Below are 72,089 nucleotides of genomic sequence, written 5' to 3' on the forward strand. Positions count from 1 at the left end.
TGCCTGCAAGATTAAATAATCCACAAACTTCATCCACATAGATTAGGTGCATATCAGGATGTAATGTTCCATCTCCTGTAAAAGGATTAGCTAGCAGTTTATCTATCATACCCAAAGGAATTTCAAAGTAAACATTTTCAACAGGTTCAGTGGGTTGAGGAGCAACTCTTTGCTCTACTGGTCGGGGTGAAGATACCCCGAACAAGCCCCTCAAAGGATTATTTTCCATAGCAACAAGTGACAGTAAATCTCAGCACACTATATAAATTTTTCCTTACCAAATTCCACCTACCAAAGGCGCTTCACTCCCCGGCAACGGCGCCAGAAAAGAGTCTTGATGACCCACAAGTATAGGGGATCTATCATAGACCTTTCGATAAGTAAGAGTGTCGAACCCAACGAGGAGCAGAAGGAAATGACAAGAAGTTTTCAGTAAGGTATTCTCTGCAAGCACTGAAATTATCGATAACAGATAGTTTTATGATAAGGTAATTCGTAACGTGTAACAAGTAACAAAAGTAAACAAGGTGTAGCAAGGTGGCCGAATCCTTTTTGTAGCAAAGGAAAAGCCTGGACAAACTCTTATATAAATGAAAGCGCTCCCGAGGACACATGGGAATTATCATCAAGCTAGTTTTCATCATGCTCATATGATTCGCGTTCGTTACTTTGATAATTTGATATGTGGGTGAACCGGTGCTTGCGTACTTCCCTTCCTTGGACAAGCATCCCACTTATGATTAACCCCCCTCGCAAGCATCCGCAACTACATAACAAGAATTAAGGTAAACCTAACCATAGCATGAAACATACGGATCCAAATCAGCCCCTTACGAAGCAACGCATAAACTAGGGTTTAAGCTTCTGTCACTCTAGCAACCCATCATCTACTTATTACTTCCCAATGCCTTCCCCTAGTTCCAAACAATGGTGAAGTGGCATGTAGTCAACGTTCACATAACACCACTAGAGGAAAGACAACATACATCTCATCAAAATATCAAACGAATACCAAATTCACATGACTACTTATAACAAGACTTCTCCCATGTCCTCGGGAACAAATCTAACTACTCACAAATCATATTCATGTTCATAATCAGAGGGGTATTGATGTGCATACAGGATCTGAATATATAATCTTCCACCGAATAAACCAAATAGCATCAACTACAAGGAGTAATCAACACTATTGGCAACCCACAGGTACCAATCTGAGATTTTGAGACAAAGATCGGATACAAGAGATGAACTAGGGTATGAGAGGAGATGGTGCTGGTGAAGATGTTGATGGAGATTGACCCCCTCCCGATGAGAGGATCGATGGTGACGATTTCCTCCTCCCGGAGGGATGTTTCCCCGGTAGAACAACTCCGTCGGAGCCCTAGATTGGTTCTGCCAAGGTCCCGCCTTGATGACACACAAGTATAGGGGATTTATTGTAGTCCTCTCGTTAAGTAAGAGTGTCGAACCCAACGAGGAGCAGAAGGAAATGATAAACGGTTTTCAGCAAGGTATTCTCTGCAAGTACTGAAATAAGTGGTAACAGATAGTTTTGTGATGAGATAATTTGTAACGAGCAACAAGTAACAAAAGTAAATAAAGTGCAGCAAGGTGGCCCAATCCTTTTTGTAGCAAAGGACAAGCCTGGACAAACTCTTATATAAGGAAAAGCGCTCCCAATGACACATGGGAATATCGTCAAGCTAGTTTTCATCACGCTCATATGATTCGCGTTCGGTACTTTGATAATTTGACATGTGGGTGGACCGGTGCTTGGGTGATGTTCTTACTTGAACAAGCATCCCACTTATGATTAACCTCTATTGCAAGCATCTGCAACTACAACAAAAGTATTAAGGTAAACCTAACCATAGCATGAAACATATGGATCCAAATCAGCCCCTTACGAAGCAACGCATAAACTAGGGTTTAAGCTTCTATCACTCTAGCAACCCATCATCTACTTATTACTTCCCAATGCCTTCCTCTAGGCCCAAATAATGGTGAAGTGTTATGTAGTCGACGTTCACATAACACCACTAGAGGCTAGACAACATACAACTCATCAAAATATCGAACGAATACCAAATTCACATGACTACTAATAGCAAGACTTCTCCCTTGTCCTCAGGAACAAACGTAACTACTCACAAAGCATAAACATGTTCATAATCAGAGGGGTATTAATATGCATAAAGGATCTGAACATATGATCTTCCACCAATTAAACCAACTAGCATCAACTACAAGGAGTAATTAACACTACTAGCAACCTACTAGCACCAATCCCAGACTTGGAGACAAGAATTGGATACAAGAGATGAACTAGGGTTTTGAGATGAGATGGTGCTGATGAAGATGTTGATGGAGATTGCCCTCTCCCGATGAGAGGAGCGTTGGTTCCGCCTCGTGGCGGCAGAGTTTCATCCCGAAAGGTTGCTTCTTATTTTTTCTCGACGAAAGACTTCATATAGGAGAAGATGGTCATCGGAGAGCCACCAGGGGGCCACGAGGTAGGGGGCGCGCCCTAGGGGGGCGCCCCCACCCTCGTGAGCAGGGTGTGGGCCCCTGGTCTTCATCTTTGGCAAGGATTTTTCATTATTTATTATAAGGTGTTCCGTGGAGTTTCAGGACTTTTGGAGTTGTGCAGAATAGGTCTCTAATATTTGCTCCTTTTCCAGCCCAGAATTCCAGCTGCCAGCATTCTCCCTCCTTATGTAAACCTTGTAAAATAAGAGAGAATAGCCATAAGTATTGTGACATAATGTGAAATAACAGCCCATAATGCAATAAATATCGATATAAAAGCATGATGCAAAATGGACGTATCAAATACCCCAAGCTTAGACCTCGCTTGTCCTCAAGCAAAAGCCGATAACAATAAATATGTCCCCATGTTTAGTGGTAGAGGCGTCGATAAAAATAAAATACGGACATGAGGGCATCATGATTATTCTCATAACAGCAACATATATAGATATTGTCATATGATTACTTATGTTCAAGTGATGATCTACACAATGCAAAAGTATGAATCAGAAACCTTATTGAGAACCAACAAACTATAACCTCAATCATTGAAGCAATTGCAATTTATCATATCATCAGAAAGAGTCTATGTCAGAGCTAAAAAGCAAGTCTACATACTCAACTATCATCTAGTCCTTCATAATTGCTAACACTCGTGCAATACTTGTGGTTACGGAGTTTTAATCGGACACAGAGAAAGATAGGGGCTTATAGTTTCGCCCCACAACCTTTTACCTCGAGGGTAATGTCAACAATAATAACTCATGCCCCCCTACATCCAATTAGATATATATATATATATATATCAGGTTCTTTCCAACATGCTGGGCTTGCCAAAGGATAAAATGAAAAAGGAAAGGTGAAGATCACCATGACACCTGCATAAGGTAGAAGATAATAATAAAAGATAGGCCCTTCGCAGAGGGAAGCAGAGGTTGCCATTTGCTTTTATGGTTGGATGTACAAAATCTTAATGCGAAAGAATGTCACTTTATATTGCCCCTTGTGATATGAACCTTTATTATGCAGTCCGTCGCTTTTATTACTTCCACATCACAAGATCGTATAAAGCTTATTTCTCCCACACCAATCAATCATACATATTTAGAGAGCAATTTTTATTGCTTGCACCGATGACAACTTACTTGAAGGATCTTATTCAATCCATAGGTAGATATGGTGGACTCTCATGGCAAAACTGGTTTAAGGGTATTTGGAAGCACAAGTAGTATCTCTACTTGGTGCTGAGAATTTGGCTAGCATGAGGGGGAAAGGCAAGCTCAACATGTTGGATGATCCATGACAACATACTTTATCTCAGATATAAGAAAACATAACCCATTGCGTTGTCTTCCTTGTCCAACATCAACTCTTTAGCATGTCATATTTTGATGAGTGTTCCCAATCATAAAAGATGTCAATAATAGTATATTTATATGTGAAACCTCTCTTTCCTTATTACTTCCTATTAATTGCAACGATGACCGAAGCTATGTCTGCCAACTCCCAACAACTTTTAATCATCACACTCTTTCTATGTGAAGTCATTACTATCAATAAGATCAATATGAACTTTTGTTTCTTCTTATTCTTTTTCTCTTTTCTTTTCTTTTATTTGGGATGATGGCAAAAATAAGCAAGCCCTTGACTCATTCACTAATCTTTATTATATAGCTCACGGACTCGATTACATAGAGAGATCATAAAGCAAAACTCGAAACTAGATCATGCCATAAACTTTATTCTACTAGATCAAAATAATACTAATAGGATCGAACTAAGAAAAACGGTAAAGATAGGAGTTGTGATTGTGATACGATACCGGGGCACCTCCCCCAAGCTTGGCAGTTGCCAAGGGGAGTGCCCATACCCAGGTGATTATGTCTCTCTTTTCGGGGATGGTGATATGATGTTCTTGGCGATGATGCCCCTCAAGATACGATTCTCCTCCTCAAGCTTGTTGACTTGCTGCTTGAGATCCATTATTTCCTTTCGGAGTTTTCTTGTAACAGCCAAAGCTCCCTGCACCCAAGGGTGCTGCATAGCTGCGGGAGAACCAGTGACACTCTTTTTCATATTCTCATAAGAAAGAAATCTAACATTGGAAGGGATAACCGAGTTTGGAATAGCTGAGCTCTACAATTCCCCCATCGTGAACCCAGCTCGGAAGCGAGAGGTGACTTCTTGATCCTCCATGGCATCTACCCTCATTAAGTCATCCTCCATCTCTTCCTCTGTTGCTGGGCCAAAGTGGTCAGGGTCACTGTTTGCCCTTGGTTCCGGTGCAGGATTAGATACCCGGCTCTCCCCGACTGACTCTTGAGAAGACATCTTGCTCTAATCTGCAGCAGCAACAGCTCGAAACAAAAATAGAGGATATTTGCATGATACGGGAGTCAAAACCCCCGGGAGATTATATAATGAATTTTTACTGACCAAAATACGTATCGTGCAAGAAAACGGAGTCCGGAAGGCACACGAGGAGCTCACGAGGTAGGGGGCGCGCCCAGGGGGATAGGGCGCGCCCTCCACCCTCGTGGGGCCCTCGTGTCCTTCCCGGACTGCTACTTAATTTTCTATTTTTCTAAATATTCCAAAATGGAGAAATATTGCCTTAAAAATTGTTTTGGAGTCGGTTTACTTACCGTACCACATACCTATTCCTTTTCGGAGTCTGAAACGTTCTGGAAAGTGTCCCTTATGTATTCCTCCGGGTTTACGGTTTCAATAATATTGGTTTCAACATTTATGGGATTACCTGAGATATAATGTTTAATTCTCTGACCGTTTACCACCTTCGGGTTTGTGCCTTCGAAGTTATTGATTTTTATGGCACCGGAACGATAGACCTCCTCGATAACATAGGGGCCTTCCCATTTAGAGAGAAGTTTTCCTGCAAAAAATCTTAAACGAGAGTTGTATAGCAATACATAATCATCTACATTAAACTCATGCTTTTGTATCCTTTTGTCATGCCATCTTTTAACCTTTTCTTTAAACAACTTAGCATTTTCATAAGCTTGGGTTCTCCATTCATCAAGAGAGCTAATATCAAATAACCTCTTTTCACCGGCAAGTTTAAAATCATAGTTGAGCTCTTTAATAGCCCAATATGCCTTATGTTCTAGTTTGAGAGGTAAGTGACATGCTTTTCCATATACCATTTTATACGGAGACATACCCATAGGATTTTTATATGCAGTTCTATAGGCCCATAATGCATCATCAAGTTTCTTGGACCAATTCTTTCTAGACCTATTGACAGTCTTTTGCAAAATTAACTTGAGTTCTCTATTACTCAGTTCTACTTGACCACTAGACTGTGGGTGATACGGAGATGCAATTCTATGATTTACGTCATATTTAGCAAGCATTTTACGGAAAGCACCATGAATAAAATGTGAACCACCATCAGTCATTAAATATCTAGGGACTCCAAACCTAGGAAAAATAACTTATTTAAGCATTTTAATAGAAGTGTTATGATCAGCACTACTAGTTGGAATAGCTTCTACCCCTCTCCCGCGTGGTGTCCTCCATAAGTTTCGGAGTGGCACTTGCGTAGGATCTGTTCCTGTTCATGCTCAGGTACACAACGTCTAATAACACCATCTACTCCTTCTTTATAAAGATGTGGGTCATCCCAAAAGTAATGTCTCAAATCATAGAAGAACTTTTTCTTTTGTTGGTATGTGAAGCTAGGTGGTATAAATTTAGCAACTATGTAATTAGCATACTCAGCATACTAAGGGGTACTACGAGAAGTACTTATGACATTTAATTGTTCATCAGGAAAGCTATCATCAATAGGTAGTGGGTCATCAAGAACATTCTCTAACCTAGATAAGTTGTCTGCAACGGGGTTCTCAGCTCCTTTTCTATCAAAAATATGCAAATCAAATTCTTGTAACAAGAGAACCCATCTAATAAGTCTAGGTTTAGCATCTTTCTTCTCCATAATATATTTAATAGCAGCATGATCAATGTGGATAGTTACTTTAGAATCAACAATATAAGGTCTGAACTTATCACAAGCAAATACAACTGCTAAAGTTCTTTTTCAGTAGTAGCATAATTTCTTTGAGCATTGTCTAGAGTCTTGCTAGCCTAATGGATAACATTTAGTTTCTTATCAATTCTTTGCCCTAGAACAGTACCTACGGCATAATCGCTAGCATCACACATAATTTCAAAGGGTAAATTCCAATCAGGTGGCTGAACAATAGGTGCAGAGACTAATGCTTTCTTAATTATTTCAAATGCTTCTACACAATCATCATCAAAGACAAATGGTATATCTTTTAGTAATAAATTAGTCAGAGGCCGAGATATTTTTGAGAAGTCCTTAATGAACCTCCTATAAAATCCGACGTGACCAAGGAAACTTCTTATACCGTTGATGTCCTTGGGACATGGCATCTTTTCAATAGCATCAACCTTGGCTTTATCAACTTTAATACCTCTTTCAGAAACTTTATGCCCCAAGACAATACCCTCATTAACCATAAAGTGGCACTTTTCCCAATTCAAGACAAGATTAGTTTCTTCACATCTCTGCAAAACTCGATCAAGATTGCTCAAGCAATCATCAAAAGAAGATCCATAGACGGAAAAGTCGTCCATGAAAACCTCACAAATATTTTCACAAAAGTTAGAGAATATAGCCATCATGCATCTTTGAAAGGTAGCAGGTGCATTACATAAACCAAAAGGCATACGTCTATAAGCAAAAGTACCAAAAGGGCATGTAAAAGTAGTCTTTGATTGATCTTTAGCCGACACAGGTATTTGAGAGAAACCAGAATAACCATCTAGAAAGAAATAATGTGTATGTTTGCATAATCTTTCTAGCATTTGATCGATAAAAGGTAAGGGGTAATGATCTTTCTTAGTAGCCTTATTTAATTTGCGGAAATCAATTACCATCCTATAACCTGTAATAATTCTTTGTGGAATCAATTCATCTTTATCATTAGGAAAAACAGTAATACCTCCCTTCTTAGGGACACAATGAACAGGACTTACCCACTAACTATCAGCAACGAGATAAATTATACCTGCCTCTAGAAGTTTTAGCATTTCTTTTCTTACCACTTCTTTCATTTTAGGATTCAGACGTCGTTGAGGATCATGAACTGGTTTGGCATCTGCTTCCAAATTTATTTTATGTTGACATAGAGTGGGACTAATGCCCTTAAGATCATCAAAAGTATACCCAATAGCAGCACGGTGCTTCTTCAGAGTTTTCAATAATCTTTCTTCTTCATGCTCTGAAAGGTTAGCACTAATAATAACAGGATATATCTTCTTTTCATCAAGATAAGCATATTTAAGATTATCAGGCAACGGTTTAAGCTCAAACAAGGGATCACCCTTAGGTGGAGGGGGATCCCCTAGGATTTCAACAAGCAAATTGTGTTTCAGCATAGGTTCTTGTTTAAAGAATACTTCATATATTTCCCTTCTTTCATTCATAAACATATCATTCTCATGGTCTAGCAAATATTGTTCTAAAGGATCACTAGGAGGTACGGCAATAGAAGAAAGACCAATAATTTCATCCTTACTAGGAAATTCTTCTTCACGGAGTTGTTTACTAAATTTAGAGAAATTAAATTCATGAGTCATATCATCCAAGCCAATAGTAACAACATTCTTTTTGCAGTCTATCCTAGCATTAACAGTGTTTAAGAAGGGTCTACCAAATATAATGGGACAAAAGCTATCTTGTGGTGAACTTAGAACAAGAAAATCAGCAGGATATTTAGTTTTCCCGCACAAGACTTCAACATCTCTAACAATTCCCATTGCTGAAATAGTATCTCTATTAGCAAGTTTAATTGTGACATCAATATCTTCTAACTCAGCAGGTGCAATTTCATGCTTGATTTCTTTATACAAGTCATAAGGTATAACACTAGCACTAGCACCCATATCACATAAGCCATGATAACAATGATCTCCTATTTTAATAGAAATAACAGGCACGCCTACCACGGGTCTATGTTTATCTTTAGCACAAGGTTTAGCAATTCTAGCAGTTTCACCGCAGAACTGAATAACATGCCCATCAATATTATCAGACAAGAGCTCTTTAACAATAGCAATATTAGGTTCAACTTTAACTTGCTTAGGAGGTGTATATGTTTTAATATTGCTTTTATGAACCACAGTTGAAGCTTTAGCATGATCCTTTATTCTAACAGGGAAAGGTGGTTTCTCAACATAAGAAGTAGGAACAATAGGATCATTATAAGTGACAGTCTTTTCTTCAACTTTAATAGGTGCAGCTACTTTTACTTCTATGGGAGGATGATATTTAAACCACTTCTCCTTAGGGAGATCAACATAAGTAGCAAAAGATTCACAGAAAGAAGCTACTATCTCAGAATCAAGTCCATATTTAGTGCTAAACTTACGGAAAATATCGGTATCCATAAAAGATTTAACACAATCAAACTTAGGTGTCATACCTGACTCCTTACCATTGTCGAGGTCCCAATCTTCAGAGTTGTGTTTAATTCTATCCAATAAATTCCATTTAAATCCAATAGTCTTCATCATAAAAGAGCCAGCACAAGAAGTATCAAGCATGGTGCGATTGTTATCAGAAAGCCGAGCATAAAATTTTTGAAGAATTGTTTCTCTTGGAAGCTCATGGTTGGGGCATGAATATAACATTGATTTAAGCCTCCCCCAAGCTTGAGCGATGCTTTCTCCTTTGCGAGACCAAAAATTATATATATAATTACGATCACGATGAACAAGATGCATAGGGTAATACTTTTGATGAAATTCCAATTTCAATCTTCTATAATTCCATGATCTCGTATCATCACATAGCCTATACCATACCAATGTGTCTCCCTTCAAAGATAAAGGGAAGAACTTCTTCTTAGCAACATCATCGGGTATACCTGCAAGCTTAAATAATCCACAAACTTCATCCACATATATTAGGTGTTCATCAGGATGCTTTGTTCCATCTCCTATAAAACGATTAGCTAGCAGTTTTTCTATCATACTCGAAGAATACTCATAAGGAATTTCATTTTCATATTCATTTTCAATGGGTTCAGTAGGTTGAGGAGAAACTCTTTGCTCTACTGGTCAGGGTGAAGATACCCTGAACAAGCCCCTCAGAGGGTTACTTTCCATAGTAACAAGTGACAGTAAATTTCCGCACACTATATAAATTTTTCCTTACCAAATTCCACCTACCAAACGCGCTTCACTCCTCGGCAACGGCGCCAGAAAAGAGTCTTGATGACCCACAAGTATAGGGGATCTATCGTAGTCCTTTCAATAAGTAAGAGTGTCGAACCCAATGAGGAGCAGAAGGAAATGATAAATGGTTTTCAGCAAGGTATTCTCTGCAAGTAATGAAATAAGTGGTAACAGATAGTTTTGTGATGAGATAATTTGTAACGAGAAACAAGTAACAAAAGTAAATAAAGTGCAGCAAGGTGGCCCAATCCTTTTTGTAGCAAAGGACAAGCCTGGACAAACTCTTATATAAGGAAAAGCGCTCCCGAGGACACATGGGAATATCGTCAAGCTAGTTTTCATCACGCTCATATGATTCACGTTCGGTACTTTAATAATTCGACATGTGGGTGGACCAGTGCTTGGGTGCTGTTCTTACTTGAACAAGCATCCCACTTATGATTAACCTCTATTGCAAGCATCCGCAACTACAACAAAAGTATTAAGGTAAACCTAACCATAGCATGAAACATATGGATCCAAATCAGCCCCTTACGAAGCAACGCATAAACTAGGGTTTAAGCTTCTGTCACTCTAGCAACCCATCATCTACTTATTACTTCCCAATGCCTTCCTCTAGGCCCAAATAATGGTGAAGTGTTATGTAGTCGACATTCACATAACACCACTAGAGGCTAGACAACATACATCTCATCAAAATATCGAGCGAATACCAAATTCACATGACTACTAATAGAAAGACTTCTCCCTTGTCCTCAGGAACATACATCTCATCAAAATATCGAGCGAATACCAAACTCACAAAGCATAAACAAGTTCGTAATCAGAGGGATATTAATATGCATAAATGATCTGAACATATGATCTTCCACCAATTAAACCAACTAGCATCAACTTCAAGGAGTAATTAACACTACTAGCAACCTACTAGCACCAATCCCGGACTTGGAGACAAGAATTGGATACAAGAGATGAACTAGGGTTTTGAGATGAGATGGTGCTGATGAAGATGTTGATGGAGATTGCCCTCTCCCGATGAGAGGAGCGTTGGTGATGATGATGGCGATGATTTCCCCCTTCGGGAGGGAGGTTTCCCCGGCAGAACAGCTCTGCCGGAGCTCTAGATTGGATCCACCAAGGTTCCGCCTCGTGGCAGTGGAGTTTCGTCCCGAAAGGTTGCTTCTTATTTTTTCTTGACGAAAGACTTCATATAGGAGAAGATGGTCATCGGAGAGCCACCAGGGGGCCCATGAGGTAGGGGGCGCGCCCTAGGGGGGCGCCCCCCACCCTCGTGAGCAGGGTGTGGGCCCCTTGGTCTTCATCTTTGGCGAGGATTTTTCATTATTTATTATAAGGTGTTCCGTGGAGTTTCAGGACTTTTGGAGTTGTGCAGAATAGGTCTCTAATATTTGCTCCTTTTCGAGCCCAGAATTCCAACTGCCGGCATTCTCCCTCCTTATGTAAACCTTGTAAAATAAGAGAGAATAGTCAAAAGTATTGTGACATAATGTGAAATAACAGCCCATAATGCAATAAATATCGATATAAAAGCATGATGCAAAATGGACGTATCACGCCTCGAGACGGTGGCGCTTCGTCCCGAAAGCTTCCTTTTGATATTTTTTTCCAGGGCAAAAGACACCTTATACTAGAAGATGGGCATCAGGGGGCTTCCAGGTGGCCCACGAGGCAGGGGGCGCGCCCTCCACCCTCGTGGATAGTGGGTGGCCCCCCCTCTGGTGCTTCCTTCGCCCAATATGTTTTATATATTCCAAAACTCACTTTCGTGGAGTTTCAAGACTTTTGTAGTTGTGCAGAATAGGTATCTAATATTTGCTCCTTTTCCAGCCCAGAATTCCAGCTGCCGGCATTCTCCCTCTTCATGTAAACCATGTAAAATAAGAGAGAAAAGGCATAAGTATTGTGACATACGGTGTAATAACAGCCCATAATTCAATAAATATCGATATAAAAGCATGATGCAAAATGGACGTATCAGCTATCGCCATCTACTTAAGAGAACCATTCTTGACTTTCTCCACATCTGCATCTGTGAAATGAGATGGTAGGGTGAAATGTGACATGAGAGATTCCCAAAGCTGATCTTTTGCTCTTTGGTCGACAAAAGTAAGATGTGGACGTTCCTTTGATGGCTATTTCCATTCTTGAATGGAGACCAACATTTGGTCCTTCAGAAGAACTCCGCACAGACGAATGAACTTGCCCGCATTCTTCTTTGGCTCGCATGGTTCGCCATTAGTTTTGATGGAATCGATGTTGCACTTTACGCCATCCTTCAACTTTTTGGCCGGGCCTCGCACTGTCCTGCTTCCTGTAGAAGATTTGCTCGATCCGGAGGGCTGAAAGAAGAAAGATTGATTCGTTAATATATATAAAAATCAATTAAAACATGTGATGATCACCAGATGCCTGCTTATATAAATATACCTCGCCGATATTTGTTATTTGAAGAACAACATTTTCTTTGTCATCATAGTTCTCGACTTCATCTATTCGTTCGTCTTCATCAAATATCATATCCTCACCGGTAGGGTTCAGATATTGCGAGCCGTCATCTTCAAACTCATCTGGGCGAGGGGATGAGCGTATGATGTTGAACAGGGCCTCCTCTCCTTCTCTGTCGGTATTGTCCATAGCTTTTATTTAACTAATCCAGAAGAATTATAAAAAATCAAGTATTCAAATTAGAATGCATGCATGCAATCAATAAGGAAAATTTGAATCATAGTACATAATATGCATCTTGAATAATCCAGATAATTAATATGCACCATCCAATATAATCTAGAATACATCCTCTCGAATATTATCAAATAATATAATATCAAATACATCGTCTCGAATATTATCGAAGACATCACTAGCTAGCTAATACAGATCGAATACTATCGAATAATCTAGTTCACTCGCGGTTCCTGACGTGCGGGCGTTGGACACCCAAAGAGAAGAAACCATCAAAGGATCATAGCTCGGGTGAGATCCCCGAAGAACCTACCAGGTATTAGAGAACCTGACGTCCAACGCAACCATGTAGCGATGGACGTGCTCGTCCTCCTCCCTGACACGGCAATGTACCACCTCCAGCGGGGCCGGCTTCCTCCACACCGAAAGTGGCCCACGCGAACGCCACCAAAGGAGCTCCGGGTCGACGACGGGACCCGGGGCCGTGTTCCTCACCAAGAGGCGCACCCCTGAAGGTAGCACCTCCTAGTGCCAGCCCGGCGGAGCCCAGTCCCGAACATGGCTCCTCTGAAGCAGGATGTTGTCGAGAACGGGTCGACATCGAGGATGCGGGCCGGGCATCATTGACGTCGAGAACAAATTCTATATGAAAATGTAACATTTTTAAATGATTGGATTGTGATTTCTTATATACGAGGAAAACCTTTAGTCCCTGGCTATAGGAACAAAATTCAGAATCATAAGGGATTCTCTTAGCTTTTAAGGGATTTTCCAAAATGGCGCCATTCTGGATGTGAAGAAAATGGTCCATATTTTTCCTGATCTCATCTACCCTTCTATATGTCACGTTGTCTAGTGTCAAAGGATTCAAGAAAACCATGGCTTCATCATTAGCCAGAAGTAACAGGCGCATGATGGTACGAAGCTCTCCAAAGTTGTTTTGGAACGGAGTCCCTGATAGGATAATTCGCTTTTTGGTACGAAGTTCAGCAAGAGCCTTCCAAATATATAGAAGGGTAGATGGTATCAGGAAAAATATGGATCAATTTAATTATGCACATCCATAATGGGGCATTCTTGATAAATCTCTTATTGATGGGGGCATTCTTGATAAATCCCTTATTAAATGTTGCATATGTCAAAATTTAAACTTTGACATATGATCAAATGTTGCATATGTCAAAATTCAAACTTTGACATATGATCAAATGTTGCATATGTCAAAATTCAAACTTTGACATATGATCAAATGTTGCATATGTCAAAATTCAAACTTGGACATATGATCAAATGTTGCATATGTCAAAATTCAAACTTTGACATGTGATTAAACTTTGACATATGATATCTAGCTAATTCATCTAACATTAATATATCTAGCTAATTCATCTAACATTTGACAAAAGTATAAAAACTAATTCATCTAACATTAATATATCTAATTCATCTAACTAAAAGTATAAAAAACTAATTCATCTAACATTAATATATCTAGCTAATTCATCTAAAATTTGATATTAATCAAATTCATATAAAAGTTTGGCATTAATCTAACATTTATATATATCTAATTCATCTAACATTTCTATAACTCAAAGTATTAAAAACTAAAGAACAGAAAAACAGAAAATAATTAAGAAAATGTGTGTGTGTGTACTATGTGTGTGCGGGATCGATTGGATGAGGGCAGCCATGGCGGCAGGGGGTCTCACAGCGGGGCGACGGCTGGCGAGGCGAGGCGACGGGGATGGGTCGGGTGGCGACGGGGACGGGGACGGGGATGGCGACAGCGTGCGACGGGGGGCAGCGGCGATGTCGTCGAAGCAAAGGTCGAAGCAGAGGAAGAAGAGAAGAAACTGCAAATTTTTGAAGTGCTAGTATATATAGGAGGGACATTTAGTCCTGGTTGGAGCCACCAACCGGGACTAAAGGTCTGTTTTGGCCAGGCCAAGCGGCGGGAAGTGCAGGCCTTTAGTTGTGGTTGGTGGCTTCAACCGGGACTAAAGACCCACCCCCCCCCTAGTCACGGTTGGAGCCACCAACCGCGACTAAAGGCCCGCGCTTCCTATATCCAATGTTTAGTCCCACCTCGCTAGTTGAAAGGAGCTCGCACCGGTTTATAAGCCCCGCCACGGCTACCGTGTCGAGCTCCTCTCTAAGCAGGCCTTTGTGGGCCTATTCCAACTCTTCTGCCCTGTGGGGCCTACTGGGTCGTACGGGCCTGCATCCTGGCCCTAGTAGAGGTTGGGTTTCTAGTTGTATGCAGGCCGAGGCGGCCCTGTAGGGGGGCTTTTTATAATTTTTTTATTTTCTGCTTTATTTATTTTCTTTTATTTCTGAGTTGTTTTTTGCTTTATTTAGAGTTCCTTTGTGAATATTTTTGGTTTAGGTAAAAAAAATAAACTTTCTGTTAGTGCGAGTAGTTTTCAAATTTGGATAGTTAAAATTTGAATTATTTGAATTTTGTGTGAGTCACTAGTTTGTGAATAACTTTACTTCAAAAATAGATTTTTTCAGTAATTCTTTTTTCCGCTATTTAATATTAGTGTGTTTTATCATTATATCCAATTTGGTTATGCTTAGGTTATTTAAAAAAATTAAAATTCCTTTGTAACATATGTGTTTTCGTCCAAAACCCTGATACTTCGAAAGAGATTGTCCATTTTGTACACGAAGTGCATCATGTTTTTGCCGTAACCCTCTCAACTTTTTGCACATGCTATGTGGGTGAAATGGTGATACCATGCAAACTTTCAACCTTTTCAGAGTTCATTTGTAGTGTTTTTCAATTTCAGGGTCATTTAGCTCAAAACATCAGTAAATATGAAAAATAGCAAATGAAGTCAAAAAGGGTTGAAAATTGATGACGTGGCTTTGAATGGTGCATACTGAATGCACAAAAAGTATGGAGTTGAAATAAGTTTAAAAAATGAAATGTCTTTGTAACAGATGAGTTTTCGTCCGAAACCTTGATACTTCGAAAGAGATTGTCCATTTTGTACACGAAGTGCATCATATTTTTTCGTAACCCTATCAACTTTTTAGCACATGCTATGTGGATGAAATGGTGATACCATGCCAACTTTCAACCTTTTCAGGGTTCATTTGTAGTACTTTTCAATTTCAGGGTCATTTAGTTCAAAAAAATCAGTAAATGCATGAAAAATAGCAAATGAAGTCAGAAAGGGTTGAAAATTGATGACGTGGCTTTGAATAATGCATACTAAACGCACAAAAAGTCTAGAGTTGAAATAAGTTTAAAAAAATGCAATGCCTTTGTAACAGATGAGCTTTTGTCCGAAACTCTGATACTTCGAAAGAGATCGTCCATTTTGTACATGAAGTGCATCCTGTTTTTGCTGTAACCCTCTCAACTTTTTAGCACATGCTATGTGGGTGAAATGGTGATACCATGCCAACTTTCAACCTTTTCAGAGTTCATTTGTAGTGCTTTTCAATTTCAGGGTCATTTAGCTCAAAAAATTCAGTAAATGCATGAAAAATAGCAAATGAAGTCAGAAAGGGTTGAAAACATAATGATGTGGCTTTGAATGGTGCATACTAAACGCACAAAAAGTCTGAAGTTGGAAATAAGTTTAAAAAATGAAATGCCTTTGTAACAGATGAGTTTTCGTCTGAAACCATGATACTTCGAAAGAGATTGTCCATTTTGTACACGAACTGCATCCTGTTTTTGTCGTAACCCTCTCAACTTTTTAGCACATGCTATCTGGGTGAAACGATGATACCATGCCAACTTTCAACCTTTTCAGAGTTCATTTTGTAGTGCTTTTCAATTTCAGGGTCATTTAGCTCAAAAAAATTGGTAAATAAGCTGAAAATAGCAAATGAAGTTAGAAAGGTACATGTTTGTCTGAAGCACAAAAGTACACGTTTCAAATGCCGAAACACATAATCACCCTACCTATTACAAAGATTCCCTACGGTTTGTCCAAAGTGGGACTTTCCATATATATAAGTCCGGAAACACACTAGAGAAGAAAGTGATGACAGTGAAGCCGGACACATCCAGATTGGGATCTTTGGGTGTGAAACTTTTCTTCACGTGTGTCCCTTTGCGTCATAACCACGGACAATCTTCATCATTTAACTGGATGCTCAGGTCAATATTCACTGTGAAGGGAGCAATTTCATGAAACTTTTCATAATCTTCTGACATGTCTGTCTTATCATCCACTCCCACGATGTTTCTTTTTCCTGAAAGAACTATGTGGCGCTTTGGCTCATCATATGATGTATTCGCTTCCTTATATTTTCTTTTTCTCGGCTTGGTAGACATGTCCTTCACATAGAAAACCTGCGCCACATCATTGGCTAGGACGAATGGTTTGTCTACGTACGCAAGATTGTTGAGATCCACTGTTGTCATTCCGTACTGCGGGTCTTCTGTTACCCCGCCTCATGTCAGATTGACCCATTTGCACCGAAACAAAGGGACCTTCAAACCACGTCCAGAGTCAAGTTCCCATATCTCCTCTATGTAACCATAATAAATTTCCTTTCCCCTCTTGGTTGCTGCATCAAAGCGGACACCACTGTTCTGGTCGGTGCTCTTTTTATCTTGGGTGATCGTGTAAAATGTATTCCTATTTATCTCATACCCTTTGAAAGTCATTATATTCAAAGATGGTAACTGGGACAACAAGTACAGGTCATCTTCAACAGCATCGTCATGCATGGCAAGTGTCTGCAACCAACTGGCAAAAGTCCTCGTTTGTTCACGTGTAATCCAGTCGTCAGACTGCTCCGGGTGTTTGGAGCGTAGAATATTATTGTGTTCCTCCATATACGGAGCCACCAAGGTAGAATTTTGTAGAACTGTGTAGTGTGCTTGAGTGGGAGAATGCCCATCCATACATATTATTTGTTTCGGTCCTAGCATGTCGTTTCCACCCAGTCTGTCCTTATGCCGTGATTCAGGAACACCAATTGGCTTAAGGTCAGGAATAAATTCAATACAAAACTCAATGACCTCCTCATTTTCATGACCCTTAGAGATGCTTCCTTATGTCCTAGCACAGTTATGAACATATTTCTTTAATACTCCCATGAACCTCTCAAAGGGGAACATATTGTGTAGAAATACAGGACCCCAAACTTTAATCTCTTCGCATAGATGAACTAGGATGTGTGTCCTGATGCTGAAGAAGGATGGTGGGAACACCAACTCAAAACTGATAAGACATTGCACCAAATTATTCTCTAACCTTGGTATGATTTCTGGATCGATTACCTTCTGAGATATTACATTGAGGAATGCACATAGCTTCACAATGGCTAATCGAACGATTTCCGGTAGAAGCCACCTCAATGCAACCGGAAGTAGTTGCGTCATAATCACGTGGCAGTCATGAGACTTTAGGTTCTAGAACTTTTTCTCTGCTATATTTATTATTCCCTTTATATTCGACAAGAAGCCAGACGGGACCTTCATACTGAGCAGGGTGCGCGTCTTCTTCCACATGGGTGCACGTCCGTCGGCTTCATTCGAAACAGATTGTCCGCTAGGACCCTTTCCAAAAATTACCTTCAAATCCTTGACCATATCATGTACATCATCACCAGTACGGTGGCGAGGCTTCGTCTGGTGATCTGCCTCACCTTTGAAATGCTTGCCTTTCTTTCTTACGGGATGCCTGCTCGGAAGAAATCGACGATGTCCAAGGTACACATTCTTCTTACAATTATCCAAATATATATTGTCGGTATCATCCAAACAATGCGTGCATGCACGGTATCCCTTGTTTGTCTATCTTGAAAGGTTACTAAGAGCGGGCCAATCATTAATGGTCACAAACAGCAACGCATGTAGGTCAAAATTTTCTTGATCGAGCTGATCCCACGCACGTACACCTTTTTCATTCCACAGCTGTAAGAGTTCTTCAACTAATGGTCTTAGGTACACATCAATGTCGTTGCCAGGATGCTTAGGGCCTTGGATGAGCACTGGCATCATAATGAACTTCCACTTCATGCACAACCAAGGAGGAAAGTTATACATACATAGAGTCACAGGCCAGGTGCTATGATTGTTCCTCTGCTCCCCAAAAGGATTAATGCCATCCGCGCTTATACCAAACCATATGTTCGTTGCGCCACCTGCAAAGTCCCCCCATTTCCTCTCAATTTTTCTCCACTGCGACCCGTCAGCGTGTACTCTCAACTTCTTGTCTTTCTTACGGTCTTCTTTGTGCCATTGCATCAATTTGGCATGTTCTTTGTTTTGGAACAAACGTTTCAACTGTGGTATTATAGGAGCATACCACATCACCTTGGCAGGAATCTTCTTCCTGGAGCGCTCACCCTCGACATCAATAGGGCCATCGCGGCTGATCTTATAGCGCAATGCACCGCATACCGAGCACGCGTTCAAATCCTCATACTCACCGATGTAGAGGATGAAGTCATTAGGGCATGCATGTATCTTCTGCACCTCTAATCCTAGAGGGCAGGCAGCCTTCTTTGCTTCGTACGTACTCCCGGGCAATTCGTTGTCCTTTGGAAGCATATTCTTTAATATTATCAGCAAGTTTCCAAATCCCTTGTCAGATACACCATTCTCTGCCTTCCATTGCAGCAATTCCAGTGTGGTGCCCAGCTTTTTCTTGTCAGCTTCGCAATTTGGGTACAATAATTTCTTGTGATCCTCTAACATGCGCTGCAACTTCAGCCTCTCCTTTTCACTTGCGCAGTTTCTCTTTGCATCGACAATGGCCCGACCTAGATCATCAATGGGCTCATCTGATGCCTCTTCTTCAGCTTCTTCCCGCATTGTCAGCTCAACTTCTTCCCCCACTGTTGTACCATCGTATTCAGGGAACCCATGGCCAGGATAGTTGTCGTCGTCCTCTTCTTCTTCATTGTCTTCCATCATAACCCTCTTTCTCCATGCTTGGTCCAAACATTATAGTGGGACATGAAACCGGACTCAAATAGGTGGCAGTGAACGGTTCTTGAGTTAGACTAATTGTGATCATTCTTACAGTCAGCACATGGACAAGACATAAAACCATCCGCTCGCTTGTTTGCCTCAGCCGCAAGCATAATAGTACGCACGCCATTAATGAACTGAGGAGAGCATCGGTCATCGTACATTCATTGCCGGCTCATCTTCATTACACATCACCGAAAAGACCAAATTAATACAAGTTCATACATCAAGTTCATACATAAAGTTCATACACACTTATTCTCATAAAACAACATACAAACTCTCTAGCTAAAGCATTTAAATGCAACAATAAATGCGATCAAGATCGCAACTAAGGTAACAATTGATCCAACAGCATAATGATACCAAGCCTCACTATCAATGGCATATTTTCTAATCTTTCTAATCTTCAAGCGCATTTTCTTCATCTTGATCTTGTGATCATCGACGACATCGGCAACATGCAACTCCAATTTCATCTTCTCCTCCTCAATTATTTTCAATTTTTTCTTCAAGCAATCGTTTTCTTTTTCAACTAAATTTAACCTCTCGACAAGAGGGTCGGTTGGAATTTCCGGTTCACATACTTCCTAGATAAAAATATCTATGTCAACTTGATGGGCATGATTTGTCATAAACAAGAAATGCAACAAATAGTTATAAAAGAGAATATACCACATCCGAATCATAAACCGGACGAGGACCGATGGGGACGGATATCAAAACCATCGCACTATGTATAACATACAATGTACGGGTAAGAAAATTATACAAGTAACTATATATCTAAATCACACAAACATGATTTTTTTTTTACATAAGAAGGATAAGAGCAAGAGGCTAACCACAAGGTGGTGTCGGCAACGGGACGGTGCGGGCGATCGACAGTGGTTAGGACGGAGACGGGAAGGCACTAAGTAAACCACACCTACATATGCAAACTAAGAGTTATTTTGAGCTCAAATTGCATATAAATTAAATAAACTACCACATATGATTCCTCCCAAACTAAAACCCACAAATCACTATACTTATAGAGCATTGCAATAGCTAATCTAGCAATGAAAGATGAAAGGACAAAGTTGCTAACCTTTGTGATCACTTAGATGGATGGGGTGCCTTCAAATCTTGACAAATTTTGGCAAAAATGGAGGATGAGCTCGAGAGGAGAGGAACAAAACAGAGAGGAGAGGAAAAGGGAATAACAAAGAGTTCGGGCTCGACGAAGGGTATATATAGGATGATCTTTAGTCATGGTTGGTTATACGAACCGAGACTAAAGGTGTTGGTGGGGCCCCAGCCTGTCACCACTTCTTTAGTCCCGGTATGTGGCACGAACCGGCAATAGAGGTTCGCCACGAACCGGGACTAATGAGCGCCGCCCGCCTAGCCGTTGCAACCGGCACTAATAGTCACATTAGTGTCGGTTCATTTACAAACCTGGACTAATGAGCTGAACATTAGCCCCTTTTTCTACTAGTGTGGATTCGGTGGGGAAGGGACTAGAGGCGGAGGGAGGGCGCCGAGCTTCAGATCCAAGCAACCGGGGCCAAACGCTGTAACCCCCGGGAATGAACCTCTTGCGTCGATGCCTCGCTGCCCACGTGGCCGAGAACTTTGGCCAGCAACCGCGGCCGCCCTTGGTACCCCACCACCCAAGGCCACCGTGCTGGCACACCAGAGGCCCTCCGCTCGAATGACGAAGCATCTGAGGCCTCACTGGCACCCTCCTCGATGGATGGGTAAGGTTGCTCGGCGGCTGCCTCTGGTGGCGACAACAAATAGGGGGTTGGGGGTGGCGGCGGTGCAATGGAAACACTGGTCGCCCCACCATACAGGGAAACACTGGTCGCCCCACCATACAGGGAAACACATGCCCAAAAGCATGTGATGGTACCTAGCTTAACTGTTGTTGGATGTAGATCTAGCCAACCATTCCCGCGTGTACATAATTTGTTTCTACGAATGCGTCGATGCGCAAAGCTTTTTACATTGGGGAAGGATCCTTTTGGCTGAAAAAGAAAAAGGAAGAGAGCAAACTGTACATTCAGTGGTTCATACACGCACCAATACATCCGAGTTGGCATGCACGATCTCACATCTCAATTTCAACTAGAAGATGACTCGACCGGAGCGACGGCTGGTTCTTGTTCTCTTCCTCGACGGTCAGCTTATCCTCCCCTCCCTTTTCCTCTGTCCTTATTGCGGCCTCCTTCACATCAGTGCCTTTTTTTCCGTCCGATTCCCCTGCAAACGGTAACCACAGATCAAATCGAAACGTTATAAACTGTGAGAAGAAACAAAGAAATCTTGAAGATGCAAATGTGCAATGACATGGATAGCAAATGAAGAAATTGAACCTACGTACCATCATCGTCTCTCAAAGTGGCCGCGGATGTCTCCTCCTGTTCCGGCTCCCGGGAGACGCTCTCGACCTCTTGCGGCACGACGTCGACCTCCTCGACGGTGACCACCTCCTCCGTCGCCGTTGCCTCCTTAGTTTGCTCGGTCTCATCATTGGCTTCGACTGCGGCCTCTTTGACGACAGTAGGCTCCGGCAGCTCTGGCTCGCTTATCAGATCGTCGTTGTTCAAGGAAGGCGTGGGTTGCTCTGCCGCCTCTGGCACCTCCACCTCCGGCACCGGCTTGGTGGGGAATGCGGGGCTCTCGTCCACGTTGGTTGCAGGAGCAGCCGCCCCGGTGGCAATTTCGTCCTCGTTGGCCGTCGTCGGGGCAGGGGCGTCTACGGTGACGGCATCTTCTTCTTGCTCCCGCGTGACCACCGGCGCAGCCTCGGCGGTGGCTGCACTTCCATCTGCCTTGGCCACCGGGGCGTCCACCAAGGCGGCAGTTACAGTTTGCTCATCCTTGGCGACCGGCGCATCCACCAAGGCGGCAGTTTCACTTTGCTGCTCCTTGGTCACCGGAGCGGCCGGGAAGGAGGCAACGTCAACCTGCTCGGCGACCGGAGGATCCACCAGGGCGGCAGTTTCACTTTCCTGCTCCTTGGCCACCGGAGCGGCCGGGAGGGCGGCAACGCCAACCTCCTCGGCGACCGGAGCATCCACGAGGGCGGCAGTTTCACTTCCTTGCTCCTTGGTCACCGAAGCGGCCGGGAAGGAGGCAACGCCAACCTCCTCGGCGGCCGGAGCATTAACGAGGGCGGCAGTTTCAGTTTCCTGCTCCTTGGCCACCGGAGCGGATGGGAAGGCGGCGACGTTAACCTCCTCGGCGACCGGAGCATCCACCAAGGCGGCAGTTTCACTTTCCTCCTCCTTGGCCACCGGAGCGGCCGGGAAGGTGGCAACATCAATCTCGTCGGCAACCGGAGCAACCGACATGGTGATACCCTCAATCTCCCCCGCCAACGGAGCAGACGCGATGGATACAAGTTCGTCCTCCTTGGCCGCCGGTGCAGCAACGAAGGAAGCACTGCCATCATCACCGGCCACCGGGGCAGCCAGGAAGGTGGCACCGGCATCTTCGTTGGCCACCGGAGCAGGCACAAACGTGCCAATCTCGTCCTTCTCTATCGCCGGAGCATCGGCCGAGATGATACTGTCATCCTCCATGGTGACTACGCCCACGGGGGCATCCGGGATGGCGACACTACCGTCATCCTCCACGTTGATCTCCTCGATGTCCTTCTCGTTCGACGTTGCCGCCTCGTCTTCAATCGCCTCGGCCGACCACCCTTCCTCATTCTCGCCCCGCCGACGGTCTCTTCCCGCCTCGACGGTAGGCGCGATCGACACCTCGACAGGCTGGCCATTCCTCATCTCCTCGACGACGATGACGCTCTCGCTGGTGGATGCCACACCGTCGTCCCGATCGGCGACAACCTCCTTGTCCCTGACGCCCTCGTCTTTCTTCGGCCCGGCAGCCTCCTCGGTCGCCGTCCCCTTCCCCTTGTCGTCGGGGACGGCGACTGCTCCCTTCTTACCGTCCTGCTTGCTCTCCCCCTCTTTCTTCTCCCCGACGACCTTGGCGCCGATCACGGTGGACGCAGCCTCGTCGCCGTCCTTGACGACGAGCGCGGCCAAACCGGCCTTGCCGCCCCGCTCCTTAGGGGCCTTCTCCTTCGCCGACGCCGACTTGTGGAGCTTGACGTCGTCGCCATTGTCCTTGGTGGCGACCGGCTGGTGGGCGGCGGTGGCGACGACGCTGGACTTCCGCCGGAACCTGCGGCTGCACCTGCCGCTGCCGTCGCTGCTGAGCACGGCTTCCTTGGAGGTGCCGCAACCCATGGCGCGACACGGCGAGGAGCGAGGGAGCTGAACGCCGGAGATCGATCTGAGGTGGGGAGAAGTCGGGGGGAGGATTCCCGTGTTGTATATATACTGCATGCGCGCGGCCATGCACGGCGTTGCAAAATTAGGGGAACCGTAAACGACCGAATTGGAGGCTGTGGCATGGTTGGTGCGTGTTTTTAATAGCCAGGTTGCTGCTCACCGTCGTTGCTGTTCGAGTCTAACACTTGACAATAAATATTTCGAACCTTACACAAACTGAACTATGTGAGATCCTGGATTCGGCTTGCCTGCTCTCTTTCTCATGCTCCTATCCGTGCTTCCACTTCATTCTATGGCTGTCTTTTTTTCTTTTTTCTTTCTAATCTAATCATCCCCTGATTTTAAAGGGGTGAGGCCGGGCCTTATTTTGTTCCAATCAAATCGGGAGCACGGATGGGCGCACACCGAGGGGGCAGGCAAGTCTCGTCCGAGATCCTGGGCATTTTGGCTTCACATTGATTTCTTTATATGAAATCAGGGGAGAAAATCCTTTTAATAATAAAAAAAGGGGCAGACGAAAGCAAGAGAATATAAAAATGTCTAAGTCTTGAGAAAACGTATGAGCAAAACAGAGGAGCAAAAGAAACAACAACACAAAAGTTCTATGAAATTGTTTCTCCCGAATTTCCAATAGGCGAGGGCCAAAGTTCACTAGCCGCTGCAGCGCCACATAAACATTGCGATTTGCGAGATAGTCATTCAGATAGAACAAAGAGCAATGCACCCAACTCACCTTGTAAACGATATTTCAATCAATTATCTAAAGAATAAGGTCGTACTGCTTTCAAAAAATAGAAGCGGAATGCGCCCAACTCACCTTGTAAACGATATTTCAATCAATTATCTAAGGAATAAGGTCGTACTGCTTTCAAAAAATAGAAGCGGAATGCGCCCAACTCACCTTGTAAACGATATTTCAATCAATTATCTAAGGAATAAGGTCGTACTGCTTTCAAAAAATAGAAGCGGAATGCGCCCAACTCAACTAGCTTGGAAAGTTGAAGAAATGGCATGCGACACACGCTGGCAAGTCGATTTTGTCTCCGACCTGTGGGCGGCGAGCCTCCTCGCGTTTTGGCCGGCCTCCCTTCTTCGGCGAGGATCCACGCATAGGTCGGCGCTGCTCAACTATGAGGAGCGGATCGTTGACAGCCGGGGATGTCACGCGAGAAGAAATGGCCTGGTCCGTTTGCTGTGTTACCTGGTGCATACACGCAAGAGTGTGTACCGGGGTGTGCAGGAGCCGAAGCGGCTCCATAAGAGACCTGCCGGTGGTGTTGCAAAAATGTTCTAGAGACAATAATAAAGTTATTACTTTACTTCAAAGAACATTATTTTATATATGACCTACAGACCGCGGTGTTGGAAAAATATGCACTAAATGTAATAATAAAATTATTGTTTTATTTCATGTTCATAATTTATATATATATATATATATATTTCTGTTGTATAATTACAATGATTCTTGAATATGAGAGTTGAAGGAAAACTTAGTTGCATGTCTGAAAACATAAACATAAAAAAGATCTCTATTCTCACATATGGGACTCACTACGAAGAAAACACATGTTGCCCAGTGTCGGGCTATTTGCCGAGTGTTTTTTTACGGGGCACTCAACAAACAAGGTCTGTGTCGAATACCTAGACACAAAACACTCGGCACAAAATGGGTAATCGACAAACAGAAAACCCTTGGAAAAAGCAGGGTCTTTGCCGATTGTCATTCATAAGTCACTCGGCAAACAGGTCTTTGCCAAGTGTTTTTATAAGGCCCTCGGCAAACAATTAAAAATCAATAAGATGCATGTATTCATTTGGATTTTCAAGACCAAACTTCATTCCAATGCTCTTTGAAATGTTTTGTACACTTAACATACACCACTGAACGATCTGTGTCAAAATTTAGCAGCTTTCATGGTTGGTTTGCTATATTTAAGTCGTTAAATGCATTTCTAGCATTTAGTTATTATAACAACATTTTGAACTGAAAGTGCATGAAAAAAATGTAAAAATTGTGTTGAAAATTCATACTTGTGTTTCTTGAGTCCATGTTTAGGCCTTATCCAAGAAATGGAAATGAATTTTAAACATGAGGGTACCAGGACACAACCCAAATATTAAGTTCGTTGGTTTTTTAATTTCAAAAAATGCAAACAAAGTGCAAAAAGCATGAAGCTTGGCATGCCCACATATGACACCTAGGAAGTAGTGTTAAAAATTTGAGAAGGTTTCACAAAATTTGTGGCGTACACTACTTAGAAACCAGATCATCTCCGAGGAAGAATCATGGTTTTGAGAGGAAATGAGTCATGTGTGAAGGTGATGTGATCATTACTTCATTTGTTGGCCTTGATTGTTTTTCTACACTTAAGATACATCATAAAATAATCCATGTCAAAATTTGTCATTTTAGATGTCAATTTGCTCTATTTAAGTCATTAAGTGCATTTTATAGGCATTTGGTGAATATAATTCTAATTTGAACTGCAAGTGCATGAAAAAGTTGAGAAAATTATGTGGGAAAATCATATTTATCTTCTTGAGTCCATGTTTACGCAGTTCCAAGAAAATGGAAGTAATTTCAAACAGGACCCCGAACATTGAGTTTGTTGGTCTTTAATTACAAAAATGCAAACAAAGTTCAAAAATTATAAAACTTGGCATGGTTCTCACTGCTCGGATATGACACCTAGAGGTTGTTGTAAAAATTTTAGAAAGTTTCCCAAAAGTTATGTTGTACACTTCTAAGAACTGGACCATCTCTGAGGAAGAATCATGGTTTCTAGAGGGACCGGGTCAGGTTTAATGGCGATGCGACCTCTATTTCACTAATTGACCTTGAAATTTTTTATACACTCAAGATACACCATTACACGATCCACATCAAAAATTAGCCTCTTTTGGGGTCGGTTTTCTATATTTATTAATTAAGTGCATTTATAGGCATTAATGGATATAATTCAAATTTGGACTACAGGTGCATAAAAAAGTTTGCAACTTTGTGTTGAAAAGTCATATGTGTATTCTTGAGTCCATGTTTAGGCATTATCCAAGGAAATGAAAGTAATTTCAAACATGAGGATGCCAAGATATGACTCCAAACATTGAGTCTGTTGGTTCTATAAATTCAAAAAATGCAAAAAAAAAAGTCTGAAAAGTCTGAAACTTGACAATGGATCCCTCAAATGATATTAGAGGTTGTGGTAAAAATTTGAGAAGGTTTCACAAAATTTGGGACATAGATGGCTTAGAAACCAAACGTTCTATCGGGAAGAATCATGATTTGTGGAGGGAACGGGCCATCTTTAAAGGTGATGTGACCGTTGGTTCATTTGTTGGCCTTGAAAAAAATTATACACACATGATACACCATTACATGATCCATGTAAGAAATTGGCATCTTTCTGTGTTTGTTTGCTATATTTAAGCCATTAAATGTAGTTAGTGAACATAATTAAGATTTAAACTGCAAGTGCATGAAAAAGTTGGCAAAATTGTGTTGAAAAATCTTATTTGTGTCATTAAAGAATTTGAAAAACTGTTGGTTTTTAAATCCGAACCATGCAAATGGAGTACGAAAAGCATGAAAACTGGGCATGGTGACCTCATATGACATGTATATGTTGTGGTAAAAAAATTTAGAATGTTTCACAAAAGGTTTGACGTACAGTGCTTAGAAACAGCGAGCGCCGAGGAAGAATCATGGTTTCGAGAGGGAATGGGTATTAATTTTTTGCATATTGTTGATCAAGCTATAGTTTCACTTAACTCGAGATTTGAACAATATGAGAGGTACGAAAAAATTTGGTTTCTGGTTTACTTCAAGTAGGCTTCGATTCCTGGATAAAGAGTTTGTTGGCTGCTCGTGTTAATCTTGAAGATGCACTTGAATTGTGTTGACTTTTTCTCCAGGACTGAGTACAGAAATAAATGGCCCACTTGATATTTTAACTTTTTGAAGAAGTGCTCCTTAGTTATTACATAATAAATTTTGCTAATCATTCCTATGATCGTATCACGGTTGCATGTGCAGCAAGGTGCTTTTGTAAACTCAAAGATTTGGACAGGACCGACCTCCCGAGGTGGCGCACCGCATTGACTGCATCGCTTGGTATAGCCGATTGATTCGAGAAATAATGCACGGATTTGAATTTTTTCAAAAATAATACAGCGTCGGCTTCCCTATAGCCGATTGGATTCAATCGGCTTTCCATAAGCCGATTAGTCCCATTCGGGCAGGCGATGCTCGATAGGCATGCAGTCGGCCAGCGCGAAGCCGACGGATTGTGCACTGCATGGCACATACAAGTTTGAGAAGGGGTACGTACATGGAGTTCCAAGTGCCCTACGCGCGCACCGATTGATCAGGTGATTACCCTAGCATGAATACATGCATGAAAGGACCCACATACTGGCCAGGTCGTACGTAATTCTAATACACATGTGTCCCAATGTATATACACATACATGAATACAGGGCCGGCCTTGGGCCAGGGCAGCAGGGGCGACGGCCCGGGACCCGGCCAAACTAGGGGCCCCGACCCAGCACATATAAAAGGATACAGCCATATAACATAGGCCCATTATTGATGCGAAACAAAAAGGCCAACGAGGCCCGTATATGATACGTCTAGGAGAAGTCCAAAAGCCTAATACGCAACTCACGTGATTGCGCGGCAGGCGGCGCCGGATCCTTAAAAAAACGTGATTGCGCGGTGCCGTCGCGGTTTGCTTGATTGCGTCTCCAATTTCTCCGATCCAATCTAGCGACCTATATGCATGTGTGATCAAGGCTCCGAGGCCCCATGGTGATTACTTTGTCTTTGCTTTTCCTGGAGAATGAAGCAGATCAGCACCGAGTTACTCCATTGCACTGGCTGCCGGCTTCTAGCACAGTAGGGCAAGGAACGGTAGAACAACCGAGGTATTTTTTGTGTGAATTATTTTAGTCCTCAATCTCAATTTGGAGTATTTTTTATTCCTGTATAAAAGCAACACTTGTTGGCCTTTATATATATATAGCTGGAGATTGTTGCTGCTAATTTAATCCAGTCTCCAGCATTCAGGTGTCGCTCCTTTTTTTGACAAACATGTTGCGTGGAAAACACTTGTCTAGCTTTGAGAAGAAAGAAGTAAAGGAGCAGATAAATTACTATCATTAATCTTGACACTACCGTTGATGATTTTTGAATAGTAAAATGCACAGAGTCGTTTCTCATGATTATTAAAGGGCATTTGTTTTCTGTTGTGCTCTGTAACTTATTGATATTTGATCTAGAACATAAAAGTACAACATTATTACTAGATATCATCCACCTGATTTTTTTTATCATTGTTTATTATGGCTTTACAGTATTTTTTCATATCAATGTATGGAATCTAAAAAGAAAACACTTCGACCACTGGGCCAATTTATTGAGTTCGCCCTAGGGCCTCCAAAACTTCAGGGCCGGCCCTGCATGAATATGTGTCCGGCTTGCCGGTACATACGTATGTCCTGATTACCCAAATACCGGCAAATACGTATGCCCTTGTGGCCAATTACCCGATCGATCAACGGCGTGAATACGTGTCCACCTCGCCGGTACATACGTATGTCCCGAATACCAAAATATTGGCAAATACATACGCACTTGTGCCCAATTACCTGATCGATCAATGGCGTGAATATGTGCCGCCTCGCCAGTATGTAAGTATGTCCCGAATATCCAAATACCGGCAAATACGTACGCACTTGTGGCCAGTACCCGATTGATCAATGGCGTGCTGTGGACTGCTTGGATGCTCATGCGTGTGCAACGGATGGAAAGATAAGCATCAACGCATTTATCTTAAAAACAGCTTCGCCTGAATATCTCTTTCAAAAAGATCAGACCGGCTTCGGCGCCCAGTGTGCCATGCAGTGTCGATGCACCACCCGTCGGCTTCGGTGCGGCCGACTGCATGCCTATCGGGCATCGCCTGGCCGAATGGGCCTAATCGGCTTACGGAAAGCCGATTGAATCCAATCGGCTACAGGGAAGCCGACGCTGTATTATTTTTGAAAAAAAAATCAAATTCATGTATTATTCCTTGAATTAATGAAAAAAATTGTATCATTTAAAAAAAATAGCGAGGAGCACAAGAGAACGGAGGAGCAGGCCGGCGCGCTGCCCGCTGCTTCCTGTGTTGGCCCACTTGATAGAAGTTTGTTGCTTGTGTTAGTATTGAAGATGCAGTTGAATTGTGTTGATTTTTTCTCGAGGACTCACTAGAGAAATAAATGGGCCCACTTGATATTCTGATTTTTTTTTGAAGAAGTGCTCCTTCATACATCCTAAAGAGCATCTATGGCCGGACGCCCCAAACCGACCTAAAACGCCAGAGCGACCTGCCCGTTCATTGACCGATCACAATTTTTTAATTCAAATGGGTCCCTCAAACGGACCTCCAATGTCCGGGCTGATCGGCATCCCTCATATCCAGCACAAATATGAGGCATATATGGGGGCGAACGGGCGCACCCGCGCACGCCTGCCACGTTGGTCTGACGGCGGGGTCCCACGCAAAAATGCCCGGAAACCCGGCGGTCCGACGGATGCCGCCATGTGAACGCCGCGTGGCGTCGCTTTGGCTTGCCGCCGGAGACCAAATCCTGCTATTTAAGCCGGCCGGCGTCCCTCAACCCTAACCCATCCCCCCTCCTCTTTGTGCCGTCAGTCCGAGCCCATCCACCTCCTCCCTCTCCCGCTCCGGCGCTTTGTCCACGCTCCGACGCTCCACCATGGTTCCGGAGGAAGATCACCTACTACACAGTGCTCATGCCGGAGCGTCGGTACGAGATCTAGTAGGAGATCTGGGTGAGACAGGCCGCGCGCCGCCCGCATCGCTGTCGGGCTGCCTCTGGACTCGCCAGAGCCGGAGGAGGAGAAGGAGCAGCCGGGGGAAGAGAAGGCAGAGGAGCTGGCTCCGATGGAGGCGGAGGAGGTGGAGTAGCCGGAGCCAGAGCTGTCGGGCTTCAACATGGAACAGGCGGAGGCGGAGTTCGTCATCGCCCAACCGAAGAAGATGGCGGAGCAACAGGCCATCCTGGAGTCCATCCAGGATAAGACCTATGTGAAGGCCAACCAGACGTTCCTCCGACAAGAATAGACGGTGTCCGACGCGCTCTTCCCTAAACTCGACGCGGAGATAAAGACAGAGAAGGCGGGAGCTGTAGCTGCTGCCCATGCTACTGGAGCCGGACACTGTAGCTGCTGCCCATGCTACTGGAGCCGGACACGAAAATCCTGGAGATTCCTAATGATGAGTAGCTAGTTGATTGACATAGTATTTAAGTTTTTTTAGTTTGCATGTATACGTATAAATTTAAAAATTAAGTATGAGATGTCCCGATGTAACTCTTTAAATCTAAGACGTGTCCGTGTGGGAGCGGCCGTTTGAGGGACCATGGATGTAGATGCTCTAACCATTCCTATCACTGTTGCATGTGCAGAAGGGAACCTTTTCTAAACTCAAGTTTTGGACAGGACCGACCTCCCGAGGCACCGCACCGCTTGGCATACAACAACAGAGGAGCACAGCAGAACAGAGGAGCAGGCCGCCCGCAGCACCGATCCATCCATCCATCCATCCATCAGGTACCAACCCCAACGCGTCCCCTTCTCCTCCCTCCCTCCACGCCACCCCACTCTCTCCCTCTCTCTTTCTCTTCCTACACACGAACGGAACGGTGCTGATATCATCCGCGCCGCCGCACGTTGCAGAGGGAAAAAACAAGGCAAGGAAAAGGCGCTTTCCGAGCAGAAAAAAAGGATCTGGCCGCTTTACGCTTCTCCTCCGCGGGATTTTGATTCCCCCCACACCATCATCCACCAATCATCGTCGTCGCCAGGTACGTGCGTGCCGCCCTTCCACGTCTCGAGGTTCCGTCGGTCGTCTTCTCCTCCGCCGGCGGGCCTCGTCGAGATTTGCTTTCGGTTTTTTCACTCTGGCCAGCGAGGCGCGCCGTGCATGTCGCCAGCGGACGACGCGGCTATAACCGAGTCGGCGCTGATCCGTTCTTTCAGGCGGGCGCCGCGCTAGCTAGGACCACGAGCCGGCGCGGGCTATAGAAGTCAACGCCGGCGGCGGGCCGCGCGCCGGTGATTCCGCGCGCAGATCCGAAGACAGGGCAAGCGAACAGCGGCGGTGATCGATGGGGTCGTTCAAGGGCCACGTGCTGCCGGGGACGCTGTTCCTGGCGGTGGGCGCGTGGCACGTCTGGGCGGCGGTGGCGCGCTTCGCCATGGACCCGGCCGGGTTCCGCCTCCGCGTGTGGAACCCCGTGGGCAGCGGCGGCGGGGCGCTGCGGCACCTGGAGCTCTACGTCATCGCCGGGGGCGCCTTCCTGGACATGTGCGTGGAGGTGCTCTACTCCACCCACCTCCACATATTCGCGCCCGGCGGCGGGGTCAACCCGGCGCACCTCAACGACCTCGAGCACGGCGGCATGCTGCTCATGTTCTTCCTCGTCGGCGCCCTCGCCCTCCTCTCCGAGAACACCAGGTCAGCTCACCATCCACCCATCCATCCATCATCCCGTTCACATGATCCCAAGTTCATCCATCCATTTCTCCTCGGAATTTCATTCATCTCCTTCTCTTTTTCACTCGATCATCTCAAGCCAGAGGATCACAATTTTTTTTAAAAAATTCATTCTCGAATTTGGTTTTCGGAAAAAAGATCGATCGATCGACCGGTTTCTTATTAATTTGCGGATCTGGAAAAGGAAAAGAGGTGAGATGGTTGTTGGGCTAGTTGGTTGGTGTTTTGACTTCCTTGGTGTGGCACCTTGAATGTTCCAAGGACAGGACGGACCAGAGGGAGAAGGATTGGCTAATCTGGTCCAGGCTAGCCCATGTGGTCACGAGCTAGTCTCCAAGTTGCCTAGCGCGGCTGGTATGTTAGTAGATTCATTTGGCAAAATTTTGCTTGCAAAATTCAGGGGTGTTCATAGGCTCTTTACTTCTATATATAATCTAGACTCGCCTGTTCTAGAATGGATGACCCCGGTGGAGTGAGTCAGCAGAAGCTTACCACGAATATTCAAATGGAGGTTCTTCTTGTGAGCTGTGAGTGCTCTTTTTTTATTTCAAACGGAAGATTCTTCCTGTGAGTGGCCATTGCTTTCAGGACAAAGTCCAATTTAGCATTCAGATGAACGTAGCTAAAGCCTATCAGCTCAATTAGCTCATCATGCTTTAGCTTGACAGAAAGAAGAAAATCAAGAAATCATATTCCATAGAGAAGTTTCGTGTCTGTACTTGTACTAATTTCTTAGGAGTCGGGGGTGGGGGCCAGAGGCATTTTTGTGAGCAGATAATGGAACCTGACTCTGTTTCACATTCCGTGGTACCCGAGGGTCCTACCTTGATCGTTCTCGGTGGAGTTTCTGTGTAACCTTTTTGCCCTGCAATCATGTTGCCGTTGTGTTTCACCTTGTCCATGCAGCCATCTCTTGTTAGTACTTAGTACAACAAAATAGATGTACATCTCATTCTAAAAGTACACATAACAGTGAGCTCACTTGGGCTCTTTTTTCACCGGCGATCAGGTACCTGCCCCTGACGGAGGGCGCGCTGAGCCTGCTGGCGGCGACGGCCTTCACGGCCGAGCTGCTGCTCTTCTACTTCCACTCGACCACGCACCAGGGGCTGGAGGGGTACTACCACTACCTCCTGGTGGTGCTCGTCGGGCTCTGTGTCGCCTCCAACGTCCTCGGCGCGCTCCTCCCGGCGAGCTTCCCCGCCGACCTGGCCAGCGGCCTGCTCATCACCCTGCAGGGCCTCTGGTTCTACCAGACGGCCTTCACGCTCTACGGGCCGATGCTCCCCGAGGGGTGCCACCGCGACGCCGCCGGGGACATCGAGTGCCACGGGCACGCCGCCGGGGAGCGCGCGGAGCAGCTCGCCGACTTCCAGCTCTTCGCCTACGTCTTCCTCGTCTTCGCCTACGCCCTCGGCTGCTACGCCGTCGCCGCCGCCAGGTACGGCCACCCGGACCTGAGGGCCGTCGAGATGGAGCACCGGGAAAATGGCGCCAATGACAGGGGTGGAAGATTCGTTGGCAGCTCGGTGCTGTCTAGTGGCATATGAATGACATGATATGACTTCTGCTCTGTTTCTCGCCATTGTCGTCTTGTTCGATTTGGTAGAGTACACGCGACGGGCACATCATTGAGGGGCGGAACTGAACCTGAGGTCAGTGGGTACAAGAATAGAGAGGGGCTGTACATTGTGGTTAGTTAATTACACAGCAAAATCACAGATCAACGTTCCCTTTAGTTTTACTGTGAAGATAAATGAACATTTTTACATGAGAGGATTAGCATAGGACTGTAAGAGAGTCCATCACAGAGGGTTTTTTACTAGCAGAAGAAAGTTGGTGTTGTACACCAGGTGTGGATTACCTGAGCAATCTGTTTCTGTCTGCCTTCAAGTATACCATCAGTTCATGCGAACCTTGAGAGTTCTCCAACGAACTTGTCACACATAATAGGTGTGCTTAGCCTATGGGCTACGGTGTGTGGTGCTGATATACGGCAACCGAGCTGATTGGCTGGGACCTCGGAGGTTTTCCAACTAATATAAGCCGTTAGATTGTTAAGATCCAGTGGCTAATATTCCTATTACTACCTCATACGAGTACCAAGAGAAGCATCGCTGTACATTTTATCAGCATGTTTGACTATAAGCCATGGCGCTCCCAGTACTGTTCTATAAACAGAGACTGCAAAACTGCTTACATAAAGGTAAAAAATGCTTACTTGCTCCGCTTGAATAATGTCACCCAGACTTCGATGTCTATTTTGCGGCTATGTTTTTTTTTCTATCCTTGCATTACTACATATGTATCTATATTTACCTACTAATAAAGTAAGGTGCGTTCCTTTGATTTTTTTTAAATCCGCTCACCATAGAATTTTTTTTATCAAGGTGGTACTGATTTTTATGCATCTGTTTGCTAGAAAAGAAAAATTACAAAATCACTAATTGAGAAGTACTCCTTCCAAAAGATCACCTTACACTCCCAGATTGCGACAAGTGACGCGCTGCATGTGCGCCACTTGTCACAACCTGCGAGTTTTCCCTTACTTTATAGATCCGTCCATTCAAAATGGTTTATCTCTTAAATCGTACGTCCAAATCTTAAACCGTTTTCACCCTTGAAATCCTCACGTCGAGATCTTCAAAATTAGAATCCATGTTGATAGGTTTTGACGAACTTTTTTCATGAAAAAACAGAATGAAAATCGGACGAAAAAATCGTGTCTGTCGCGAAAGAAAAAAATGCGTTTTTTTCGTTTTCGAGAGGCACGGTCATGCCTCTCACAGAATCAAAATCGTGCCTCTTGTGGAAGCAAAACAGCGCATCTCACAAAATAAAAAAAGACGTATTTTTCATCCGAGAAGCACGATTGTGCCTCTCGCGAAAACAAAATCGTGCCTTTCACGGAAGAAAAACTATGCCTCTCGCGGAAGCAAAAAGGATCGCGTTTTTTTCTTTCCGAAAGGCACGGCCGTGCCTCTCGTGAAAGCAAAACCGTCCCTCTCACGGAAAAAAAGGAAAACACATTTTTCCATTTCCGAGAAGTGCCCCTCGCGAAAGCAAAACCGTGCTTCTCCCGGAAGCACAAGAAAGACAAGCATTTTTTTCTCGCAAAAAAATAAAAAAAAATGTCCAAAAGCTAAAAAAGACTAGTGAAAAACCAAAAAGCCTAAAAAATCAAAACAAAAGTCGTCTGAAAAACCGAAAACACGTGAGAAAAAAAACACAAAATCCAAATGAAAGCCCAAAAGCTGACACGTGGCGTCCGCAGGGAACGCGCCTAGTGGCGCGCTCTTCGCCCAGCCCAAGTGATTGTTCAGAGGCTCCCGAAGGAGCGATTGTTCGAAATCACTAGGTGAGGAGTACTCGTTGCAAGGATCACTCCAACTCCCCGGGTTGCGGCATGTGGTGCACATGCAGCGCGCCACTTGTCGCAACCTAGGAGTTTTTCCTTTTTTTCGTAGATCCATTTATTCAAAACGCTCTATCTCTCAAACTGTGCGTCCAAATCTCAAACCGCTTTCATCATTGGATTCCTCGCATGTTGATAGGTCTTGACGAACTTTTTTTCACGAAAAAAACCAGATGAAAAAACCGAACCGGGAGCACTGGTTTTTTCTCTTTCCGAAAGAGGCATGCCCGTGCCTCTCACGAAATTACAACCGTGCCTCTCGTGAAAGCAAAACCGTGACTCTCATGGAAAAAAAAACACATCTTTTTTTTCGTTTCCGAGGAGGCACGGCCGTGACTCTCGCGAAAGCACACTCGTGCCTCTCGCGAAAGCAAAACCGTGACTCTCCGTTTCCGAGAGGCATGACCGTGACTCTCGCGAAATCACAACCGTGCGTCTCGCGGAAGCAAAACCATGACTCTCGCGAAAGGAAAAAAAAACAGAAAACACGTTTTTTCCCGTTTCTGAGAGGCACGTCTGTGACTCTCGCGAAAGGACAACCGTGCCTCTCGTGGAAGCAAAACCGTGACTCGCGAAAGGAAAAAACAGAAAACGTATTTTTTTCGTTTCCGAGAGGCACGGCCATGACTCTCGCGAAAGTAAAACCGTGCTTCTCGCGGAGGCAAAATCGTGACTCTCGCGAAAGAAAAAGAAAAAACACGTTTTTTTCACGCAAAAAAATTTCAAATTTTTGGTCGAAAAGCTAAGGAAGACCAGTGAAAACCAAAACGTCGAAAAAAACCCCCAAAAAATGTTTAAATAGCCGAAAACGCGTGCAGAAAAATAAAAAAATCTAAAGGGAGCGCCTAGAGCGCGACACGTGGCGAATGGCTGAGAGCGCGCCAAGTGGCGCTGGTTGTTGCGAGGCTTTCGAAGAAGCGCTCGTTAACTAGTCGGCTCCCGCGATTGTTAACTAGTTGCTCCCGAAAAATTACTTTGTCCAGAATTTCGTACATGAGCTGCGCACGATGTAACCCAACGAAGCCAGCCCACCTAATTTCCTGCCTTCGCACTAGGAAAACCCTATTTACTGCATGTAGCCACAAATAGTCGGAGCTTCACAGAGGGCGCCCATAGTGGCCTGGCCCATTTTAGTTTCTTCGTGTGTTCTGTTTCTATTTTTCTTTCTCTATCCACTTGACTTTTTATTTCTCGTTTGTTTTTTATTTTTTCAATTTTAATATTTTTATTTTTATTTTTCTGTAAATTCAAAATAGTTCATAATTATTTTTATAATTTTGGCAAAATGTTAAGTATTCCAAAATTGTTGGTGTTTTGGAAAAAAATCTTCAGAACTTCAAAAAACTTACCCAAAAAAATTGTGTTTTCCAAAATTGTTCAAGATTTTTAGATAGATAATTACATTTTAAAAGTGCTCAAAATTTGAAAAATATTCCTGTTTTAGTGAAATGTCCACAATTCAAATAATGTGCGTGTTTAAAAAATATACATTTCTAAAAATGTTCTGAATCATGAAAATATGTTCCTGTTTCAAAAATTGTTAACAAATTTTTGAAAATGGTCATGTTTTCAAATGATGTTTGTGAATTTTTACAAATGGTCCGTTTCAAATTGTGTTCGCGTTTTTCCAAAATATGTACAGAATTTTGAAAACTGTTTGGGTTTTCAAAAATTGTTCATGTTTCCAAGAATATTTGGCAATTCGTTATTTTTTTAAAAGATAAAAAGTCTCGAATATGATGTTGCAATATGTACTTAAATATTTGTGATGGCCATTGGTTAAGACATGTTTGTCCAGGTGGCCAGCAACACTTTTTTTAGGAACTTGGTCGGGGTCTTTGAGGTCATGAGTTCAATCATTTAACCCGGTTTTTTTTTTTTGGAATTTTACTCGCGCCTTACAAACACATATCGATTCGGTACCTAGGCCTTTCACAGCCCATGCAACTTAGCCGGCCCAAGTGCCTAGGAAATAAGGAAAAAATATTTTAAATAGTCTCACATTGCTCCTGCACATACAGTCATACCAATTTACATACCTGTGCAAAACTAAATGTAGTAAGCTGAATGAAGGAAGGATGAATTAAGCTGGATGAAGAATGGATGGATTGGTACGTGTGCCAGCTAGAAAAAGACCATGAATTTCTTTAAAGAAAAAGAATTAACTCCATTACATGAGCTAGATGGATGAATTGCTACGTGAAGTAGGTACAAAACGATCCTAAATTTCTTGAGGATTGTTACCCGGGGAAAAGAGAAGGAAGACCCGACTATGTGAACTAGATGCCTGGAAAAGAGATGACCCAGCTTACTCCCATTTTATGAAACTTCACACCTTAAATCCCCTCGATCAATGAACAAAGAAAAATAACAGAGTAGAATTAACTCCGGTTGTACTATATCGGTGGCTTGTACATGGAAAAAGAGAAGGCCCGCCTCACTTCCATATTATGGAACTCCATACATTAAAATCTCATCGAATGATGGAAAAATAGGTTGAATAATTCGCAGGGCTTCTCTAGCGTGCGATGACCTAAAAAAACCCTTTAATCCCCTCGATGAATGAACAGAAAAATAGCGAATGGATTACTTCACACGCAGCAAACCCAAAACCTAAGTATTCCTTCTCGGTGTGCATACCGGGTCTTGCTTGCACATATAATTCACACTATTTTTCTCCCGTTGCAACGCACGGGCATATGTGCTATAAGCCTATAAGTGAAAAACCAGCTATCAATAGATAACAAGCAACACCGACACCAGGATGGCCCATAGTTAGAGTCTATCTAGGGCACTAGACATAAAAATGATTATATACCCCTATGAACGCGACGCGGATTTTTGGGACATGGTTCCACGCGAGGATCATATCTAGACCATTAGTTTTGCCTTTGAGATCTATGGTTAATATAGCATTTAATAAATACAAGATATATACATCATGGATAAACAATAGATACCAAAACGAATACAGTATAGTGGGCCAGGACACTTTAGTGCTAACAAATGCGTCCCAGGCAACTCTGTCACATTTCCACCTACCACTCTCAGTTTCATGCATCTCTCTCTCTCTCCCGTAGTCTCTCCCGTAGTCATCACATGTAAACTGTACTGATGTGTTCGTGAGCGTGTGGCTGATTCATTATGGACGTTTAAGGAAACAAAACAGTAACAGAAGCAGCTAACCATCATACATTATGTGCGAACTATTACATTTGGCAACAATTAAGATAAACTGAAGGTAGCTGGTATATTCCATGCGACATATTATGTTTAGTACGAGCAACTTAATTAGTGCACTACAACTTAAAATGGATTAGTAGAGTTTTTTTTATTACTTCTCTAGCCTAGCTAGGATCCTCGGACAGAACAACATCTCCAAATCGTCAGTACTACTCCCATTCAAAATGGTTTACTCTCACACATGGCAGCTCGAGATTATGAATTTTGCTAAAGAAACACAATACAGCTACATTCAGATCTTCCATATCTGTGTGTTAGAGGAGCCGGTGAACTGCTGTGAGACACTGAGCCATTCGTAGAATGGAGATTTCCCCTTTCATGCATGGAACAGGAGAGAGAGAGAGAGAGAGAGAGAGAGAGAGAGAGAGAATTTGCTTATCTACTCTCTGCAACTCTCTTCGGCACTTGTGGTTTTATTTGTTTATGATCAAGTTTGTTTGCTCCATAGAAACTCTGTTGCCCCATTTCTGCAAGTGCCCACCAAAAACGGTGCATCCTCGGCCGATCTGTTTCAAGCATAATTATCCCTATGTAAGTTCGGGGTATTTCTTAATTCGTATTTACGAGCACAAATACTATGACACAGAATTTATGAGCATGCAGCTAGCCGTTGGAGCTGGCGTGTAATCAAAGCCACTCTTGTTCAATGCGCGAGGCTGGCTTGTGGGCCATATACTGGAGAAGTCAGAGGCAATACGCTAACTATATCAGTTGGTGTACGGTGGCTTGAAATCTGTATACAGACTCAATGTATTGAAGTAGCACTAATCACGAGGGAACGAGCGGTGTTGATACCAACCTCGCGTGGCTGCATGTCCACACGCGATTTATCGCCTATGAACGGCACGAGTAATAGTGAAGTTGCAACCGCACAGTGACAATGTTCGAATTACATGATTAAAGTTGGAGCAATTTCTCTAATGCGACGATACACATGCTTATGCATATTCTGAAAAACAAAATTGAACAATTTGGCCAAATGAGTATATGCAAGCAATACCTGAATCCCAATTCGAGTCTAGATCGCTCCACCACACCAAGAAAAGGTATGTGTACCTTCAGCAGTAACAAGACTGGAACCATAGGCTCCTATGCTAGGAGCATTTGGGGGTATAAAAGCAAGAAATGACCAGCAGGAAAAATAAAAAACACAAATAGTCTGAAACAACGCATGCTAGGATAGCAAACAGTTGAAATCTACTCATATCTAGCAACTTAGGATGAATTTGGTATCAAACCAACATTAGTTCATACTATGATTCAATCAGTGCGCATGTATCGTCCAGCAAAAAACATGTAAATGTAAAACATCTGAGTCTACAAAACCCCTCTAGAAGCAGAAATCGTAAACTGTCAGAAATTTGGACATACACAGCAAACCATTCTGCAGTAGCGCCGAGTATCAGTTTATCAGGATATGAAAAGGCCAACAAGGAACAAAGCCTACATTTGGCACTAAAATGCTCGACCATTCAACTCCACAACCAAATTCAGAAAGGTGAAAAAATCTGAGACTACATTTGCAACTAGTAAAAAATAAACTGATCTTACCGAGAACCGCATACATTCAATGACTTATTTGCTAGCACCATACTACATTAGAAGTGATATAAGAGAAGATCAAGTGCACATATACACATGATAGCATCAGGAAAAACAGATGGAACCACCACAGGTAATTAAACCAAACAGATGGGTTCATATCATGCCTTAATTAAGCCCACGAACAGTAGTGCCACCACAGGTAATCTAACCAAGAGTCAAACCGGTTTCTTAGCAAGACCAGAGAATGTGCCGAAATGCCAAACAAATACTAGGATAGCAACCTCTCTATCTAGGATGAAAGATAGAATTAGTTAGCCATGAATATCCCAGCCCATTGCCATCCCGATTACGAAATGCAACAAGAAACAAAACCTTTGGAGAACAACCAGCTATGCGACAAATGTTCAACGGATCAACTGTGAAACCAGAATCAGGAAGGAGCATAAAAAGTTAAAAACAGAGCCTGCATTTGCTACTGAAAAGTAAACAAATCCTGCAGAGAGCCGCATATATTCTACGGTTCAGTTGGAGGGCTAAATTCAGAAACAGGAAAAAAGTCTGAACCGACTTTTGCTAGCACCAGACCGCACTGCGAAGTGAACAATGGAAGAACAAGTGCACACCAACAGAGATAGCATCCGGCAAAGTAGATGGAGCATTGGGTTCATATCAGGTCCTAGTTTAAGCCCACAAAATAGTAGTCACTCCGATCCATACTAAAGCAGCGACAATTAATATGAATCAGAGGGAGTAGTTTCTTCCATCCACCACAGGTGATCTAATTAACCTAGAGTCAGCCTCTTCTGAAGTTCTTAGCCAAAATTAACAGAACGAAGACTAGAGAGAAAATTAAAACCATTTTTTGTCAACGTTGCCAGCGTCTTCTTTCAAAGGCAGCTGAGAATCCCGGGCGTTGATGGTGTAGCTGCAGAGAAGCTGGATGACGGTGAAAGGGCGGTCGGCGACGAGGACGAACAGCTTGTGCGGCTTCACGAAATCGACGGCCCCAGCAGAGACCCTCTCCTCTTTCCCGTCCCTGAGGCTGTACACGCAGATGTGGGCTGACAAACCCCGTCGATCAATGTAGTAGACGCAGTCTGCCTCGACGGACGGGAACCTGTCGGCGTCCACGGCGAGGCACCTGTGGTGCCCGACGAAGATGGCATGCCTGCCGATGCTCTCGACGGGCACGGGCTCGGCGTCGTCGTACTTGAAAACCTTGACGCGCCCCCGCAGCCTGACGACGATCAGCACCTGTCCACCAAGTTCAACCAGGAAACGCCAGACATCTTCTTTATGAGGATTGACATGAATCAGATCGCAGATCTTGGGGAACCAGCCTTCTGATTCTGCAATGAATCCCGTTGTGGCGTCGTTGGTGTAGAGACCACCTGCGACCGCCATCCGTGCGGAATTGTAGTTAGGGTACTCCTTGGCCTTGTACCCACCGTAGAAGAAACTTTCATTGTCGGGACCAGCCACGCACGGCCTGCGAGATGAGGCGCAGAGCAAGCCGAGCAGGGGCCAGAAGCCGGAGCTGTCACTTTTAACGAAGGCGGACACCTCCTTCTCGGCGGGCACGGGCGCCGCGAACCGGACTAGGACGCCGGTGAGCGGGTTGAAGACGCGGGCGGCGTGGGGAGGGTTCCTGTTCGCCAGGACGAAGAGGCCGCCGAGGGTGGTGGCCACGACGTAGTAGCGGCGGAGCAGCGGGAGCCTCTTGCGGATGAAGCGCCCGGTGGCGGCGTTCAGCAGGAGCAGCAGCTCGCCACCAACGCCGCCGTCGCTCTGGAGCTGGAAGCCCTCGTCGAGGAGGATGACCCAGCGGCGCGGGCGGAAGCGGGGGTCGGAGGGGTCGCTCCTGGGGTCGTCGGTGGCGTCGCGCCAGCCGGAGCAGACGGCGCGGAAGTTCATGTAGCAGTCGAGGTCGTTGGTGGCGAGAAGGCAGTCGGCGACGCGGCGGACGAGGTCGGGCGGGAGGGTGGACCAGCCCGCGGCCGGAAGGACCGGCGAGGCTCGGAGACGACTTGGCAGGCCCTTTTTCTTCCTCTTGGCGGGCGGGCCGACCCGTGGCGCGCGAGCGGTAGCGGGCGAGGCCGGCATTGGAAAAGGGATGCCGCTTGTGAGCGAGGGGCAGCGGCGTGGATGGATGGAACAGAGTGGATCAAAAAATGGCTGCCGAGAAATGGAGAAGTGGGAGAGGATTTGCATACCAGAGGAGCAAACGAGCAAAAACGAGAGTGGCAGGCAGCGCAAGGTACCGCAGGAAGGGGACGACGGAAGAGGAAAAGGAAATGAGGGAGAGGGTCAAATATCTTTGAATCACTGACACACGCCAAGCCGGTGCGGGATTCGCTCGTCCCGTGATGATGGACTCCTGCTGCCATCATGCACACCCAGCAGCCTGCCTAGGACTAGGTGCTACCAAAACCTCACAAAATTGAAATTTTTGAAGTTTCAAAAATAAATAAATTCGAAAGACATTGTGGTTGTTCACAAGATAATTGTGTACAACCCCTAAAATTTTTACGGTAAAGATACATCCCGAACGTTTGGATTTTACTCATGGCAAATCGAATGTTTTTTAGGACAAATTCAGTTGACCCGAGGATGAGAAAATTAGTAGACACACATGACAATTTTCTGGATAATTGGACTTGTCATCATCGCGTCGACCAAAGTTGCCATAAAAAAACATTTGATTTGCTATGGGCAAAATCCGTTATCAGGGTCCAACTTTTAACTCCAGACTCAAGATTCACATGGAGATAAAAAAAAAGACAATTCCAACATGAATGTTGTCACAAGAAGACAAAAACAAAAATGGTAATATTCATGTCTGAGTTTGTCCTCTTTTTTTTCCCTTCATCTTTATGCTTATCCGGAATTTGGAGTTGAAAGTTTTACGGGCTGCACACATTTATCTTGTGAACATTCACACACACAAAAAAAAACAGAATTTTTTGAAATTTTATAGTATGGCTTTTGTGAGATTGAAGTCTCATACTAACATCTAAGCCATGGGAGCACTAGATATTCACCCGTGTGTTCGGTTATGTTGTGTTAGGCCACAACTGCTAGAGCAACTCTACCAGAGTTGCCATTTCTTTGGTCTTCATATGGGATATTGAGCACTTCATACGTATGGAGGCCACATCCACTTTGATCAAATACGGATTGGTCAAAAAGGCGGCCTTCATATTTTTCTTACATGTGTGTGTCATTTATCATTGACTACAATGGTTTTTCCCAAAAAAAATCCTAAATTTAGAACAATTTGATTCAGATTTCAATTCAATTCCATTCCCGCCCTCAATAATGTGAGTTATTTAGTACATGACTAAACGTTGATTTCAACTAGGATTTCAACATGGATTTACAAAGTGAATTTCAAGAATGATTACAAAGATTCTCCGCTAAACTATGGGCTCTTCCTCCTCCAGGGAGTGACCTCACATACGGGGGAGGCTTCGACTGCTGCTACTTAATTCCGCGACTATGCGGTCGATGAACACATGTGCGTCCTGGATGCAAGATAAGGCCACAGTCTTGAAGACCGGCAAGAGCTCGACGACCATTTTTGGAGGTGACCATCGAAATGCGGTCAAAGTACTCCCGGGCGGCAAGGAGGTGGATGCGACCGATGGTTGATTCAGCCTTAAGGTATGCATCGTCCTTGACCCACTCCGAGTACTCCCATGGCCTCTTCGATAACCCCCTCTCGGCACGGTCCGCTTCGGTCTTGCTGTGGAAAGGTCCGCAAGGAGGGCACAACAACGACATGGTCAATGGGGGTGGTAGCGATTGGGAAGGGGGGACAGGGAGCGGGGTGGCGACTAGCCATGGCGGCACATAGGTCAGGTGTGGTGGCACCAATGATGGGTGCCATGGGTGCGAACTCATGTGTGTCTTGGATGCGGTATAATGCCACAATATTGAAGGTCGGCGTGAGATCAGCTGCCATTCTATGGCGGCGACCATCGAAATGCAGTCAAACTACTCCAGGGCGGAAGGGAGGCGAACGCAACCGATGGTTGATTCAGCCTTAAGGCATCGTCCTCGCCTCACTTCGAGTACTCCCATGCCCTCTCTGAGGGAGTCCGGGATTAGGGGTCTCCGGACAGTCGGATTATATCCTTTGGCCGGACTGTTGGACTATGAAGATACAAGATTGAAGACTTCGTCTCGTGTCCGGATGGGACTCTACTTGGCGTGGAAGACAAGTTAGGCAATACGGATATGTATATCTCCTCCTTTGTAACCGACCTGGTGTAACCCTAACCCTCTCCAGTGTCTATATAAACCTGAGGGTTTTAGTCCGTAGGACACAATAACATACAATTATACCATAGGCTAGCTTCTAGGGTTTAGCCTCTCCGATCTCGTGGTAGATTAACTGTTGTAATACCCATATCATCAAGAATAAATCAAGCAGGACGTAGGGTTTTACCTCCATCAAGAGGGCCCGAACCTAGGTAAAACATCGTGTCCCCTGCCTCCTGTTACCATCCGCCTTAGACACATAGTTCGGGACCCCCTACCCGAGATCCGCCGGTTTTGACACCGACATTGGTGCTTTCATTGAGAGTTCCTCTGTGTCGTCGCCGTTAGGCTTGATGGCTCCTACGATTATCGATAGCCATGCAGTCCAGGGTGAGACTTTTCTCCGCGGACAGATCTTTGTGTTCGTTGGCTTTGCACTGCGGGCCAACTCGCTTGGCCATCTGGAGCAGATCGAAAGTTACGCCCCTGGCCACCAGGTCAGGTTTGGAAGATTAAACTACATGGCCGATATCCGCGGAGACTTGATCTTCGACGGATTCGAGCCTATGCCTTGTGCGTCGCGCGGTCACGATGAGTACGATTTAGCTCTACCATCAGACAGTGTTCAGGAGATCGCACCGGCAGCCGCTCCGACCCTCAATTCGGAGCCAGTTGCGCCGTCCATGGACGGGTGGATGGACCCCGCCACAGAGGCCTTACCCTCAGCGGCGATCGAGCCGAATATCGACCTTACCCTTCAGGAGAGTCATGTTGCCAAGCTGCCGGATCCTTCCCCGGCCACGGACTCCGAACCGCCTGCTCCCGTGCCTATCAAATCCGACTGGGCGCCAATCATGGAGTTCACCTCCGCAGATATCTTTCAGCACTCGCCCTTCGGCGACATATTGAATTCATTAAAGTCCCTCTCCTTGTCAGGAGAGTCCTGGCTGAACTATGTCCGGCAGGATTGGGATGCGGATGACGAAGAAATTCGCCGCCCACCCACCACCCACTTAGTAGCCACTGTCGATGACTTAACCGACATGCTCGACTTCGACTCCGAAGACATCGACGGTATGGACGACGATGCAGGAGGTGAACAGGAACCACTGCCCACAGGGCACTGGACGCCCACTTCATCACATGACGTATACATGGTGAACACACCAAAAGAAGACGACGACGAGGAACGGAAGGACGCAACTGAGGGTTGTCCCCTCGAGAAGCAGTCAAAGCGGCGGCGTAAGCGCCGCCCCAAATCCTACCTCGGCAGAAACAACGATCATATAGACCCAGCCTTAGAGTAGGGTGAACAATCGCCGGACCACGGCAACACGGAGAATCAAACCGAACAACCGACTCTGTCAAAGATAATAGTCCGGACGACATCACACTGGACGGACACCCGGAGCAACAGAATGCCCGTCAAAGGCTTGTTGCCACCGCGAGGAGTCTAAAAAAGCAGAAGCAAAGGCTCAAGGCTGCGCAAGACACACTCAGAATCAGATGGAGTAAAGTACTCAACACAGCAGCGAAGTACGGCGGTAATCGCCCCACCAAGAGCTACCCGAAGCGAAAGTTGCTACCTGAATTCGATGAGGAGGCCTTAGATCCCCCGCAACCAAAAATTAAAACGGCCATCTGGCCGGATAGACGACCTCACGTCCAACATAGAGCGGCAAACAACACCGCACATAAGCCAATACGCGATCCACGCGAGGGCTCGCATCAAAAGGACGGCGCAACCAGATCCATCTATGGACCACGTAAGCGCGCTCCAGCATACGATGCAACACAACAAACATCCGAACATCACGGTACACCCAGATACAGGGGTGCCGCACACCCCCTATGTTTCACCGACGAGGTGCTGGACCATGAATTTCCAGAGGGATTCAAACCCGTAAACATAGAGGCATACGACGGAACAACAGACCCTGGGGTCTGGATTGAGGACTATATCCTCCATATCCATATGGCTCGAGGAGATGATCTCCATGCCATCAAGTACTTACCCCTCAAGCTCAAAGGGCCAGTTCGGCACAGGCTCAAAAGCCTCCCCGAAAGCTCCATTGGAAGATGGGAAGAGCTCGAAGACGCTTTTCGGGCAAATTTTCAAGGGACTTATGTCCGACCTCCGGATGCGGACGATTTAAGTCATATAACTCAACAGCCCGGAGAGTCAGCCCGAAAGCTTTGGAACAAGTTTCTTACTAAAAAGAACCAAATAGTCGACTGTCCGGACGCCGAAGCCTTGGCAGCTTTTAAACACAGCGTCCGAGACGAATGGCTTGTCAGACACCTCGGCCAAGAAAAGCCGAGAACAATGGCAGCATTAACAAGCCTCATGACCCGCTTTTGCGCGGGCTAGGACAGCTGGCTAGCCCGATGCAGCACCAGCGACCCAAGTACATCCGAAGTTAGAGATGGAAACGGGAAATCATGATGCAGCAAAAATAATAAGCGCCGGAATAAAGAAGACAACCCGAAGAGCACGGCGGTAAACGCCGGATTCAAAGCTCTCGGCCAGGTCAGCAAAAGCCGCCCTCTTAAGGCGCCAGAGATGAACTGTCCAGCCTAAACAAAATTCTGGACCAAATATGTCAGATCCATAGCACCCCCGATAAACCTGCAAATCATACCCACAGAGAATGTTGGGTCTTCAAGCAGTCCGGCAAGCTCAACGCCGTACACAAGGGGGAGGATACACCAAGCGAAGACGAGGATGAGCCTCTCAAGCAAGACACTGGGGAACAAAAGAAATTTCCACCAGAAGTCAAAACAGTACACGTGTTACACGTGATCAAGGGGAGAAACAAAGCGGCACTCCCAGAGAAATATGCCCAAGGGCCTATCACCGCGGAGTCCTTCCACTGGTCATCCCAACCGATCACTTTCGACCATCGGGATTACTCAGCAAGTATCCGGCGTGCAGGATGGGCTGCCTTGGTATTAGATCCAATAATTGACGGATACCACTTCACACAAATCCTGATGGACGGTGGCAGCAGTCTAAACCTGATATATCAGGATACAATCCGCAAAATGGGATAGACTCAACGAAAATTTGCCACAACAATACTACCTTTAAAGGAGTAACGCCAAGCCCAGGGGCTCATTGCACGGGCTCCCTGCTACTAGAGGTTATATTCGGCTTCCCCGATAACTCCCGTAACGAAAATTTAACCTTCCACATTGCTCCGTTCCAAAGTGGCTATCAAGCACTACTTGGACGCGAAGCTTTCGCTCGCTTTAATGCAATACCGCATTACGCTTCCCTCATGCTTAAGATGCCCGGTCCACGTGGCATCATTACAGTAAATGGAAATATTGAGCGATCCCTGCGTGCCGAAGAGAGTGCGGCTGCCTTGGCAGCCACACACTAAAACGGCCTCACAAACTAAAGCATTCGATAGGTCGTCAAGACTACGGACACGGTTAGACGAGTCCGACGCAGCTATATGTAATTCATACATGTTTGATGGGCACACCCCTATTACAAATACAAGGGGCCCAACGCGCGCAGACAAGTGGCAATTTTTACTCATCTTGAATTGTACATGGTTTCTTTAATATAACCTACCTTTTTGCACAACAACTTTTCACCTAAGTTCCTCTCTTTTACAGATGACCATCGTGCTACATCCGTCCAGGATACGGCACAATGGAGACACAGGCGCAGACGTGCAGCAGGGACCCGTTCCAAGGATTCTTTTTAGATTAAGACCCTGCGTAAACCTTTCTTACTGTCTCTTGTTGATACACATCCCTCGGATTCTCAGTACTATTGAGAAGGATGCTGACGTCTTGGCATGTGGCCACGTCAGAATAATGCACGTACCTGGACACCAGGGGCTTCTTACAATGGGCACTGTTTAGGCCCGGTTTATACCATAAAAGATCGAATACCTTAGGGAGTGTCCGGCGTCGCGAGTTTGGCCTTATATGCATCAGCTCCGAATCATGTCTTTGGTCAAATGTTGGGTTTTCCCGGCTCCTGTGTTTTGCTGCCTTACGTTCCGCTCTATCGGCTAAGGCGGCACCAGGAGAACTACTGCGATTGTGCCCCGGTTCATCCGGACGAGCACCTCAGTAGAGAAAGCCGAAAACTGACTGTCATGATATAGCGTGAGACTGGTCAACCACTCGATAACCCATCGGAATGTTAGAATTCCTCCGCCTTAACAAAGGGCCGTTTCCCAGCCAGGCGTGTACGCACCCCGAATTCAGGAGAGTGCGGAGCCACCAGGGGCTATATAGTAGCCCCATCGTCAAACTCCTATGGCTAAGTGAAAGTGTTAAAGCATTATAGTCCGGTTGCCTCGTTCGCTGCGTTATCACCTCCTTATTAGGACCAAGACGTTGGATTAAGTGTGAACACGCGTCTTCTGCGAACACCCCCGCATTATATGCGTGGGGGCTGAAGCCGACGACTGCAATCTTTCAGGTTATATACATATATACATAAACGGCCGCACAGGAGGCATCATATTACTTTCAGGCAAAAGTGTTGGGGAGCGCAGTAATTTCAAAAAATTTCCAACGCACACGCAAGATCATGGTGATGCATAGCAACGAGAGGGGAGAGTGTTGTCTACGTACCCTCGTAGACCGGAAGCGGAAGCATTAGCACAACGCGGTTGATGTAGTCGTACGTCTTCATGACCCGACCGATCAAGCACCGAAACTACGGCATCTCCGAGTTCTAGCACACGTTCAGCTCGATGACGATCCCCGGACTCCGATCCAGCAAAGTGTCGGGGAAGAGTTCCGTCAGCACGACGATGTGGTGACGATCTTGATGTTCTACCGTCGCAGGGCTTCGCCTAAGCACCGCTACAATATTATCGAGGATTATGGTGGAGGGGGGCACCGCACACGGCTAAGAGAACGATCACGAAGATCAACTTGTGTGTCTAGAGGTGCCCCCCTGCCCCTGTATATAAAGGAGCAAGGGGGGAGGCCGGCCGGCCCTTGAGGCGCGCCAAGGAGGGGGGGAGTCCTCCTCCTAGTAGGAATAGGACTCCCCTTTCCTAGTCCAACTAGGAAGAGGGAAGGGGGAAGGAAAGAGAGGGAGAGGGAGAGGGAAAGAGGGGCCGCGCCCCCCCTCCCCTAGTCCAATTCGGACTCCACATGGGAGGGGGCGCGCCACCTCCCAGGCTGCTGCTCTCTCTCTCCCCTCAGGCCCACTAAGGCCCAATACTTCCCCGGGGGGTTCCGGTAACCCTTCCGGCACTCCGGTTTTCTCCGAAATCACCCGAAACACTTCCGGTGTCCGAATATAGCTGTCCAATATATCAATCTTTATGTCTCGACCATTTCGAGACTCCTCGTCATGTCCATGATCATATCTGGGACTCCGAACAACCTTCGGTACATCAAAATATATAAACTCATAATGAAACTGTCATCGTAACGTTAAGCGTGCGGACCCTACGGGTTCGAGAACAATGTAGACATGACCGAGACACGTCTCCGGTCAATAACCAATAGCGGAACCTGGATGCTCATATTGGCTCCCACATATTCTACGAAGATCTTTTATCGGTCAAACTGCATAACAACATACATTGTTCCCTTTGTCATCGGTATGTTACTTGCCCGAGATTTGATCGTCGGTATCTCAATACCTAGTTCAATCTCATTACCGGAAAGTCTCTTTACTCGTTCCATAATACATCATCCCGCAACTAACTTATTAGTTGCAATGCTTGCAAGACTTATGTGATGTGCATTACCGAGAGGGCCCAGAGATACCTCTCCGACAATCGGAGTGACAAATCCTAATCTCGAAATACGCCAACCCAACAAGTACCTTCGGAGACACCTGTAGAGCACCTTTATAATCACCCAGTTACGTTGTGACGTTTGGTAGCACACAAAGTGTTCCTCCGGTAAACGGGAGTTGCATAATCTCATAGTCATAGGAACATGTATAAGTCATGAAGAAAGCAATAGCAACAAACTAAACGATCAAGTGCTAAGCTAACAAAAAGGGTCAAGTCAATCACATCATTCTCCTAATGATGTGATCCCGTTAATCAAATGACAACTCATGTCTATGGTTAGGAAACATAACCATCTTTGATCAATGAGCTAGTCAAGTAGAGGCATACTAGTGACACTATGTTTGTCTATGTATTCACACATGTATTATGTTTCCGGTTAATACAATTCTAGCATGAATAATAAAAATTTATCATGATATAAGAAAATAAATATTAACTTTATTATTGCCTCTAGGGCATATTTCCTTCAAAAAGTATAAATACAGCCTTAATAAATTTGATAAACATTGTTCTTACAATGGGAATACATGTCACTCAAACATAATATTCTTCGAGAACCGGGCCTCTATCAAACGAGCACCCTCAAGAACTTCTTCAAGACAGTGCTCAGCGGCCACTCGACCTATGGCCGAACCCTGCGCCGCAACAGTGGTAGCATCCATCTCCGCCCAGTATGCTTTGACACGGGCAAGGACAATCCGCGAGCCTTCTATGCACGCCGACCTCTTCATCGCATTGATGCGCGGCACCGCACCAAGGAACTGCTGCACTAAGCTGAAATAGCTGTTCGGCTTCGGCTTTTCCGGCCACAGATGATCTACGACGGACCTCATGGCGAGTCCGGACAATCTATTGAGTTCGGCCCATTCGGCAAGTTGATCAGTTAGTGGAAGAGGACGATCTGGAATGTTAAACTGCGACCAGAATAGCTTGTCCACTTCACGATCTGTTTGATCTCGGAAGTATTCGGCCGCATCGACAGCACTCGCCGTTAAATCCAGATATGCGTCTGCCGAACTCCACAGCCGATCTAGAGGGGCATACCGCGGATCTCCGAACTTCCTCCGCAGCAAAAAGGGCTTCCTAGCCACAATATCACCAGCTTCACGCAGCTCTTTCTTCTTTGCCCTCATGGCAGAGCGGGTGTCTTTGGCCGCCATCGTGGCCTTTTCGAGGTCCGTCGCCTTCGCTCGATTTTCTTCTTCAAGGAACCAACAACGGTCGGCAGTGTATTTTAACTTTACAACCATCTTGGGCATCTTTTCTTTGCTCTCGCAATGCGCGGCCTTCTCGGCTCTTAACTCTTCGGCTGCCTTTAAAGCGGCCGCATTACTAATCCTTGTTTGTTCGTTGGCTCGGGCAAGTTCTGCCCGGAGGGTCTCCACGGTGGCAGCTCCATCTATAGTCACAACATATTAAAGATACTGGCATCACGCTGCTCTTACTATGTGACATTGACCGGAAAAACATTACTTACCCTGTGCCTCGTCAAGCCGCTTGTTAACAAGCTCGATGTCGGCATCTGCCGCATCCAGTTGCCGCTTTAGTTTGGCAAACTCATTAGTCCGGCCAGCCACCAGAGCTTCCATCACCTGCACATAAAGCGGTATGGTTATTACCTGGGACTACGATCCTCTTTGCTGCCGTTCTCGGCGACAACCAGAGTCTCAGGGGCTACTATCTACACAGGGCACACCTAAAAATGTGCGTACCATCACAAATGTACATCATCTTACGTACCTCAAAGCCCGTCAGTAGACTCATAAAGGCGTCACACAACCCGCTTTCGGCGGATGAAATCCTTTCCATCACCGTACCCATCAATGTACGGTGTTCTTCCGAGATGGTCACCCACCTTATCAGATCCCTCAGTGCGTCCAACCGCATACCAGACAGCGTCGGACTCTTTTGTTTGCTCTCTTCAAGAGCCGGATGCTGGGGACTTCGAGTGACTATAGGATTATCTTCTGGCCTCACCGGATCCGGAGAGGCCCTCCGTGACGACACTTCAAGGTCGCCCACTTCTTGAGCGGGGGAGTCCGGGGGAGGCGTTTCGCTCTCCATCATCTCCGAAAGAAGGTCCCCTGAAGACGAGCTCCGTTGAGAAGGGCTAAGATCCGAACAGCGAGATAAACGCTTCGGTTATTTTCCTCGGAAGTAAGGTAGAATATCTTTACTATTAAGTATTTTTTGATCACTTACGGCTCGTTAGAGGGCTGATCCCCGTGTGGACTTTGTGCGGCAAAAGCACCCTCCGAGGCAGGACCTTCTGGTGGAGACTTCTTCTCCCGTTTGGAAGCCTTGGTTTCCGGATCTTCAGAGGCAGTCCTCTTCCTTCCCCGAAGCGAGAGAAGGTCAGATTCTTCCCCTTGGTTATCCTCCTTCACGGAGGCGCTCATTCCCTCGGTTGGAATTGGTAGAGATAGGGGCCCGCTTTCGACCTCATTATTCCCCCATTTATCTTCCTTTGAGGGCTCCGGGCAAGGTGCTAGCTCAAGCATCTTTTCCAATACTGGATTCTCCAAACCCTCAGGAAGGGGGGCCGAACACCGGATCATCTTCGCCTTTGTTAGCCAGTCCTGGTCAAAGAGCGATTTCTCAGAATGACGTCATGGTAAATGAAAGACGATGTGTTCGGCTAGAGGATTACTTACTTGGTCAACGGTACGGTTGCTGCTCAGGCCCACGTCCTTGGTAGTATTCGGACACTCTATTTGGGGTCCGAATAATGATTTGTACATCTCCTCGTGCGTCAGGCCGAGGAAATTCTGAATAGTGTGCGGCCCTTCTGGGTTGAACTCCCACATGCGGAGGGGCCGGCGTTTGCAAGGCTGGACTCGACGAACCAGCATGACTTGCACCACCGTAACCAGACTGAAATCTCCGTCGAAGAGATCTTGAATGCGGCTTTGCAGTATAGGCACGTCCTTGGCTGGACCCCAGCTCATCCCTCTGCTAATCCATGACATCAGTTGTGGTGGAGGGCCCGAGCGGAAAGCAGGGGCGGCCACCCACTTGGCACTTCTGGGAGCTGTGATGTAAAACCACTCCCGCTGCCATAATCCGGACACCTCTGGAAAGGAACCCTTTGGCCATGGAGCTCCAGCGATTTTACTTATTAGTGTGCCTCCGCACGCTATGTACTGCCCCTCGACCATCTTCGGCTTCACGTCAAAGGTCTTGAGCTACAGGCCGAAGTGAGGGGTAATGCGGAGGAAGGCCTCACATACGACAATAAATGCCGAGATGTGGAGAAAGGAGTCCGGGGCTAGATCGTGGAAATCTAGCCCGTAATAGAACATCAAACCCCTAACAAAAGGATCCAGGGTGAGGCCTAGGCCTCGGAGGAAGTGGGAGATGAACACAACGTTCTCGTTGGGTTCGAGAGTAGGGACGACCTGCCCTCGGGCAGGCAGCCGATGTGAAACCTCGACAGTCAGGTATCTGGCCTCCCTCAACTTCTTGATATCCTCTTCCGTAACGGAGGAGGGCATCCACCGGCCTTGAAGGCTAGATCCGGACATGATTGAAGGTCCGAAGCACCTGACCTGGGCTTTGGGTGTTAGAACTCGAGGCGGGGGAAGGATTCGATTGAGCACGGGAGGGGAAAAAGTAAAAGCCTTGTTCCTTTATAAAGAGGGTGAATATCAAGCGTCCTCCTAGTGGTCGTTTGGGACTTGCCTAAAATCTAGGAGTCCTAGGCACGGTTGGGTTACCCACGACCGTATTGATGAGAATCCCATAATTAGGGGAACACGATCTCTGCTTTGACAAGACGTGTCAAGAAACCGCCTCGCATTATGTGTGGAGCTGGTTGAAGAAAAACAGTTCGAATAATCACCGAGCCATGGCTTGACGTCATGTTGCCAAAGCGTGTCAGCAGATTAAGATTTGTGGAAATATTATTCTCTCTACGGTGGTATGTGGAATTTATTTTGCAGGGTCGGACACTATCCTGGTATTCAAACTCTTCTGTGATATGTTCGGAGGAGGAACCTGCCTTGTAATACCGAAGACAACAGTGCGCGCCGGACTCGTCGTCATTCAAGCCTGGTTCAGGGGCTACTGAGGGAGTCCGGGATTAGGGGTCTCCAGACAGCCGGATTATATCCTTGGGCCGGACTGTTGGACTATGAAGATACAAGATTGAAGACTTCGTCTCATGTCCGGATGGGACTCTACTTGGCATGGAAGGCAAGCTAGGCAATACAGATATGTATATCTCCTCCTTTGTAACCGACCTGGTGTAACCCTAACCCTCTCCGGTGTCTATATAAATCGGAGGGTTTTAGTCCATAGGACACAATAACATACAATCATACCATAGGCTAGCTTCTAGGGTTTAGCCTGTCCGATCTCGTGGTAGATCAACTCTTGTAATACCCATATCATGAAGAATAAATCAAGCAGGACGTAGGGTTTTAGCTCCATCAAGAGGGCCCGAACCTGGGTAAAACATCGTGTCCCCTGGCTCCTGTTACCATCCGCCTTAGACGCACAGTTCGGGACCCCCTACCCGAGATCCGTCGGTTTTGACACCGACACTCTCCAAGAACTCTCTCGGTGTGGTCCTGTTTGGTCTCATTGGGGCAAGATTACGCGAGGAGGGCGTAGCCACGACATGGTCGATGGGGGTGGTGGCGACGGGGAAAGGGATAGATAGTGATGGGGTAATGGTCCATGATGGGGGTAGATAGGCCGAGTGTGGCGGCGTCGGCGATGCGGAAGATGTGGGTTATATATATACCTGCGAATGGGTGCGCTCCGATGGGAAAGGGGGATTTCACGCGTGTGGGTGGAAAGCAGGTGCAAAACACTATGGAGGCCAATAATTGGTGCTCTTCCCGATGAATAATCAGTGTGGCATTAACAAGGGAGGTAGTGGGAGCCATATAGATGGTTGCACCATTGACAGGTTGTGCACGGAAGGAAGAGGCTGGGCTAAGACTTACCTCCCACGCGAGCAGTTGTAGATAGAGGCCGCGCCATATCAACGCGTCAAGTCTTCAAATATGGAGGCTCGCGGGTTGGATATGAAGTACACTCCATAAATTATGTAGGTTGAGGGACAGGTGGCGACTTTGGTAGAGTGGCCTTTTCGGTCAAAATCACCATGCTAGCGGTTCTTATGTCGGCTAGGATGTTATGATAATTCTGCTAGATTTGCTCTTACATGCAAATAGGAAGCCATGAAGAAATATGTTTACCTTACCTATATAACTTAAACAAATAGGTTTTAATGTATCTTTGCCAAATTGCCATTGCTTCTTTTCTTTTGTCAGGACACAACATGCTAAAAAAATTAAAAGGTGAAGCTCTTCTCATCTACTTTGTTAGGGCATGGTAATATCTATTTCGTTGTATTTCGGTGCCCTATGTAAACATCTGAACAACTCAGCATCTTCTACTTGTTTTGCAGACGGAGAATATGATGAATGTAACATGACAACGAAGGGTAGGCTATAAACATTCCGTTCATAAGCCTAATTGGTAGCAGCATTGTAATTGTTGGATGTAAAGCACGTCCATATAATTTTCAAGTGATATGTTTAAGTGACTTATAGTAATAGCATTTTTGGAAGGCAGGCTTAAACCTGTTAAAACCTCCATTGTAGAATTATATAAAAAGGGTGTCCCATAAATTATATCTAACACATATGGATTATTTCCTACCGCAATTGAAAATAATACAACTACTAAAATGCCATAAGCTCCCTTCAATGATGTCAGGTAGCCTCACTCATGTATAACTAAACAAGTGTCACCGCAACTATGTCCAGGACGGGGAGTTATTGTGTCGGTAGCATCATCATCATCGTCATCATGTCGTCGTGCTGACGAAACTCTCCCTCGAACCTCTGCTAGATCGGAGTTCGTGGGACGTCATCGAGCTGAACGTGTGCTGAACTCGGAGGTGTCGTGCATTCGGTACATAGATCGGTCGGATCATGAAGACGTACGACTACATCAACCGCGTTGTCATAACGCTTCCGCTTTCGGTCTGCGAGGGTACGTGGACACACTCTCCCCTCTCGTTGCAATGCATCACCAGGATCCTACGTGTGCGTAGGATTTTTTTTGAAATTACTACGTTCCCCAGCAGTGGCATCCGAGCCAGGTTTATGCGTAGATGTTATATGCAGGAGTAGAACACAAGTGAGTTGTGGGCGATACAAGTCATACTGCTTACCAGCATGTCATACTTTGGTTCGGCGGTATTGTTGGATGAAGCGGCCCGGACTGACATTACGCGTACGCTTACACGAGACTGGTTCTACCGACGTGCTTTGCACACAGGTGGCTGGCGGGTGTCAGTTTCTCCAAGTTTAGTTGAACCGAGTGTGACTACGTCCGGTCCTTGAGAAGGTTAAAACAACACTAACTTGACGAACTATCGTTGTGGTTTTGATGCGTAGGTAAGAACGGTTCTTGCTCAACCCGTAGCAGCCACGTAAAACTTGCAACAACAAAGTAGAGGACGTCTAACTTGTTTTTGCAGGGCATGTGGTGATGTGATATGGTCAAGACATGATGCTATATTTTATTGTATGAGATGATCATGTATTGTAACGGAGTTATCGACAACTGGCAGGAGCCATATGGTTGTCGCTTTATTGTATGCAATGCAATCGCCCTATAATTGCTTTACTTTATCACTAAGCAGTAGCGATAGTCATAGAAGCAATAGTTGGCGAGACGACAATGATGCTACGATGGAGATCAAGGTGTCGCACCGGTGACGATGGTGATCATGACGGTGCTTCGTAGATGGAAATCACAAGCACAAGATGATGATGGCCATATCATATCACTTATATTGATTGCATGTGATGTTTATCCTTTATGCATCTTATTTTGCTTTGATTGGCGGTAGCATTATAAGATGATCTCTCACTAAATTTCAAGGTAAAAGTGTTCTCGCTGAGTATGCACCATTGCCAAAGCTCGTCATGCCGAGACACCACGTGATGATCGGGTGTGATAAGCTCAACTTTCATCTACAACGGGTGTAAGACAGTTTTGCACACGTAGGATACTCGGGTTAAACTTGTCGAGCCTAGCATATGCAGATATGGCCTCGGAACACTGGAGATCGAAAGGTCGAGCGTGAATCATATAGAAGATATGATCAACATAGTGATGTTCACCATTGAAAACTACTCCATCTCACGTGATGATCGGACATGGTTTAGTTGATATGGATCACGTGATCACTTAGATGATTAGAGGGATATCTATCTAATTGGGAGTTCTTAAGTAATATGATTAATTGAACTTAATTTATCATGAACTTAGTCTTGATAGTATTTTGCTTATCTATGTTGTAGATCAATAGCTCGCATTGTTGCTCCCTGTTTATTTTTTGATATGTTCATAGAGAAAACTAAGTTGAAAATTGTTAGTAGCAATGATGCGGACTTGGTCCGTGATCTGAGGATTAACCTCATTGTTGTACAAAAGTATTATGTCTTTGATGCACCGCTAGGTGACAGAACTATTGCAGGAGCAGATGCAGACGTTCTGAACGTTTGACAGAGCTCGATATGATGACTACTTGATAATTTAGTGCACCATGCTTTATGGCTTAGAACCGGGACTTCAAAAATGTTTTGAACGCCACAGAGCATATAAGATGTTCCAAGAGTTGAAATTGGTATTTCATACTCATGCCCGTGTCGTGAGGTATGATACCTCTGACAATATTTTTCCTATAAGATGGAGGAGAATAGCTCAACCAGTGAGCATGTGCTCAGATTGTCTGGGTACTACAATTGCTTGAATCAAGTGGGAGTTAAGATAGTAATTGAAAAAGTTCTCTAGTCACTATCACCAAGTTTACTAGAACTTCGTGATGAACTATAATATGCAAGGGATGACGAAAGTAATTCTCGAGCTCTTCGCGATGCTGAAACCGGCGAAGGTAGAAATCAAGACAGAGCATCAAGTGTTGATGGTTAACAAGACCACTAGTTTCAAGAAAAGGGCAAAGGGATATAAAGGGAACTTCAAGAAGAATGACAAGCAAGTTGTCACTCCCGTGAGGAAGCCCAAAGCTAGACCTAAGCCTGAAACTGAGTGCTTCTACTGCAAAGGGAATATTCACTGGAAGCGGAACTACCCCAAATAATTGGCGGATAAGAAGAATGGCAAAAGTGAACAAAGGTATATTTGATATACATGTTATTGATGTGTACTTTACTAGTGTTTATAGCAACCCCTCGGTACTTGATACTGGTTCAGTTGCTAAAGAGTAGTAACTCGAAACGGGAGTTGCAGAATGAACAGAAACTAGTTAAGGATGAAGTGACGATGTATGTTGGAAGTGGTTCCAAGATTGATATGATCATCATCGCACACTCCATATACTCTCGGGATTAGTGTTGAGCCTAAATAAATGTTATTTGGTGTTTGCGTTGAGCATGAATATGATTTGATCATGTTTATTGCAATAGGTTATTCATTTAAGTCAGAGAATAATTGTTGTTATGTTTACATGAATAAAATCATCAATGGTCATACACCCAGTGTGAATGGTTTATTGAATCTCGATTGTAGTGATACACATATTCATAATATTGAAGCCAAAAGATGAAAAGTTAATAATGATAGTGCAACTTATTTGCGACACTGCCGTTTAGGTCATATTGGTGTAAAGCTCATGAAGAAACTCCATGATGATGGGCTTTTGGAATCACTTGATTATGAATCACTTGATGCTTGCGAACCATGACTCATGGGCAAGATGACTAAGACCCCGTTCTCCGGAACAATGGAGCGAGCAACAGACTTGTTGGAAATAATAAATACCGATGTATGTGGTCCAATGAGTGTTGAGGCTCGCGGCGGGTATCGTTATTTTCTAACCTTCACAGATGATTTGAGCAGATATGTGTATATCTTCTTAATGAAACACAAGTCTGAAACATTTAAAAAGTTCAAAGAATTTCAAAATGAAGTTGAAAATCATCATCACAAGAAAATAAAGTTTCTATGATCTGATCGTGGAGGAGATATTTGAGTTACGAGTTTGGTCTACATTTGAAACAATGCGGAATAGTTTCACAACTCATGCCACCCGGAACACCACAGCGTAATGGTGTGTCCGAACGTCGTAATCGTACTTTACTAGATTTGGTGCGATCTATGATGTCTCTTACTGATTTACCGCTATAGTTTTGGGGTTATGCATTAGAGACAGCTGCATTCACATTAAATAGGGCGCCATCTAAATCCGTTGAGACGACGCCTTATGAACTATGGTTTGGAAAGAAACCAAAGTTTTCATTTCTTAAAGTTTGGGGTTGCGATGCTTATGGGAAAAAAATTCATCCTGATAAGCTCAAACCCAAATCGGAGAAATGTGTCTTCATAGGATACCCAAAGGAGACAGTTGGGTACACCGTCTATCATAGATCCGAAGGCAAGACATTCGTTGCTAAGAATGGATCCTTTCTAGAGAAGGAGTTTTCTCTCGAAAGAAGTGAGTGGGAGGAAAGTAGAACTTGATAAGATAATTGTACCTTCTCCCGAATTGGAAAGTAGTTCATCACAGAAATCAGTTCCAGTGATCTCCACACCAATTAGTGAGGAAGCTAATGATGATGATCATGAAACTTCAGATCAAGTTACTACTGAACCTCGTAGGACAACTAGATTATGGTCCGCACCAGAGTGGTACGGTAATCCTTTCTGGAAATCATGTTACTAGACCATGACGTACCTACGAACTATGAGGAAGCGATGATGAGCCCAGATTCCGCGAAATGGCTTGAGGCCATGAAATTTGAGATGGGATCCATGTATGAGAACAAAGTATGAACTTTGATTGACTTGCCCGATGATCTGTGAGTCATTAAGAATAAATGGATCTTCAAGAGGAAGACAGACACTGATAGTAGTGTTACTATCTACAAAGCTCGAATTGTCGCAAAAATATTTTCGACAAAATCAAGGTGTTGACTACGATGAGATTTTCTCACTCATATTGATGCTTAAAAGTCTGTCCGAATCATGTTAGCAATTGCCGCATTTTATAAAATCTAGCAAATGGATGTCATAACTGTATTCTTTAATGGATTACTTAAAGAAGAGTTGTATATGATGCAACCAGAAGGTTTTGTCGATCCTAAATGTGCTAACAAATTGAGCAAGCTCCAGCGATCCATCTATGGACTGGTGCAAGCATCTCGGAGTTGGAATATATGCTTTGATAAAGTGATCAAAGCATATGGTTTTATACAGACTTGCGGTGAATCCTGTATTTACAAGAAAGTGAGTGGGAGCATTACATCATTTCTGATAAGTATATGTGAATGACATATTGTTGATCGGAAATAATGTAGAATTTTCTGGAAAGCATAAAGGAGTATTTGAAAGGAGTTTTTCAAAGAAAGACCTCGGTGAAGCTACTTACATATTGAGCATCAAGATCTATAGAGATAAATCAAGATGCTTGGTAAGTTTTTTCAATGAGTACATACCTTGACAAGATTTTGAAGAAGTTCAAAATGGAACAGTCAAAGAAAGAGTTCTTGCTTGTGTTGCAAGGTGTGAAGTTGAGTAAAGACTCAAAGCCCGACCACGGTAGAAGATAGAAAGATAATGAAAGTCATTCCCTATGCCTCAGCCATAGGTTCTATAAAGTATGCCATGATGTGTACCAGATCTATTGTATACCCTACACTGAGTTTGGCAAGGGAGTACAATAGTGATCTAGGAGTAGATCACTGAACATCGGTCAAAATTATCCTTAGTAGAATAAGGATATGTTTCTCGATTATGGAGGTGACAAAAGGTTTGTCGTAAAGTGTTACGTCGATGCAAGTTTTTGACACTGATCCAGATGAATCTAAGTCTCAATCTGGATACATATTGATAGTGGGAGCAATTAGCTATAGTAGCTCCGTGCAGATCATTGTAGACATAGAAACTTGCAAAATACATACGGATCTGAATTTTGGCAGACCCGTTGACTAAACTTCTCTCACAAGCAAAACATGATCACACCTTAGTACTCTTTGGGTGTTAATAACATAGCGATGTGAACTAGATTACCGACTCTAGTAAACCTTTTGAGTGTTGGTCACATGGCGCTGTGAACTATGGGTGTTAATCACATAGTGATGTGAACTATTGATGTTGAATCACATGGCGATGTGAACTAGATTATTGACTCTAGTGCAAGTGGGAGACTGAAGGAAATATGCCCTAGAAGCAATAATAAAGTTGTTATTTATATTTCCTCATATCATGATAAAATGTTTACTATTCATGCTAGAATTGTATTAACCGGAAACTTAGTACATGTGTGAATACATAGACAAACAGAATGTCACTAGTATGCCTCTACTTGACTAGCTCGTTGATCAAAGATGGTTAAGTTTCCTAGCCATAGACATGAGTTGTCATTTGATTAATGGGATCACATCATTAGGAGAATGATGTGATTGACTTGACCCATTCCGTTAGCTTAGCACTTGATCGTTTAGTATGTTGCTATTGCTTTCTTCATGACTTATACATGTTCCTATGACTATGAGATTATGCAACTCCCGAATACCGGAGGAACACTTTGTGTGCTACCAAACGTCACAACATAACTGGGTGATTATAAAGGTGCTCTACAGGTGTCTCCAATGGTACTTTTTGAGTTGGCGTATTTCGAGATTAGGATTTGTCACTCCGATTGTCGGAGAGGTATCTCTGGGCCCTCTCGGTAATGCACTTCAGTATAAGCCTTGCAAGCAATGTGACTAATGAGTTAGTTGCGGGATGATGTATTACAGAACGAGTAAAGAGACTTGCCGGTAACGAGATTGAACTAGGTATTGAGATACCGACGATCGAATCTCGGGCAAATAACATACCGATGACAAAGGGAACAACGTATGTTGTTATGCGGTTTGACCGATAAAGGTCTTCGTAGAATATGTAGGAGCCAATATGAGCATCCAGGTTCCGCTATTGGTTATTGACCGGAGACGTGTCTCAGTCATGTCTACATAGTTCTCGAACCCGTAGGGTCCGCACGCTTAACGTTCGGTGACGGTTTGTATTATGAGTTTATGTGATTTGATGTACCAAAGGTAGTTCGGAGTCCCGGATGAGATCGGGGACATGACGAGGAGTCTCGAAATGGTCGAGACGTAAAGATCGATATATTGGACGACTATATTCGGACATCGGAAAGGTTCCGAGTGATTCGGGTATTTTTCGGAGTACCGGTGAGTTACGGGAATACGGGGAAGAAGTATTGAGCCTCATGGGAAAGTGGTGGAAGAGAGGAGGCAAGGCGCGCGCCCCCCTAGCCCAAACCGAATTGGACTAGGGGGACGGCCCCCCTTTCCTCCTTTCCTCCCTCTCCTTCCTTCTTCCTCTCCTCCTTACTTTCCTCCTCCTAGTAGGAGTAGGAAAGGGGAGTCCTACTCCTACTAGGAGGAGGACTCCTCCTCCTGGCGCGCCCTGCAAGGGCCGGCCGGCCTCCCTCCTTGCTCCTTTATATACGGGGCAGGGGGCACCCTAGGACACAACAATTGATCTATTGATCTCTTAGCTGTGTGCGGTGCCCCCCTCCACCATAATCCACCTCGGTCATATCGTATTGGTGCTTAGGCGAAGCCCTGCGTTGGTAGAATCATCATCACCGTCATCACGCCGTCGTGCTGACGGAACTCTCCCTCGAAGCTCTGCTGGATCGGAGTTCGTGGGACGTCATCGAGCTGAACGTGTGCTAAACTCGGAGGTGCCATGCGTTCGGTACTTAGATCAGTCGGATCGTGAAGACGTACGACTACATCAACCGCGTTGTCATAACGCTTCTGCTTTCGGTCTAGGAGGGTACGTGGACACACTCTCCCCTCTCGTTGCTATGCATCACCATGATCCTGCGTGTGCATAGAATTTTTTTGAAATTACTACGTTCCCCAACACTAGATTGGGTCGGATCTGACGGTGGCGAGGTCACGGCAAATGGACGACTCCGTGGAAGAGAAGGACGCTCAATCCTCCTCGCCGGAGCTGCAGAGGTCGACGTACTTCGCCCTCCGCTCCTCACGGATGCGGCGCCACTCATCCTTCTTCTCCTTGGCGGCGAGGTTGGCGGCGACCGCCTCCCGCCACTAGAGGGCTTCGAGCTCTTCGGCGTGGCGCCGGTGCTCCGCCTCCTCGCGGATGCTCCGCTCGGCGATGGCGGCCGCAACGGCGTCGACGTCGGCGATGTAGTCTTCCGGCCCGATGGCTCCGCGGCGACCGAGCGGAGCGGGCTCCTCCTTGACGTGGACGAAGTCGAACTCGTCCGGCTCCTCCGACTCCTCCTCGTCCTCCGACCACTCCCTCTTCACGGGGAGAAGGCCCGTGCCGGAGGAGGATGTGCTCCCGGCGTACGAAGATCTCGCGGAGGAGAAGGACGCACGCCGGCGGTCGTACTCGTCCGTCTCGCTCCGCTGGAAGCTCAACGGCGGCGACAGGCCATGGTTGGTCCACTTTCGGCCACGCGCTTCCTCGCGCCGTCCGACCGGACGCGCCGCTCGCGCTCTGGGTCGCGTCCGCTGCCGGATCTGCTGCCGGAGCTCCACATGCGGCCCCACATGGTGGCTGGAGGCGCGGAGGTGGTCGCCGGCGGCGAGAAATGTGAAGAAGGAGATGGGGAATCGCGTGGCTCGGCGGCGGCGGAGGATAGGGTTTCGACCCGCAAACGAACCGCGGAACCGTAGATATAGCGGTTGGGGCATGCGGTTTGCGGGTGAGTATGCGGGCTCTATTCTGACCGAAAAATTGGGCTGAGCCCGCATACTCGCTGGAATTTTTGCGGGTCTACGTGTTTTGCGGGGTCTGCTAGAGTTTCTCTAAGCAACTCCTCGTTGGATTGTGTACTGGGCTGGCATGCAAAAGGTAAACGAGCGGTATCGACATCGAAGCATGGCACAACGGCTGTCAAAAGTAGTGTCTGGATTCCTCTGCAGGCGTACAAGATGGGTAGTTGGGATGAAAGGTGACGAGAGATGGGTAGTTATTTTTCTTAAGGAGGCTGTTATGTTCTTGTTTTTTATGTTTCTGAGTCATATGTTAGACTTTTGTTTGTTTATGTGCAGTGGATGGTGGTTTGTTTTGGTTTATATGGTAGAGCTTTATTTGTGGAGCTGAGCTTGGTGGCGCGCACCAGTGATGTGACACTGGGTCGTGTGAATGTTTTATCAGTTAAAATTATCCTTTTTGGAGAAATTGCCAGTTTAATTATCAATGAAATAATGAGCAAGAGCTTCATAATTTGAAAAATATAACCACCCGCAAAATACAATAATGGCCCTAAACAAAATGGTTCATGTGGGAATGGCAAATTATCTAATTATCCACTTTAAAGAAAAGGACCAGCAGAAGCATTATTTGTAGATTTGTACTAGTTTGTATCTGATGCAAGAGAAGTATAATTTGAGTATAAGCCATGATGCTCCTCGGACTATTGTACAAACAAAGACTTCAAAGTTGCTTATGTAATGCTCAAATGCGTAAGCAGTTTTGTAGCCTCTCAGAGCAGTCGTTCAGCCAGTCCATGAGCTGTAAAAATAACTAAAACCTTGGAAGGGCAAATTCTTAAACTAGACAACATCCCGCACGTTGTTGCGGGAATATTTTGCAACACATTTCAATGTGACTCATTGTATGAAACATGAATATTTGAAGTAATAATATAAAAAGCTAACAACAAAAATACATATAATTTATTGTGCTTGATTATTATGTAGTTGTAAAATGTTTATTAAATGTACATAGCATAATAGAATGAAAACCCTCATGTATGTTACATGTTGAGATAGGTCTTTTTTCCATGCATGTCATGATGAAGTGGCATGCTTGCATGTTGAGAGACATATGATAGTGGGGGTGGGCCTTTTCTCATGCATGTTGTGTGATGATGTGGCATGCTTGCATGTTGAGAGAAATAGTTAGTGGGGGCTAGCTATTTAGATATAGAAGATAAGCCTGGAAGATTGGTGCTCATCAACTCTATGCTGACGGCCACTGCTACTTATTACCTCACCACCTTTACCAAGAAAGCGGACAAAATGAGGAGAAACTTTGTGCCATGTTAACTGGAAGCAAACCTGTGCTCCAAACATATACTTATTGGGCGCTGAGGATTAAAGACATCCAGTGCTGTTCCTTTTGGCAACAAGGGAAAATGTACTGTATCTGTCAAAGAGGCCTTGTAGGATTGCAATTCCGAACTCAGTATCTGCTTACTCAGCTCAGTCTCTGTACAACTTTCAATTCCTAACTCAGTGCCGCAGCCCTTGCTTGAGAAGGTTTGCAAGACCAAAGCCTCAGGCCAAAATTAAATTCTACAACCTCCGTAAAGAAATACAATAGCGTTTAGATCACTACTTTAGTTCTATAAACACTCTTATATTTTTTTACAGAGGGAGTACTTCTGGCTGCTGCTTCAAAGCAGGAACCCCGAACCGGGCAACTAACAGATTGAGGAACAGAGGGTGGCCACACGAGGCTTCTTGCAGCTTGTGTCATCAGTGCTTGGAAAATGCTGGCCTCCTTACTATCTCCTGCTCGTTTGCCAAAGAGGTGTGGCACCGATTCAGTTCTAAGTGTGACAACAGGGCAGGGATTGCCCTTGATGCAATTGACACTCAGCACAAGTGACAGATTACTGCTGCGCTGTATGCGGCCCGGCACCTTTGGAAGGAGAGGAATGCCAGGATCTTTGAAATAACAAGAGCTCGACGCCGGACAGAGTTACCGAGTTTGTGTTGGAAGAGGCCATTGGTACAGAGCTAGTGTATAGTGAGCTTCTTGTGTGTTGTAAATGTGTTCCTTGAAGAAAGTCACCCAGCTGCTTTTGCGGCCAGGTTTTTTTCTACCCTTGCATTATTGCGTAAGCGCAGACAAGCCATCAATTCATATCAAGCAACACACGCACTAGGATTGCTGACATTTACAATCTATCTATGGCACTAAACATAATTATATATAACCTATAAATGACACGAGCAAGAGTGAAGTTGCAACAGCACACTGCCAATGTTCAAATTGCATGATTAAAGTCGGCCCAATTTGGCCAATGCATATATATATATATATATATATATATATATATATATATATAATAAGTGACAAACAGCAAGCAGGAAAAACAGAATCTACGCCAATCTATCTAATTAGGATGAGTTTGATATTACTCCAACCCGGCATAACCCGGCAATATCCCTATACTGAACCAACATTATTAAATTCCGTCCCAAATTACTTGTTTTAGATTTGTCTAGACTAGTAAGCTTGCACATGCAACGCACGTCTCAGCTGACACATATAATCATATATACGATAACCTTACCCCTCCCCCACCCAAAAAAATGATATATGATAACCTTCTTGAAATTTTGAATTTCACACGAAGTGTATAGTACTTAATTCTTGTCTCATACATAATTCAGAACATCATTCTTCATGAATCAAATATTCCTCTCGAATCAAATATCACACAAATTTTATGTACAGATCAAGAAATCGAATTATTCCATGCATATAAGCTTTCTCATCTCAGGAATTAATCATACAAAAGAAATCTAAGCTTTACTCCACTACTCTAACTTTATGTACCTGAACATTCCAAACAGAAATCAACCATTGTGCAAATACAAAAGGTAAGAGCCTAAACAGAAATTACCATGTTCCATGTTGCGTCTCCTCACCCCCTCGCGTCGCCTCCTTTGGGCGACGCCAGGGGACCCCAACCCTAGCGCCGCCAGGTCCCTCCCATCACCCCTCCTGCCGCCGCCGCCACCGGCCTAGTCCGCGGTGCCGGTGGGCCCGACACCAAATGGTGTACATATGTATGAACATACATGGTAGTCCATAACCATGTTGATATCACGTCCATCACCCAATTCTCTTCTGTTGAAGCAAGGTTGCTTGCAAATTGCAATGCAACACGTAGTTGAGCGTGAACAGTTGAATGAACTGGCATGACCTGACTCAAAGCAGAAAGCGGTAAAAGATAATCAGAGGTTCATATGAAAGTCCTAAGACAGCAATAGCACCCCAAAGATGGAAAAGCAATCAGCATATTGTAGATATGAATATTTGATGCATACTTATATATACGCCATGTTGTCATGTCTTCTTGCGCAATGCATGTCTCGAACTCTCGACTAATACAAAAAAATCAATAAAAATGATTTACAAGCCTATTAACAGTACACTGGTTATGATCATGCCCTTGAATGGTAGACTAACAGCAGCATTGCTCTCAATTTTTATTAATTTTGTCAGACCAACAACTATTTTGTTGCTTCCTGTCTGCTGTTTGAAGTTTTGCAAGTTCTCAATGCAAGTCTGGGCAGCAGTCTGTTTCCACATTATCCAACATCATGTCTTTGTAAACAATTTCATAGAACGATGGCACCAACCCAAATACAATATGTTTTCACATTAAATATTTCAGAATCGAAGGGGAGCCTTGGCGTAGTGGTACAGCTGCTGCCTTGTGACCATGAGGTCACGGGTTCAAGTCCTGGAAACAGCCTCTTGCAGAAATGCAGGAAAATGCTGCATACAATAGACCCAAAGTGGTCGGACCCTTCCCCGGACCTTGCGCAAGCGGGAGCTACATGCACCGCCCCACTGGGCTTCGTGTTTAAAATGATGACAAAAATTTACAAAATAATATTTAGATGATGACTACTGCAAAAAAATATTTAAAAGATGACAACAGGGAGGCATGTATCTTCACACTTCACCACCCAGAATTTTTTTACAAACTACTCACTCCATTTCTAAATATAAGTCTTTTTAAAGATTTCAATGACTACATACGGATGTATATAGACACAATTGAGAGTGTAGATTCACTCATTTTGCTCCGTATATAGTCCATACTGAAATATCTAAAAAGACTTAGATTTAGGAATGGAGTAATATTTAGATGATGACTACTGAAGAACCCTAGTCCTTGAGAATGAAACCATTTCTTTGTTTCCAAATGTGCCAACAAGCAAGAATAACAACATCGACAAAGAAAGGTTTGGTGTAAGTTCTAATCACCTGCTTTAAGAGCTAAATGATATCTCCAGATCCCTAGATAATTTGTCAAATAATCTGGAGATGATACTAAACTCACACACTAAAATTGCAGGAGAAGATACAAAATTGTAGGCTAAATGATGATACCCATTGTGTTATTTGTCCAACTTGAACATTTTGTGTGGTAATCTGTCATGGATAAGACTAAGTGTGTGCAACACTAAATTAGAAGATGGGCAAGTTCGAGCCTTCCTACTATTTTTACTTCAAATGCCTTCTGATAAAATTCCAAAGCATATAGTTCAAGAGGCACGATCATGGCACACCGCTTCAAGGGTATCTGGGGTGGCCATGGTAGCCTGCTCATGCACACTTAAATAATCTGGAGATGATACTAAACTCACACACTAAAATTGCAGGAGAAGATACAAAATTGTAGGCTAAATGATGATACCCATTGTGTTATTTGTCCAACTTGAACATTTTGTGTGGTAATCTGTCATGGATAAGACTAAGTGTGTGCAACACTAAATTAGAAGATGGGCAAGTTCGAGCCTTCCTACTATTTTTACTTCAAATGCCTTCTGATAAAATTCCAAAGCATATAGTTCAAGAGGCACGATCATGGCACACCGCTTCAAGGGTATCTGGGGTGGCCATGGTAGCCTGCTCATGCACACTTAAATAATCTGGAGATGATACTAAACTCACACACTAAAATTGCAGGAGAAGATACAAAATTGTAGGCTAAATGATGATACCCATTGTGTTATTTGTCCAACTTGAACATTTTGTGTGGTAATCTGTCATGGATAAGACTAAGTGTGTGCAACACTAAATTAGAAGATGGGCAAGTTCGAGCCTTCCTACTATTTTTACTTCAAATGCCTTCTGATAAAATTCCAAAGCATATAGTTCAAGAGGCACGATCATGGCACACCGCTTCAAGGGTATCTGGGGTGGCCATGGTAGCCTGCTCATGCACACTTAAATGGTCAGAAATCTTCAAGCTAACGCTTGCTAGTTCCTTTAGTGACTTCGTCTATGTAACAAAAAACTGTAAAGCTGGTCTAACTTTGGGAATCAGATAAATGATAGTCAACATGGGATTGCAAATCACGATGACGAATTTGATCTGCCTCATCAAACACCAATATATGTTCCCTACGAAAGACGTAATGATTTTAGATTGTCTACATCACATAAGTTGGAATTTAAGATAACTTATAAATCAGGTGCAGAGGCCGGAGGTCATCCTCCTTTTAGGTTGTGTCCAATAATTTGGAGCTATGAGAATTTGAAGTTTGGAGTCTCGTCCAAGTGCCAGGCTCACTACCCAGAAGTGCCAACTAAGATATTCAAACTGTTCCTGCATTATTTTTGTTACTAAATTCCGGTGCACTTAACAATAGCACCGCCACTAAAACTATGTTGCTTCCCCACCTTCTTGATCACATCCCATGTTTGACCAGTAAAATTATGAGTGGGAAACTAAAACTATGTTGCTTCCCCACCTTCTTGATCACATCCCAAGTTTGACCAGCAAAATCATGAGTGGGAAAGGGAATAATGCACAACCCACACCATCCTCAGACTCCATTTCTCCAATTACAACTACCAAAACTGAATGTGGTAAGATACACTATCAGGGAACTGGAACTTTAATCATTGTTACCGGCGACATTGCTTTTGCAGCGGCACTTGACATTATCAGGGAACTGGAACTTTAATCATTGTTAGTGTTTTTTTTCTCAAATACACACGAGTGTGTGTATCATTTTATATAGAAGAGGGGGAACATCAATATTAGTGTTAATCACACTATTACTTCATTTATTTTAGGAATACTGGAAACACATTACCTTACTGATTCCTTTGGACTGGTTGCCTCTGCAGCTTTGTGTGCCTGCTTTCTATGGTTCAACCTGAATAGGATTTGAACAAAGGCCAATGTTAAATCTAGCAAAAAAAAATTAAGATCATATATGGATGAACAAGGCACGGAGTATAGGATCAGGGAGAGGCTACGCCGTGTGTATCACCGTCGCGTAGAGGAACAACGGTAGCGACTTATGTGTCCTCGGCTTTGCGTCACTAACCACGAGGAGGAACGGCCGCAGGGGCATATGCATCCCTGACACGAGGTCGAGGAACAGAGGCGAGGATTCGTCGGTACATCGGCATTTTAAAATGTCCCACCGGAGAAATCCATCTTCACGGTCGAGCTGGATGTGTCCCACGCCACCACCGCTGCTCGAGGGAGGAGATGGACCCCGCCGCCGCTGACGCAGGCCAAGCCCGTTGCGTCCGAGCTGTCGCCGTTGCTCTACATGTATCAAAATGAAATTTGCACAAGAAATTGGAGTAAATCTAGCCGGTATTGTTTACTTCAGAAATCTCAAGCTTCATCTCGTTAATACGTTTTTTCTAGAATCACACTATATCTCGCTAATAAATGAGGAGAAATTCAGAGGAACATGCAGACTCGGCTAGCTAGTGATCTGTACCACCCACCGTCTGAATTGGCTACAGCTAAATCAAAGTGTTGCTTGCTAGTGAATGCAGAGAAATTCAGAGGAAGAAACGGACTCGCTAGCTAGGGATCCAAAGCAAAAAGAAGCATAAGAGGCCTGGAAATTGCGGCCACGGGCAGACGATTCGAGCTCAGCAGAGTGGTGCAGGGAAGGGAGCGCCGCGCCTCTCATGCTCGTGCCCCGTGCTCGATCTGAATGGCACCCATGGTGCACCATGACGTGGGGCAAGCGGCAGGAGACACGGGAGGAGAGAACGGCGGGCGCCGATGACGCAGGGAGGACGGGGGGCGGCGAACGGCGCGGGTGCGGGGGATCGGGGAACGGCGTCCCCGCCCGCACTATGACGTCGGATGGGAGGATGAGGAGGGGGCGAGAGGTCGTGCGGGGGCGAGCGTGCGTGCGTGGGTGCGTTGTTGGCATTTTTTTTCGAACGATAGCGGGGTCAAATCGATGGATTAACCCAATGGCATGGTGGGTAATTAAAGCATAAACCATGTTTAGTATGCTAGAGGGATGTAGACCATCGGATTGCAGGTTTCGATGGATAGGATGATTTGGTTCTCCGCCCTCTCGTGCTTTTATAGGGGTAGTAGATTAGCCGTAAGCAGCCATGCTTAACTTGGCTCAAAAAAAAGCTTGAGAAGTTCCTTTTCGTGGTGGTTAACGTCTTAGAAGTCAGAATGAACTGAAAGTAGTGCATTATTGGTTGAGTAGGGAGTTCTTGGTCCTGGAACTATGGCAGTTGTTGGCTGCTACACTAGTAGAAAACAGGGCTTTGGTCCAGGCCGGGTCAGCCCATTAGTCCCGGTTCAGTCCAGAACCGGGACCAATGTGGGCATTGGTCCCGGTTCGTGAGCCCAGGGGGCCGGCCGGGCCATGTGGGCCATTGGTCCCGGTTCATCTGGACCTTTTGGTCCCGGTTGGTGGGATGAATCGGGACCAATGGGCCTCGCTCCTGGCCCACCACCATTGGTCCCGGTTGGAGGCTTGAAC

At 44.9% G+C, this 72,089-nt stretch overlaps 2 protein-coding genes and 1 pseudogene across 2 annotated transcripts; 1 reads left to right on the plus strand and 2 right to left on the minus strand.

The window, feature by feature from the left end:
• Positions 1-21,522: 21,522 nt before the first annotated feature.
• LOC125549143 lies at positions 21,523-23,661 on the minus strand (annotated as a pseudogene).
• A 7,527-nt stretch (positions 23,662-31,188) lies between these two features.
• On the plus strand, positions 31,189-34,148 carry LOC125545921 (transmembrane protein 45A-like). The gene is made up of 4 exons (XM_048709978.1): positions 31,189-31,328; positions 31,455-31,582; positions 31,758-32,235; positions 33,284-34,148. Exons 3-4 carry the CDS (start codon positions 31,886-31,888, stop codon positions 33,822-33,824), a joined length of 891 nt encoding a protein of 296 aa, XP_048565935.1. The 5' UTR covers positions 31,189-31,328; positions 31,455-31,582; positions 31,758-31,885; the 3' UTR covers positions 33,825-34,148.
• A 6,898-nt stretch (positions 34,149-41,046) lies between these two features.
• LOC125549144 lies at positions 41,047-42,737 on the minus strand. Its single transcript, XM_048712624.1, has one exon. The coding sequence runs from the start codon at positions 42,686-42,688 to the stop codon at positions 41,327-41,329; it is 1,362 nt and encodes a 453-aa protein (XP_048568581.1). The 5' UTR covers positions 42,689-42,737; the 3' UTR covers positions 41,047-41,326.
• Positions 42,738-72,089: the final 29,352 nt, after the last annotated feature.

Source organism: Triticum urartu, chromosome 3 (assembly GCF_003073215.2).
Source record: "Triticum urartu cultivar G1812 chromosome 3, Tu2.1, whole genome shotgun sequence".
In the NCBI taxonomy this organism is placed as follows: Eukaryota; Viridiplantae; Streptophyta; class Magnoliopsida; order Poales; family Poaceae; genus Triticum; species Triticum urartu.

What these genes read in the sequence shown, in the direction of transcription:
- LOC125549144 (XM_048712624.1), bottom strand. Translation starts at nt 42,688, where the DNA reads ATGCAAATCCTCTCCCACTTCTCCATTTCTCGGCAGCCATTTTTTGAT.
- LOC125545921 (XM_048709978.1), top strand. Translation starts at nt 31,886, where the DNA reads ATGGGGTCGTTCAAGGGCCACGTGCTGCCGGGGACGCTGTTCCTGGCG. An exon ending in CTCCTCTCCGAGAACACCAG is followed by an intron (nt 32,236 to 33,283) that starts GTCAGCTCACCA and finishes ACCGGCGATCAG; the next exon opens with GTACCTGCCCCTGACGGAGG.